Source organism: Bufo bufo, chromosome 1 (assembly GCF_905171765.1).
Source record: "Bufo bufo chromosome 1, aBufBuf1.1, whole genome shotgun sequence".
Lineage (NCBI taxonomy): Eukaryota > Metazoa > Chordata > Amphibia > Anura > Bufonidae > Bufo > Bufo bufo.
The window spans coordinates 737899016-737971104 of NC_053389.1; the positions used below are offsets into that span (position 1 = coordinate 737899016).

Below are 72089 nucleotides of genomic sequence, written 5' to 3' on the forward strand. Positions count from 1 at the left end.
TCAGAATAATGTGACTTGACTGTGTTTCTTTGTCTGGTTTTTATCAAGGAATAGCGCGTTTTGCTATTGCTTTAGCAGTGATGGCTAACCTCCGGCACTCCAGCTGAGGTGAAACTACAACTCCCAGCATGCTCCATTCATTTCTATGGAGTTCTTAGAACAGCCAAGCAAGTGTGCATCTTGGGAGCCGTAGTTTTACCACTGCTGGAGTGCCGGAGGTTAGCCATCACAGATAGTGAAAATCAATGGAAGAACACTGCCAGGCATGCGGAGTGGGTGCATGTTGCCAAAAAAAGAGCTAGCCCACTTTATGCCTACCATTCTTATATCGGCAGATTTGGCTCTACCTATTCACTCAGGAGATACATGCATTGTTTTAGTTAAGGCACTGAAGTAGTCTGGAGAGGATATGTGGGCAGCGCTCCCCTCTAGTGAAACATTTACAGATTAATAATCATTATCCTCTGCAGCCGGCCGCCAGTAATTATCTAGTAAAAATCCACTGCATACTACATGCCTCATAGAGATCAAATTATTATATTTAATGAGCACTTCATTAGCGGCTGAAAATAGAAAGGCGATATTTGCATCTTATGGAAAGTTTTCATTTTGTACTGTACAGTCATTAAAGGGGCTGTCCCAACATCAAATGTTATTTTAAATGATTTAGCATGAAAGACAAATTACTTTTGTCATTTTATTTGTTACAAAAATGTTCCAGTTGCAAGATGTTCTTTTTACATCATTGGAACGGCGCCCTCTGGTGACCAAACTGTACAGAAATGTACACAATCCCCTACTGAATGAGCAGGTCAGACCTACATGCCTCCTAATTTCTGAAAAGCCTAAGGAGAGAAAAGACATGCACCCGTCCGTTGGATGTTCTGCGGTCTGCAAATTGTGGATCCGCAAAACACGGATACCGGCAGCGTACATTTTGCAGAATGGAACAGCTGGCCCCTAATAGAACAGTCCTATCCTTGTCCATAATGCAGACAATAATAGCACAAGTTCTATTTTTTTGCTGCACGGCCATGTGGGCATATGGACACTGAATGCACACGGAGTATTTCCCTTCTTTGAAGTGAATGGTTCAGCATACGAGCTGCAAAACGGAATGGACATGGAAAAATACATTCATGTGCATGAGTCCTGGGCCACACTTCTAACTCTGCCCACTGCCTATCTACACACGCCCTATCCCTCCCTGTCCCCTTTGTGCCTCCACACAGTACTTATTCCCGCTTACTGCCCCCTTTACAGTAGCGCTCAGCTATTTTCGGAAGTCCCTTAGTAATGAATGAAGAGCACACCGCTCTATTCACTTCTATGGAATTACCAGAAATAGCCGAGGCAGCCCTGGAGGGCAGCTGCGCATGCGCAGTGCGTTCCTGTTCACTTTGGGAGCTCCGTTCTAGAGATTGGTGCAGGTCATGCACCTACCTGACATTGGTGGCATATCCTTGAGCAGCAACCTCCAGCTGTTCTGAAACGACAACTCCCAGAATCCTCCTTTCACTTCTATGGGAGTTACAAGAATAGCCGAGTAAGTGTGCATGCTGGGAGTTGTAGTTTCACAGCCAGCAGCTGGAGTGCCGAAGATTGCTGATCCCTGTCCTAGAGAAATGCCACAAATCTTGGAGGTGAGACGAACCCTGTAAGTTCGATATGAAATAAAGAAAGACATACGCGTATTTCATCTTTCTATAAAGCTTTTAGCAACTTTATCAAGTTAAAGATACAGAAAGGCAATAAAATAGCAAATATAAATAAAACACAGCTCTAACTATGTACATGAAACTGACGCATGTCGTTTGCCACACAGACAATTATACAGTGCATCAAGAGCAGACCCAAACCCGTGGGGCGGTCAGAACCTATGAGATGTCACACGCATGTTACATGTGGAACCTAAGAGGACGAAGACAACAGTCACCCATACAAATTTGTACAATAACTACAAAATATAGTCAGCTCTATACATAGCAATATTAAACTCCCTGTGCATTAGAGATGTTGCACAGACAGGCGACCTGCCTGTCCATACACGGAACGAAGTATATAAAACCTTGGTCAGACAGGTCCTACATTGTGATTCTTTGGGAGAGGCAAATTATTAAGAGCAGCATTCAAAGGTGTTCTACACCAGTAACATATCTCTAGCATCCTACTAGCTTAACATAAATTAATATTACAATAATAACAGCAATTATAATAATAATATAATAAACTACTTGTATTCTACAATAAACTAGACAAGCACCGACTCTACTAGGAGACTACTACCCCATCACTTAACCGCTAAATCCCCAAATCGTTACTTCTATAGTCACACACGGTCCTCAAGTCTGGATGAAGTGTTCAAGTTTAGCAGGATATAATGACTACTCCTATACATCCACGTACACATTCAATACAGTATACGACTGGTCTGAAAATACAAACCGGTTTTAATAGACTCAATTTATAGGGCAAAATACTTCCTAAAAAGTAGATTAAGGCATTTTTCTCCCATGCAGTGTCATTTCACCCATATATGTCGGATAAAGGCAATGACTACACCATTTCTACCTTAAGATATAACAGAGAAACCTAAAACAAGTCTGTGTAGCAAGTAGAGGCAGTTTACTGCACAGTAACTTCACGTGACCACATCTGTACATGTAGCTACATGGAATTAAAAGGTGGTCACCCAAACAGGAAGTCAAGCGGTTGCTAGGCAACCTAAAGTGTGCAAAAAAGGGGTTCTGGAAGAGGAGATGTAAATAGACTGTGTAAGCTATCGGACTAAGTCTCCGGTCACATGCTATCATTTTATACCGGTGGTTAATCTTATTTTTGCTGTCATCTAATCTATAATCATGTCCTATGATGTCATGTATTGTTTAGGAATAAGATACCGTACTTCTATTACTAACAAAACTCAACCACTACCAAATGTCTGCAACTCAAAAGGCAAAAAAATCTACTTGTGATGTTGAAATAATGGACATTTTCATCCGTAATCACAACCTGGCCTGTAGATTAGGTCTCTGTTCACATCTCTGTTTGGTGCATGCGCCAGTAAAGCTCCCAGAAAACACGACAGATGTGTCCATAGGCCCCCCCGTTCACCCAAAGTATGTGTCGACATACCTTTTTATTTTTACCATACAGGAAAGCATGGTCTACTAGGCTTTCCAACAGACGGCAACTTACTCATAGGGAGCCACTTCCACAAGGTGGCGCCAGCGAGATGGTTCTCTTTCCTTAGGAAGTTCCTCTGTGCATGCTACACTAGGCAAATGGCCGACCTACGTCACTGTATGCAGTATGGATGTAAACAGAGCCGGAGGTGAGTGGCAGCTTGGTAGAAGAGATTTGGCTAGATAGTCATGACTTGAGGAAAGATTCGTGCACACATCTAGATGACGTTGAGAAGTGAGGTGGACTCAAGCTTGGGTCCATGTGTATAATCTTTGTAATCATTCATTTTCTATAAATCTATCCTATAAAAATAAATTGACATATGTACATTTCCCTGGTATGGATGTGGTCAAATAGATGTAATTTCCTGGTCACCATAAGGATTGGAAATAATCGACGGTGAGAATGTAACGAGTCGGTAATGAGTCTTTACACAGGAATGTGCTCAAAGAAATCCCTTGGCTCTTCTCCCTTTAACGCTGTCCTGCTTCCCGGATCCTGCATGCCACAGCGGTGATGAGGGCCGCTCCCTTTCCACTGCCATCTTCAGACTGGAGAAAGGTCACCTGACACTTTGGAGAAAGCTCTTTCACGGTTTCGTGCATGATGGAAGAGAAACTACAAGAAAAAAATAAATCAATTATAATTCAAAAAATTGTTTTTACTATATTTGATATACAGTTATGTCTGCATATTGTCTGTTATCCTATATCCATCCATTAGGATATATATTACTCTCAATACATGAAGTCCAACTGGGACAAGATGGCATGGAACACAATGGACTTCTTTATCTATGTGCCATATATTATTAACATTAGGCATTATATTTGGCAACTATACGGCGTTGTAATTTATCGGTCTAGTTTTCATCTTCTAACTGTAGTCTGAGATATTCTCTCTCCTTCAAAAAAGGGAAGAAGAACCCAAACAATTTTGCACAATTGTCATATCAACAGGCCAGAAGATAGGATGTGGAAACAAATATACGCCAAATTAATGCCACCAGGTATGGTTTACCATATTAATTGCCCAGAGTTCCCCCATAACTTACTGTGGGTGAAGTTTGTAAAGGGTCCCATCCACGCCAACAGTGACTTTTAGGGAATCCAACCCTCGGTTTTCTCTGATCTTGTCAACCACTGCAGCCACTCCAGCTCCACAAAGCTGAGCAGCTCTCCGTGCCACCACAGTGCACACTCCCTTCACAATGATACTGTCATCGCATGTGCTGTCCAAGCCAAGATGCTGGAGGATAGACCGAACCTGAAGCAATGCCAAGCGATCACTGCCGAGAGAGGATATGAAATATTATCAGGTAAGGACTTTGCCTCATGAGGTGCACTTCACATGAGCTTATAATCAAACAGGAGAGACGTACACTTACCTCTCTATCTGAGACAAGAATTTGGTTTCAAAAATGCCTCTGGTCTTCAGCCTCTCGGATATCTTTCCACGGAACAGGAGCCCCCGTTTAGTAAAATCTATCAATATATTCCTGACAATCTCCCCCAGATACATGCCACTGATCATCTTCTCAAACCTGTAAGCAGAAAGATTTCAGTTATTACCAAGATTAGGAATTAGTCCCCATTTAAGCCTATTATCTATTAGCAGACTGGAGGAGCAATAAAATATATCTACAGCCCTGTATAATGCTTCTTCCTTGTGGTGGTGCCGGGGGTCTCAACTGCAGGACCCCATGTCATCAGTTTAATTTTTAAGCAGCTTTATAGTAGGAGGACTCATTTGTATACCCTCTTCCCAGAATTCCAGAGCAGCGTTGCCTGGCCTATAAGACTCCTCACACCGTTTACGTGCTCTCTATAAGGAGATGCGGTATCCCCCCAAATAACCTTAATCACTGTAAACCAAAACTACCACTATATCATAGAGTATGCTCTTGTATATTCTGTTATTGTATATTGTGAGCCTCATACAGGCTCAGACCTATCGCCGCTAAGAAACGCCTTCCCTGGTGTCAGCGAGTGGAAGACGTTCCAGCCCCCAGGAGCACTAAAGTCGCTTCAGATGCCGTGGTCGCAACTGACCACAGCATCTGAAAGGTTAAATGCCTGCTATGTTACTATGATTGGTGTTATCGCTGGTCACACACATTAGCTCCAGGTGCCTGCTGTGTGGCCCCGGGCATCATCTTTTTAAAGACCCAGAGAAGGGATAACAGAATTTATATTACACAAATTTGCTTGAGTGTAGGACGTTCAATATGTTTGTGAATGGACATGATTTTGCAATATTTGGGGTATTTGCTGTAGAAGGTAACGTACCTCTGCTTGCCAGGATTCAGCGACAGTTCATCCACTGCTCTATCAAACTCTGTTCGGAAATCTTCCAGACAGTCATTATCACCAAACGCTCCCCACTCCATGTTAATGCACATTCTGCCTTCTTCTCCTTCTACCAGCTCCACGTTTCTCATCTCCTCCATGTAACATGCGTTGCTGCCAGTACCTGAGGTTCACAAATGAACAAGGTTAACCTTATGGATTCTGAGCAATGACCTGTGGGTGACCATTTGTGTCTCTATCTTTGCTTCCAAACCAATTATTCCATACATAAAAATGCTCAACAAGAGTGCTGGTCCTTGGCACCCATGTAACAACACCTAAATATGCTCAAGGAAGATAAATTCTTCAATGCAAATCGTTCCAGTAGCCGGCTTCAAACCAGATAGATGCAGGGAAGACGCAACCAATGTCCTTCCTGCACTTCAGCACTATCAAAACAGGAGAATTCTGACTTAACAAGTATAACATGTGATAAAATGATGCTACATAGGATTTCCTGGTCAATGTTTGTACTTATATATATAAGTGAGACTTATTTATAAATGGTGGAGATTCCCTGGAGCAATAAATGGGTGAAATACCTAGGATAGCATGCTTAGACATCTGCACAGCTTCCCCATTACACAATATCAGATAGCTGAGGTTTGCCATTCTGACTTTAGGCTTGTGTTTTGATAATCACTGGAAGGTGTTCTTTCTTACCGACAATCAGTCCCATTTCACAATGAGGATCTTCATAGCCACAAGTCATCATGGTTCCCACGGTATCGTTCACAACAGCTACCACATCCAGGTCAAACTCCTACGGGGAGCAAAACGTACTGTGTCAGTAAATGCTAAAACCTAAGCAACATTTTACATTCCGAAGTGAAGTGTACCATTTAACTTTAGGCTTATGCAGGGTACTTGAGGGAGTTTTCTAGAAATCGCCATTGATGGCCTGTACTAGGACAGGCCATAAAGCCTTATTCACACAGTCAGTGTTCGGTCAGTGATTTCCATCAGTGATTCTGAGCCAAAACCATGTGCGGCTCTAAACACAGAACAGGTGCAGATCTCTCCCTTATACCTTATGTCTGTGGAGGCTCCAATCCTGGTTTTGCCTCACAATCACTGATGGAAATCACTGACCAAAACAGCGACGTGTGAATGAGGCTTAAATGTGTGATGATGGGGCTGAGCTCAGGCTGAAAGCTGCATTTACCGATGTGCAGTTGTATATGAATAGCCTTGCAGAGGCTGAAGTCCCTTCACTCTGGTCACAGGAGTCACACACTCACTGATCACATACTGATAGACTGTCCTAAAGCTGGATCTACACAGTTTGACTGGGCAGGCAATAATCTTGAAGGACCTGTTCCTTCCCCATAACGTCTGCTCATCACTGGAGGTAAGGGCTGAATTTACATGCATGTCCACTGTATGTGGACAATGCTATTGCTCTTCTTCATACAGATTCATTGCTTCTGGCCAGCAGATCCCTGTTTACACAGAAATGATCTGCTGCCCAAAAATGATGATTTAGGTTTTCATGTTTGACTCATTCCTTGGGTGATCTGAGGCACATTTACCTGGACCGATTATGGTAAACAAGCCTTCGTATTAACATTGATTCCCGATAATCTGCCCGACAATCAGGCTGTGTAAATCCACCTTAAGGATAAGCGTTATTAGCATTTCCATTGTACTTTTCAAGGCTGGGCTAATAAACTGCAGCTGTCACGTGCGGGCGTAGTGGCCACACAATGCTGAAGAGAATACCTAAATTTTACTCACAAATTGTAGGTCTACTGGGCATCATGAATGGTGATTTTCAGCCACAGCGTAATTCTGTACTTAGGCCTCATGCACACGACCGCATGTATTTTGCCGTCTGGAAATTGTGGATCTGCAATACCCAGATACCCTTCGTGTTGGATCCACATTTTTTTATGGACCCACTGACTTCAATTGGTCCATGGTACGGCCAAGTATAGGACATATTCTACCTTTTTGCGGAACTGACATATTGATGCCAAAAGCACAAGAATCATCCGTGTGCTTTCCGCATCCGTATGTCCGTTCCACAAAAAGATGGAATATGTCTGCAAAATGCAGATCACGCAAAAAAAAAATTAAAAATGCAAACGGCACACAGACCACATGAGTATTTTTTGGATCCGCGGTTTGAGTAACAAAATGGACACGGCTGTGTGCATGGGGCCTTACTGAATTGCAAGTGGAAGCAATTTAGGTAGGGCACAGCAACGAAGAAGCCAAATTCCCTGCAGCTGCTCTCAGAGCGGGCTGAACAATACGCATACTATCCAGTGATGGGAATACAGAGGAGGTTCTGAGACTTCTCATACTGTAGGATCTAGTTCCCTGTGATAAACACTTCCTTACAAACGGTTTGTCAAAAAAGGAGTAATGCAAGTAATACATGTGGTAAAGTAAAAATACTGTACAATCGTGTGCCTCATCTGCGCATCATGCGGAATACCCACCTCCCGCCTGTGGATAGCTTCCTTCAAGAGATTCACAACATCCTCTCCTTCACAACCAGATGCTTTGAAACCTTTGGTCCACTTCAGGAGAATACCCTATAGGAAAATATATATACACTCTTGTAATATGGCCAACGCATGAGTCTGGAGGTGGTAAGCTGCAGGATAAGCCATGGGCAAAAATTAACCTAAAGAAGCTTTATACGTGGTCACCAAGGTGGTCACCTAGGAGGCACCTCTAGAGCATCCATGTATTTTCAGCTATACTCCCGCTAGCGTGCTGTGTTTAGATGAACTCAACTGAACTATCGGAACTTAAGGGAAATCTGTCATTGCTTTAGAAGCTGACTAATCCGCATTGAATACTCCACGATGCCAATAAAAATTATAGGATTAGGGATCGACCGATTATCGGAAGTTCTGATATTATCGGCCGATATTAAGGAATTTGTACATTATCGGTATCGGCATCGAACCTTGCCGATATACCGATAATGCGTATAAAGCGAGTACTAGTGAGCGTTTCCATTATGGAAGCGTGCACTAGTATGCATCGGGAGCAGGGAAGAAGCCACAGCAAGCGCTTCTGATACTCACCCTCCCTGGTCTTCTTTGATGGGGCCCGCACTGCACTGTCCTGACCCTGTACAGCGTCAGGACGTATTCAGCGCACTATGACCTGACGCTGCACGCTGTCAGTTGACAGTGCAGCGTAGGCCGGAGAACACAGGGGAGTGAGATGCCGGACCCGGAGATGAAGAGGAGCCGCGGCGCAGGAGAGATGAGGAGTTTTTTATAGGGGTTAATAAAGGTCTGATCTGAGGTCTGATATGGGTTAATAAAGGGCTGATCTGAGGTCTGATAGGGGTTAATAAAGTCAGTGAGGAGGGGGGGATGGTGTGGAAATTGGCATTTGGCACTAGTATATTATAAATGTAAATTATAAATGGACTACCAACTAAGGGCTTTATTAATTTATAATTTACATTTATAATATACTAGTGCCAAATGCAAATTTTCACCACCTCAGTGACTACCAACTAATATAATATATATTATGAGATATAAAATATCTGTATAAATGATCGGCTATAGCCCTGAACGTTCACAGATTATCGGTATCGGCTCTATAAAATCAATATCGGTCGATCCCTAATTAGGATCAGGACAACAAATTGCTATAAAAATAGGTCAAAAAATTGTAAATAAATAAATAAATAAAAATGACCTTGTATTACCGATATAATGATGTAGCAGAACTGAATTTGTCGGGAGCTCACTGATTTGTGACTTGGGATAATGATAATGCAGTAGGTTTATCTGCAGTCCATTATAAAACCACAGCACCATGCTATCAAGCACAAATTACCAACTCAGCAGAGCTGCTTCTCACAATCTTATGGATTACAAAAACCACCCAGAATGTTGGCCATTGCCCCCAATTACCTCATCCAGACTGTTCTGATGGCACGGGAAAGAGAAGGTGAACCCGAGGGGCAGAGATATTCCCTTCATACCCATGTATTCCAGGAAATCAGCAATGCAGTGGACAATGTGGTCAAATAGCTGCAACGAATAACACACAAAGCATAGTAGAAAACAGTCAAAAAAAGAAGAACGAGAATTTCCTGGGTTACAGGCAAAACAAAGCAGAGTTATAAATGCTGAATTAACGTTTTCATAGATTTCATTTCCTACACAGTCCGTTTTCATCAGTCTCACCTCCTCTCCGGTGCCTTGCATGATATCCTGGGGGATGGTGTAGATCTTATTGTGCATTTCCACCCCACGTCTCATACCATTCCGCACACGCACCAGAAGAACGCGGAAATTTGTGCCCCCGAGATCCAATGCCAGGAAGTCGCCTCTCTCTGTAAAATACCATTGTGATCCTGTTAAACTGTATACTTGACCTAAACTATTCTGCCTCATGCAAAAAATTCAGTTTTCTAGGATACAAGGATTAATATTTGATTGATGGAGTCCATGTCCCCTTCTATGAAGAACCCAATGCATCAACGCTCTTTTCCATGTGACTAGAATTGCAGTTTGGCCCAATTTAAATGGGACTGAGCAGCAGTACCAGACACAGCCACACAGACCACGGTGTCAGGTACCGCTCTGAGCACTGCGGCCCCCTGTTTCAACTGTAGTTATATTCCTGATTTGAATGCATTCAATGTTATATCCTCGAAAGCCCCTTAAAGGGGTTGTCTCACTTCAGTATGTGGCATTTATCATGTAGAGAAAGTTAATACAAGGCACTTACTAATGTATTGTGATTGTCCATATTGCTTCCTTTACTGGCTGGATTCATTTTACCATCACATTACACACTGCTCGTTTCCATGGTTACAGACCACCCTGCAATCCATCAGTGGAGGTCGTGCTTGCACCCTATAGGAAAAAGCACCTTCCTATGTGCGCTCCTATGGTCCCAGCCACCAGAAAGGCTGATGCTTTTTCCTATAGTGTGCAAGCATGACCACCACTGATGGATTGCAGGGTGGTCTGTAACCATGGAAATGAGCAATGTATAATGTAAGGGAAAAATGAATCCAGCCAGCAAAGGAAGCAATATGGACAAACACAATACATTAGTAAGTGGCTTGTATTAACATTCTCTACATGATAAATGAAACATACTGAAGTGAGACAACGCCTTTAAATCTGTTTATCTCTACTCAAGAAGAGTCCACGTAAAGAGCATAGTTTCAGCGTCTATAGCCTTGCACAAGAAATTAGGATTTTCTGAATAATTACATAGCCTATAATTACTACATGAGCTTGAGTACAGAGCTTGGAGGTCTCCTCTCACCTGTGCCATCAGGGGTGGACCTTACATATGTCGGCAGCATCTTGACTGTGGCTTCATCATGGCTTGATTTCTGCAGGCCTCGACCCATCTCAACTTTCATGATCCTCTTAATCTCTAGAAGCTGTTTGGTGCTAAGGTGTAGGTCTTCAAGTGTCTTCTCTCGTTCATGACGTTGGTCAGCCAACCTGTAGGCTACAGCTGTCACCATGGCAGCTCCTTTACCACTGCCATCCTCTGATCGGATGAAGCGGACGTCACAATCAGGCACAAGTCTCCGGACAGTCTTCTGGAGGAGCCGTGCAAAGCTAAGGGGGGCGAAAAAGGGAGATGACTATATATTTGGCAGCGATCTTGGGGCACCTACTGTGGTCACTATGTAGGATTCCCTATGCAGAGGGGGTTCGTTCTTACAAGAAATGCCCATTAGTTCTTTACAGCTCATTGACTTACTGTGGGTGGTTCTTGTAGACAGACCCGTCTACTCCAACCGTTGACCTCAGTCGTTCCACCCCTTTGTTCTCTCTGATACGTCTAAGAACACCGGCAAGCGTGGCAGCACACAGGCTGGCAGACCGACTGGAGACTATCTGACAGATGCGGTGTGTGGCCACACAATCCTCATGTGAGGGCTCCAAGCCCAGCTTGCTCAGGATCTGATGTGCTGTTTTGATCCCTTCTTTATCTCTGCAGAAGAACGAGCAAAGTTATTGTCCATATCATTAATGGTGTATATTACTGACACTAGGGTCATTCATCATAAAAAGCATGGCATTAAACCCTTCACACTGCAGAGCATATTCATCATGCTATAGTAGGAGGAAAAAGTTCTAATCAAGACATTGGGGGGAATTTAATAAGGTCTGTTCCCCATTTTCTGGTGTAGAAAAGTTGCAAATTTTGATGCAAGTGGCCTTTTGCACAAAATTATGGGCTGTTTATGCTACTTTTCTTGAATTAAAAAAAGTGAGTGGGGCATGGGCAGAGGGGGAGAGTGCCTATATGGCCTGACAAATTTAAAGGGGTTGTCCCACGTGGCCATTTCCACTTACAGAAACAGCTTGTTCTGCTATGCTGTTTGGGAGGCTTTAAAGAGGACCTTTCACATGATTTGACTTGAATGGGAAGATCTCTGGATCCATGTGAGGTACAGGGCTGGTTCTAAGTTTGTTGGAAAGAGATTGTCATGTACTATATACAGTACAGACCAAAAGTTTGGACACACCTTCTCATTCAAAGAGTTTTCTTTATTTTCAAAACTATGAATTAACACATGTGGAATTATATACATAACAACAAGTGTGAAACAACTGAAAATATGTCATATTCTAGGTTCTTCAAAGTAGCCACCTTTTGCTTTGATTACTGCTTTGCACACTCTTGGCATTCTCTTGATGAGCTTCAAGAGGTAGTCCCCTGAAATGGTCTTCCAACAGTCTTGAAGGAGTTCCCAGAGATGCTTAGCACTTGTTGGCCCTTTTGCCGGTGACTGTGGAGGCCAGGTCATCTGGCGCAGCACCCCATCACTCTCCTTCATGGTCAAATAGCCCTTACTTTCAAAGTTTTCCCAATTTTTCGGCTGACTGACTGACCTTCATTTCTTAAAGTAATGATGGCCACTCGTTTTTCTTTACTTAGCTGCTTTTTTCTTGCCATAATACAAATTCTAACAGTCTATTCAGTAGGACTATCAGCTGTGTATCCACCTGACTTCTCCTCAACGCAACTGATGGTCCCAACTCCATTTATAAGGCAAGAAATCCCACTTATTAAACCCGACAGGGCACACCTGTGAAGTGAAAACCATTTCAGGGGACTACCTCTTGAAGCTCATCAAGAGAATGCCAAGAGTGTGCAAAGCAGTAATCAAAGCAAAAGGTGGCTACTTTGAAGAACCTAGAATATGACATATTTTCAGTTGTTTCACACTTGTTTGTTATGTATATAATTCCACATGTGTTAATTCATAGTTTTGATGCCTTCAGTGTGAATCTACAATTTTCATAGTCATGAAAAAAAAGAAAACTCTTTGAATGAGAAGGTGTGTCCAAACTTTTGGTCTGTACTGTATATATATATATATATTTTACATTAATCTTGGGATAACCCCTTTAATAATTTTGAAACGTCTTACATCAGGGGACTTTATACCAAGACCGGCGTATCAAATGTTGGTCTTAGGCTAGGTCTACACGACGACATTTGTTGCGCGACATTTTGTTGCACTAATGTTGCGCGACAATTTTTATAATGGCAGTCTATGGTGTCGCACTGCAACATGCTGCGACTGTGACGCAACAGTCGCAGAAAATCCATTTGAGATGTCGCAGTCGCAGCATGTTGCATGTTGCAGTGCGACACCATAGACTGCCATTATAAAAATTGTCACGCGACATTATGCACTAATGTTGCGCTACAAATGTTGCAGTGTAGTTGTGCCCTATCTGTCGCGCGACTTATTGTCGCGCGACAAATGTCGTCATGTAGACGTAGCCTTAAGGGCTCTTTTTGTGCAAAAATGTGCAACTTCACCTCTTTTACACAGCGCTATCCACCTTCCTAGAAGTTGGGTGGGAGAGAGCAGGGCCTATGTGGCTCAACAGATTTAAGATAACTTATACCAGAAAACTAGCATTTTCCACACTTGAAGTCTACATGTAGATTTTAGCTTTTGATGCATGGACCTTCTGCACTGCACCCAAATTACTAAGAGGCGTTCAACATAATTGTGTACATAATTTTGGCACATTTACACCAGTAGGCTTTATATCAAGTCCAGTATATGAAACATGGTCTTAGTAAATGTTCCCAAATATGTGGTAAGTATAGAGCACTTAGTAGAGTAGGTGGCAGTTGCAGGTGGCAGTAGAGCCCAGTGCCACATAAGAGAATTGCAGCACTATATAAGGGCAGTGTGGAGGCAATGGTGCCATACTGAGCTATAAAGTAGTCATTCATATCTTTGTATGAAGAGCGTATCTATCTAGTCATCATATACAGCAGTGTATAAAATAATAGAACAGGTAAGGCTGAGTTCACACTCGCGTTTGGTGCGGATCCGTCATGGATCTGCACAAACTGATCCGTTCAGATAATACAAACGTCTGCATCCGTTCAGAACGGATCCGTTTGTATTATCTTTAACATAGCCAAAACGGATCCGTCTTGAACACTATTGAAAGTCAATGGGGGGCGGATCCGTTTTCTATTGTGCCAGATTGTGTCAGTGAAAACGGATCCGTCCCCATTGACTTACATTGTGTGTCAGGACGGATCTGTTTGGCTCAGTTTCGTCAGACAGACACCAAAACGCTGCAGACAACCTCCAGAGCGGAATGGAGACGGAACGGAGGCAAACTGATGCATTCTGAGCAGATCCTTTTCCATTCAGAATGCATTAGGGTAAAACTGATCCGTTTTGGACCGCTTGTGAGAGGTCTGAACGGATCTCACAAACGGAAAGCCAAAACGCCAGTGTGAAAGTAGCCTAAGGCTGAGTTCACATCAACGTTCAGCCTTTCCGTTATAGGAGCAGGAGAACGAAAAGGACGGATTCGGCACATAACTGAGCCGAACGGATAGTAGGGGTCCCATAGGCTATAAATGGGGTCTGTTAGGTTACCGCTCAGAGAAACATTTGTTTTTGCAGAATCCATCCTTTCCGTTCTCCTGCTCCTATAATGGAGCAGGAGGACGGAAAGACTGAACGCTGATGTGAACTCAGCCTAAAATGTTAAAACCAGGGCCCAAGAAAAAAGTTACACCTCCAGCTGTCGAAAAAAGTTAAATCATTATTATCCCCAGAGAAACTGTGCTCAGTAAAGTGAATGGACTAAGATCATATTTAATAACCTAGCCCTGATCATAATAATACTGGCCTTATGGGTAAGAATATGGATCTGAACAGGTAGGAGAAATCTTGGCTACTTCAGCAATTTCCTGGAAAATGACAATAAGCAGTTTGCCATTTTAAGGACCTTACTTTTCAATCTCTGAGACATAGCGGGTTTCAAAATGTCCGGTGGTCAAAAGATCAGCTGTGATCCTCCCTTCAAATAGCAGATCCTCCTTGGCCATCTTGACTAGGATGAGCCGGACTAGCTCCCCCATGTACATCCCGCTGATCATCTTTTCAAACCTGAAAGGCACAGTCACCGTTAGATGGCTATCAATTCAATAACCTCTAATTATTGTAATGCATCAGAGAAAATATACCGGTAGCTAACAACATATCCTTTCTATATGACACCATTCCAATATGACATTATTTGCAAAGGCCAGTATGGGTTTAGACATGTCAGTACCTAATATTACCAGCAGGTGGCAATGTTGCAGCATTAAAACTCTGCTTCAATAGAGCGCAGCCATTGCACAGCAAAAATCCTACTTGTGCCAAGTTGGGCTACTTTTTAGACAGACTCTAGGCGTAGGCACATCTAAAAATTTCAAGAAATAGAAGTGCAATAAAAAAAATCTCTGTTTCATGAGTCACTGACACAGATCTGTTGTGGGACGGACCATAAGCTGAACCAGACCTACAAATACAAGAGGTAAGTAACATGGCCGGGGAGAGAGCTGGATTCTTATCTCACAATCTGATACCAACGGAGAACAATAAAGAATGGGGCGCTGGAAAGAGAGAAGCAGAGGGACACAATGTGCAGGACTGGCTGATCCAGGGAGCCATGTGAGACCATCCTGTTTACCAGTCCTTTGGCTGCATCTCAATATATGACTCAACTTGCTAACATTCTTTGTGTTTGCTGTCAATGAATAGAAACATTCTTGGTAACATCCTGTGGTTGAAAACCTGTATAGACCCAGCACTTCTCACAGCTGAGAGTTTGCTACAGGTTGATGCTGTCCTTGAGCAATGTATCAGTGTAAACAAGTGTTTATGAGCAGGCAGGTAGGCAGAGATAAGGGCACCCGGGGGCATACCTTCAATGGAGGCAGACCATGTGACTGCTACCAGGCACAGAACTCCTTCTCTTTCCAATGTGAAAACTGTATTTTCATTCATCCGCTACTGCAGGGAGCTCAGCTTCCATTTCTCACAGTTGTAACTGCATACATTCCTATGCACTGAGCTCCCCCTAGTGGTGGATGTAGACAACCAGCTTTGTAATAGAAGCAGGAGATTCACCAGTGTATTTATGGCACTGGTCTGGTGTGAATACATTGAGAAATATGGTGGTCAGAATGAGCGCCATATTTATCAAGCACCTGTCCCGCTTGACTGATTAACATGGGTGGAGGGTGACTTTTTTATTACAATTTATTTTAATAAAAATTTCGTCTGCTTAAAAAAAATGAACACAAATTCATCAGAAATCTGGGGCATTGAGCTTTGCATTCTGCATTGCTTGGGAAGGACTGATGCACACATACTGGGAAACTGGGAAAATTTCGCTACGAGGCCCTATGAACAAAGGTGAAAAAATTAAAATCAAGTAAGTTTTGCCCAAAATAAGTACACTGCAATTATATTATTCTAAAGTTACTTATGACTGTGCGTTTAATAATGGGATGGAGAAAGGCAATGGTGAGAGCCGGACACAAGGGAGGTTTAGATGGAGGCTTCGGTTAAACGTCTGCCGTCTGCTCTTATCACTTACATTTGTTTTCCTGGGTTTAAAGATCCCATGTCAATTTCTCGGTCAAACTCAGTTCTGATGTCATCTAATGAGCCATCATCCCCAAAAGCTCCCCACTCCATATTCACGCACATGCGCCCCTCGTCCCCTTCCACAAGGTCTATGTGACGCATGTCTTCCATGTAGCAGGCATTGGTCCCAGTACCTTTAAAGAACAGGAGATACTAATGAGATCGCCCAAGGCAGAGGACGTACAGCTAAACGTCTAATTCCCACAGCGTACAATGTGATGAGCCACTCACCAACGATAAGCCCAATCTCACAGTTGTGGTCGTCATACCCACAGGTCATCATGGTGCCCACTGTGTCATTGACTACTGCAACAATGTCAATATCAAAATCCTAGAATGAGAAGAGGGAAATACGGAGATGTCAGACCATATAGCAAAACATTCAGGTTGATAATAAGGACATACCCTCGTGCAGATATAGATAGAATAGTCTGGGATTAAGGGTAGGGCTACACAGCGGCATGTCGCGCAACAGTTTTTATAACGATAGTCGGTGGTGTCACACTGCGACATGCTGCGACCGCAACACAACAGTCGCAAAAAATCCATCCAAGTTGGATTTTTGTGTCTGTGGCATCGCAGCATGTCGCAGTGCGACACCATTGACCATCATTACAAAAAATGTTGCGTGACACATGTCACAGTGTAGTTGTTCCCTTTTTATCTGGCGACACATGTCACCATGTAGCCCTAGCCTAAGGGGACATTACATCCACAGTGGACGGAGCAATATGCCATCACTTCCCATCATCGGAAAGTCTTTATCAAAAGGATGGAGCATCTTTTCTGGGAACTCTGCATTGTGCTGTTCCTCCTAGAGGTTTAGGAATACATTGACTGCTGGGCTGGGGAGTTGGGGGGGGTGTCCTTGTGCAGTCTGACATTATCCAGTCAGTGCGGTGTCAGTGTAAGGGCTCATGCACACCACAGTATGGCTTCTTCAGTGTTTTGCGGTCCGTTTTTTACAGATCCGTTGTTCCGTTTTTTGTTTCCGTTGTGTTTCCGTTTCCTTTCCATTTTTCCGTATGCCATATACAGTATACAGTAATTACATCGAAAAAATTGGGCTGGGCATAACATTTTCAATAGATGGTTCAGCAAAAACGGAACGGATACGGAAGACATACGGATGCATTTCCGTATGTGTTCAGTTTTTTTTTACGGACCCATTGACTTGAATGTATCCAAGCACCGTGATTTGCGGACAAGAATAGGACGTGTTCTATCTTTTCACGGTACGGAAATACGGAAATACTGAAACGGAATGCACACGGAGACACTTCAGTTTTTTTTTGCTGAACCATTGAAATGAATGGTTCAGTATATGTACCGCATACTGAACTCAAAAAACGGCCAGTATACTGAACGCAAAATACTGTCGTGCGCATGAGCCCTAGGACTGTGTAAGGACTCGCCCCTTTTGATAGGGTGAATGATAACATCCAGTTGTCAATTTATTCATAAATTCTAGGAGGAATAACATAGGATTTTCCAAGATCATTTTACTGATGACCTATCCTGACCTATCTATTCAGTGGGGTTCTGACACCTGGGACCCCTGCCGATCAGCTTACCAAGCACAGTGCCGTACATATATAGCGGCTGTGTTTAATATCGCAGCTCAGCCCCATATACTTTAATGTCGATGAGCTGCGCCTAGGCCACGTGACCGATGAACGTGACGTCACATGATCTAGGGAAAGCTGCGAGAAGCCCACGCCGCTACTGCAAGCACCGGTGCCTTCTCAAACAGCTGATCGGTGGGGGTCCTGGGTGGGAGGCCATTAGTAAAAAAAAAACAACAACTCAGAAAACCCCTTTAAAACACAGGATTAGTAAATGGTCTAGCTTACCCCACGTTTCTTAATTGCTTTTCTCAGCAGAGTGACCACGTCTCTTCCTTCCACACCAGAGGCCTTGAATCCTTTAGTCCAGTTCACCAAGATGCTCTGGGGAAGGAGATTCATTACAGTTTGTATGGGTATATAATATATATATATATTCTGGTGGAACATGTGGAGGAGGTCAGCCGCTCCCCATATTGGGGTTAAGGGAAAGACCCCCGATTATTTAGTGCTACCACCATAATGAGATGAAGCTCATTTCACAACTTATTTCGAGTGTAGGTCTTGTTCTGACCAAACCTACGCAAGAGCCTGTACTGTACCTAGCTTATATAGCAAGTCCTATATGGTAACGGGACAACGCTTGGGACAAGTGCACCCAGAAATAGGAATGGTTCAATTCAAATTCAAAGCCAGAGGTCGGTTTATCTGTCATCACCCTTCTTTGATGACACAAGCTGATTACAGCGATTGCGCGGCAAATGCAGGCTGCCTGCATATCATACAGCCTGCCCTTCCATGTCCTTGACACAAGAGGACGTGTTATAGAAATGCCATTTTCCTGTCTGGGTGCAGAGAAAACTGGGATCCCCAGGCCACAGACATCCGAGAAAGAAAAAAAAATGATATACACCCGCCAATCAGCTGTTTGAAGAGGAAGTGCTGCTCGTACGAGCGCTACTTCCTCTTCAAGATTACACTGCGCCTCGTCTCACTTGCAGCGCCGACGCAGTGTAATTACAAGTATGTGTTCCAGCCACTTAAATGGTACGAGCACTTGTGATTACACTGCGCTGCCGCTGCAAGGGAGACGACGCGCAGAGTAAGGGTCTATTCACACGTCCGCGACTGTTTTGCGGTCCGCAAATTGCAAAACACGGACACCGGTCATGTGTGTTTCGCATTTTGCGGACCGCACATGGCCGGCACTATGATAGAAATGCCAATTCTTGTCCGAGGCTGCGGACAAGAATTGGACATGCTTTATTTTTTTGAGGGGCCGCGGAACGGAAGTGCAGATGCGAACAGCACACGGTGTGTTGTCCGCATCTTTTGCAGCCCCATTGAAATGAATTATTTCCTAGGGAATGTGAGTAGTTACTATGACTGATATGTCAGGAGAGATGACAGATCCTCTGTACTCATGTAGGGTGCAGCTTTGTTATATTAGCCCATGGTGAAGAGATGTCCATCACGCTGGATTGTCTTCTACTCACCTCATCCAGTTTACTCTGGTGGCAGGGGAAGGAGAAAGTGAAGCCTAAGGGCAACGTCTTGTCTTTGATGTGCAGCTCGTCCAAGAAGTTGGCCAGACATTCAGCAATGTGGTCAAACAACTGGGGTGGAAGAAGGATAATGACATAATAAGAAGCACAAAATCATGGAGTAAAAGTGAGTTCTCAGCCAAACACATATTGAGGTCCAGAGCTGCGGTGGGAAACCCCATTAACCTGCGCTTCTCTCATTAGTTCTTGGAGTGGAGAAGTATAAAGCTTCCGGCTATACCTTCAGGAGCCGCTCCTGGTTTAGGCTGAAAAAAGGCAGCAACATACAGAGTTCTCGTACGTGAGACCTCTGAGGCCACCGATTGGCTGCAGTGGTCATGTGACCAAGAAGGGGTCCCTGCCATTTCCAGACCTACGGTGCTGAAACGGAGGGCATATTAAAAGGTGGGTTAAGGTTATTCTAAGTCACCGTTCCCTACGCCAGTGCATTAATTATACCAGACAACCGATGTAAGGCCCCTTTCACACGGGCGTTGAGGATCGGGGCCGGATGCGTTCAGGGTGCGTTCAGGGAAAATGGTGTGATTTTGGAACTAAAACAAGTCAGTTTTCACTGCGATTGCGTTCCATGTTTGTGTTTTTTCCGCGCGGGTGCAAAACATTGTAATGCGTTTTCAACACGCGTGAGAAAAATCTGCATGTTTGGTACCCAGACCCGAACCCGGACTTCTTCACAGAAGTTCGGGTTTGGTTTAGGTGTTGTGTAGATTATATTATTTTCCCTTATAACATGGTTATATAATTCTTAATACAGAATGCTTAGTACAATAGCGCTGGAGGGGTTAAAAAAAATAAAAAAAATAATATAACTCACCTTAATCCACCTGATCGCGCAGCCGGCTTCTCTTCTGTCTTCTTCTTTGCTATGCACAGGAATAGGACTTTTGATGACGTCACTGCGCTCATCACATGGTCTGTCACATGATCTTTTACCATGGTGATGGATCATGTGACGGACCATGTGATGAGTACAGTGACGTCATCAAAGGTCCTTTTCCTGTGCACAGCAAAGATGAAGACAGAAGAGGTGCCGGCTGCGCGATCAAGTGGATTAAGGTGAGTTATATTATTTATTTATTTTTTTAACCCCTCCAGCCCTATTGTACTAAGCATTCTGTATTAAGAATGCTATTATTTTCCCTTATAACCATGTTATAAGGGAAAATAATAATGATCGGGTCCCCATCCAGATTGTCTCCTAGCAACCGTGCGTGAAAATCACACCGCATCCGCACTTGCTTGCGATTTTCACTCAGCCCCATTCACTTCTATGGGGCCTGCGTTGCGTGAAAAATGCAAAATATAGAACATGCTGCGATTTTCACGCAACACACAAGTGATGCGTGAAAATCACCGCTCGTGTGCACAGCCCCATAGAAATGAATGGGTCAGGATTCAGTGCGGGTGCAATGCGTTCACCTCACACATCGCACCCGCGCGGAAAACTCGCTCGTGTGAAAGTAGCCTAAATGTCTCTGGTAACAGAACATCCCAAACATTTAGTGGCGTGGATTCAACAAGGTGCCACATTGCTGCCACACGACTGACTGTCTAGGCGTGCGTACCTATTCAATGCCTCTGACTGTAAGTGGCTTTTCAGCCTGGCTCAGCAGGACAGTGGCGAGCTCAGTCATATCCAGCCAGGAATTTTTTATTTCACTGTTTTCTTTGCCAAGCCCCTGACAAAACATGTCAAAGTGACTGGCAGCATTAAAGATGGCAGGAGCTGGGCAGAGTGGAGCCGGGATAGTGCAAGCTATTGTAGTCGAGCGGTTGTGATTTTATTCTTGGAATCACTCGCTGGCAGAAAAATTACACTTGTGTGTAAAGGGGAGCTGCGTGCAGCGTACGGGGGCAGCAGGGGATGCTGAGGAGGTCAAATTCTAAAAGTTATTCGGTGCAACTTCCAGCTGTCCACGGCATGCTATAAGAACGGGGGTGGAGGGCATAGCAAATATAGACGTGTCTTATAAGGGCGGGTTTACATCAGAGCTATGCATTCAGTTATTGCTTTCCGTTATAACAGAAAATAACGGAATGCGTAAGACGGAATTCAAAACGGAGGCATTCAGTTTTGATCCGTCATAATAGAGGTCTACGGGCAAGCATAACGGATCCGTCTGGTTTCCGTTATGCAGGACGATAAAGAAAGTCCTGTCGACAGACCCTTCCATCAGAAACTGGCTTTAACTACATTTAGTCACAATTGGCGTCTCTACGCTGACCTCACCACTTTCCGAAAAAGGGGCATGGGCAGCAGATTTATCATCCTTTATACCAGTTTTCTGCCGTAAATGATGAATGAAATCTTACGCAGAGCTGACACAGATTACATAATAGGTGCACGGACTGAAGGAGGTTGCACTTGATTTACGGTCAGCAGAGTTCAGTCTATGCTCTTACCTGAGCTCCACTGCCCCTCATCAGATCTTCCGGGATGGCATAAATCTGGTTCTCCATCTCCACCTTTTTCATTCCATTATCAGAAACTTTCACCCTAAGGACTCGAAAATTGGTTCCTCCCAAGTCCAGAGCCAGGAAATCTCCATTTTCTACACAACAGATGAAAAAAATATATATAAGTTTTTGCATGAACCAAAAAGTTTATTAGTAACCTTTACATTGACTTTAATAGATATCAATGGTCAGGAAATACACAAGAGCTTGTTGACCTTGAGGACTTTTGCCGAATTAGCTGACCACACATTTCAGATATCTGTCAGCCAACTGCCATCTCTCCCGACCCCTCCATAAACGTCCACTCAGCGGAGCTTGCACAAGTCCTGAATCGAGAGTGGGGATTAAGCCATTGCCTCAAAGGATCAAAAGGATTGGACATGTTAATATCCATCTGTCTGAACCTTCTCATATCTGCGGCTGACATGAGTCAGGAGGTCCCCCCATTCACACAATATGGTTGGCTGATCTGCCAAAGATTGGCGGGTTTGGTCCACATTAATGGCCAGCTTTAGTCATAGAAGACCTTTCAAGGGATTTAGTATAAAGATGCATTTGCATCAAACACAACCTGTTATGACCTGGATAAGAACAGTAATATGACTGCTAGAGGAATAAACTCCAATTTGGCATAGACCTTGGCCTCGGCAGATGTAGGGATCCATGGACCACCTTCATTGGATTGGCCAGAATCAGACAAAGGTGGGGCACAGACGAGGACGGTGTGAAATAACCAAATAAGCAATACTTACCTGTTCAATTACCTGCCGCTCCAGCGCTGCTGTTTCTGTCCTCACCGCCGATCTTTGCTTACACAACCCATGACCACTCCAGCCAACGTGTATGTGTGAGGCCAGAGATTGGCTGCAAGGGTCACATGTTGATAATATGAAGGCAACGCTGCAGACCAAAAAGCAAAAGCTGGCAAGGGGGGCAGGAACGGCGGGCAATTCAACAGGTATTTTTTGTTATTTTACACCATTTCCTGTCTGTGGTCAACTTTTTCCTGGCCTTGGACAGCCCCTTTAATAAGAGAGCTCCACAGATGTCCAAAACAGTCTAGCCCAGAATCTGTGCCAAATTGAACAGTTCTAAAACAGTTAGGCCTCTTGCACACAAACGTATTTTCGTGTCCGTTCCAATTTTTTGCGGCCCGTATACGGAACCATTCATTTCAATGGGTCCGCAAAAAAAAACGGAAGTTACGCGTGCATTCCGTTTCTGTATGTTCGTATTTCCGGTCAGCAAAAAAATAGAACATGTTCTATTATTGTCTGCATTACGGACAAGGATAGGACTGTTCTATTAGGGGCCAGCTGTTCCGTTCTGCAAAATACGGAATGCACACGGACGTCATCCTTATTTTTTGTACATCAGTTTTTTGCAGACAAATACATGCGGTCGTGTGCAAGAGGCCTTAAAGTCAGATTTTTAGCCCAAAAAAAGTTTGTGACTGTCCGCTTCAACTTTTCCACATCAGATCCTCGGTCATGGCGCCATCGCAGCATCCTCTATCTTCATTGGGTGGACAGTCATCTCTTTTTTCTTGTCTCTTTTTTGCCTTCTATTACAGGAATAGACTAGACCGCATACACCAACTGTATATACAGACACCCTGCCCAATCCTCCCTGTCCAGATGCATGGACCATCTAGCATAGAACGTGTTCTGGAATAGAGCCTCAGTGGAAATGTACTGATCAATTCCCAAATGAAAAAAAAACAAGCGGCCCGGCGTGTGCGCCAACCGGCTGGTATAAATGTGGGCAATGCTCTAGAGTGACCTCTCTCCGCACTCTATTCCAGGCAGTGAATCTGCTGCGCTGGCTGCGATGTGAAGGATTACACTGTCCGGAACCATTGTGCTCATACAATGAAACGGCAATACCAGCCAAAGAGTGTCGGCGGATTTAACCCCTTTAAGGCCAGCCTGCTGTTGTTGAACGCACCGAATGGATCTATTTTAAAGAATTGAAAAAAAAAAACTATATATACACAAAAACAGCACTTCTCTATTCATCGTCAGTGATGTGGTGAATTCTGCCTCCGTCAGATGATGGAAACCAGCTGCTTTCCAGGAATCTCTCCAGGCTTCAGCCACGGTTCTTCCTCAAGGTTACATTTTAGCTCTTTATACTATACGGCATATCGCCATCTATTATATGGCATTGCATAATGCAAACCGTCTGGATATTATTCAGAGAATTTGTTAGGAGCTTGCCATTACAAAAATTACAAGTCAAAGAGGGACAGCATGTCATGGCTATAGAAGCCAGTGAGACCACCCCCAGATGCCAACCTGAGGACCAGAGATAAGAACTTTTTTTTCCCCAAAAACATATGTAGATGGTAGATGTAGAAATAAGAACTTTTAAAAGACAGTAACCAAAATTACTGTAGTTTGGGGTCACGGATGGTAATCAACTTCCAAAAAGTAGGGCCTCTTGCACACAAACGTTTTTTTTTTTTTTTCGTCCCGTTTTTTGCGTTCCGTATACAGACCGTATACGGAACCATTCATTTCAATGGATCTGCAAAAAAAAAAAAAACGTATGCATTCTATTTTCGTTCAAAGATAGAACATTATCTATTATTGTCCGTATAACGGACAAGGATAGTACTGTTCTATTAGGGGCCAGATGTTCCGTTCCGCAAAAAACAGAATGCACATGGATGTCAAAATACAGCAAATTACATACGGTCGTGTGCAAGAGGCCTAAAGAAGGGACTCTGGTGCATTGTTCTGGTTAGTAGCAGGTAATGTTAATACCACTTCTTGCTAGGTGCAGCTAGAATTACTGGCCGATCAAGTATAGTTCACCGTTCGCTTCCCTACTAAAACTTACTATAAAAGCTCACTTGCATAATGCAGCCCTTAGGCCTTCACCTCAGAGGGTGTGAGCACTTATGCAATCCTTGTATCTATTCTTAACATGAGGCAATCCTAATCCCAATGATGAAGATCAGTGGCCAGGAGTCAACTCTTCAAAAAAAGAAAAGTCATCCATGAAAATGTGTCTTGTGTATAGTCCTCTAAGGCTCTGTTCACATCTGCGCTGGTTCTTGTGTATCATCTTCTAAGGCTCTGTTCATATCTGTGCTGGTTCTTGTGTATAGTCTTCTAAGGCTCTGTTCACATCTGTGCTGGTTCTTGTGTATAGTCTTCTAAGGCTCTGTTCACATCTGCGCTGGTTCTTGTGTATCGTCTTCTAAGGCTCTGTTCACATCTATGCTGGTTCTTGTGTATAGTCTTCTAAGGCTCTGTTCACATCTGCAATGGTTCTTGTGTATAGTCTTCTAAGGCTCTGTTCACATCTGCAATGGTTCTTGTGTATAGTCTTCTAAGGCTCTGTTCACACCTGCGCTGGTTCTTGTGTATAGTATTCTAAGGCTCTGTTCACATCTGTGCTGGTTCTTGTGTATAGTCTTCTAAGGCTCTGTTCACATCTGTGCTGGTTCTTGTGTATAGTCTTCTAAGGCTCTGTTCACATCTGCAATGGATCTTGTGTATAGTCTTCTGAGGCTCGGTTCACATCTGCGCTGGATCTTGTGTATAGTCTTCTAAGGCTCTGTTCACACCTGCGCTGGTTCTTATGTATAGTCTTCTAAGGCTCTGTTCACATCTGCGCTGGTTCTTGTGTATAGTCTTCTAAGGCTCTGTTCACATCTGTGCTGGTTCTTGTGTATAGTCTTCTAAGGCTCTGTTTACATCTGTGCTGGTTCTTGTGTATCATCTTCTAAGGCTCTGTTCACATCTGTGCTGGTTCTTGTGTATAGTCTTCTAAGGCTCTGTTCACATCTGCGCTGGTTCTTGTGTATCGTCTTCTAAGGCTCTGTTCACATCTGTGCTGGTTCTTGTGTATAGTCTTCTAAGGCTCTGTTCACATCTGTGCTGGTTCTTGTGTATAGTCTTCTAAGGCTCTGTTCACATCTGCAATGGTTCTTGTGTATAGTCTTCTAAGGCTCTGTTCACACCTGCGCTGGTTCTTGTGTATAGTATTCTAAGGCTCTGTTCACACCTGCGCTGGTTCTTGTGTATAGTATTCTAAGGCTCTGTTCACATCTGCCCTGGTTCTTGTGTATAGTATTCTAAGGCTCTGTTCACAACTGCGCTGGTTCTTGTGTATAGTCTTCTAAGGCTCTGTTCACATCTGCAATGGATCTTGTGTATAGTCTTCTAAGGCTCTGTTCACATCTGCGCTTGTTCTTGTGTATCGTCTTCTAAGGCTCTGTTCACATCTGTGCTGGTTCTTGTGTATAGTCTTCTAAGGCTCTGTTCACATCTGCAATGGTTCTTGTGTATAGTCTTCTAAGGCTCTGTTCACATCTGCGCTGGTTCTTGTGTATAGTCTTCTAAGGCTCTGTTCACATCTGCGCTGGATCTTGTGTATAGTCTTCTAAGGCTCTGTTCACATCTGTGCTGGTTCTTGTGTATAGTCTTCTAAGGCTCTGTTCACATCTGCAATGGTTGTTGTGTATAGTATTCTAAGGCTCTGTTCACATCTGCGCTGGATCTTGTGTATAGTCTTCTAAGGCTCTGTTCACATCTGCGCTGGTTCTTGTGTATAGTCTTCTAAGGCTTTGTTCACATCTGTGCTGGTTCTTGTGTATAGTCTTTTAAGGCTCTGTTCACATCTGCGCTGGATCTTGTGTATAGTCTTTTAAGGCTCTGTTCACATCTGCACTGGTTCTTGTGTATAGTGTTCTAAGGCTCTGTTCACATCTGCGTTGGTTCTTATGTAAAGTCTTCTAAGGCTCTGTTCACATCTGTGCTGGTTCTTATGTAAAGTCTTCTAAGGCTCTGTTCACATCTGTGCTGGTTCTTCTAAGGCTCTGTTCACATCTGCACTGGTTCTCATGTATAGACTTCTAAGTCTGTTCACATCTGCGCTTCTCAATACGCCATTACATGAGCAGAACAACGAAAATGACAGCAGTGCCAGATCCAGTACATGGCGGACACTGGCGGACCCACTGACTATAATGGCGTCTTATAGGTTTCCATCAAGAAGTCTTGGAATCTGCAAGATGGACTGCCAACGCATATGTGAGCAGAGCCTCATATTGTGTTCAGCGGGGTCAACGTTGTCCTAGTTTGTCCTACAGTTCTAACAGATGCCGAGTGACAACCACTAATGATATTCCAGGTTTTGTAACCTGAGCTGGAAAAAGTGACAGGTGACATCTGCTCGCCGGCTACAGCTCGGACCTCCACTTTTTGCCTCCCTTAAGTTTTCATTACATGAGGCCCAACGACTCATAAGTAGGTCGAAGGTAAAATTTAGATCAGATCCATATGTGGTGCTGAAATCCAGCTGCTGGCCACATGAGCTCATTACAATATTTTGCCATAGGCAGATATAGTCAGGAACTGTAAGTAAGGCCGCTCAATAGCCGCTGATATCTAGTAAACCTACACACACACACACACTTGGGTACGGCCACACAGGGCGGATTCTCCACTGCATATTTTGCAGCAATTTGTTGCAAAGCAAACTCCCTTCGCATTGCAAATGGTGAAATCCATGGTGGAAATCCGCAGCATAAGTTGACTTCCTGCAGATTTGTCCTGCGGTGTGTGGATGAGATTTCTTTGCTGCTACTGTAAAACGCTGCAGATTTTCTGCACAGATTCTGCTGTGGAAAATCCATAGCATTTACACACCAGGTGGCCATATCCTAAGGGCCTGTTCACACAGAGGATTTTTGGCACGCATTTTGGTACAGATTTCATACAAAAAATCACTGCCAAAACCGCATACAGAACTTTCCCATTGTTTTCAAAGGGGAAATCTGCATGTTACACCGTTTAAGCTTGCGGCTTTAAAAACCGCACAGTGGAAAAAAGACGTGTTCTTTCCATTTTCCACACGGATTCCTCATCCTGAATTTCCATGGGCAGGAATGAAAATCCTTGCCGACACCGCACCAAAAAGCATGTAAAAAAAAAAAAGCGTCAGGAAAAAATTACATGCAAAAAAAAACATGATACGGATTCCACTTTAGTTTTTATTCTGTGTAAACATGTTTTTTTCAGCCCAAAAATTTGGCACAGACACTGCGCTGAAATTCCGCCGACGACCGTGTTTCTTTCTGCCTCCCATTCTTTTCGTTGGGAGGCAGCATTGAAGATAGGCAGTTTAAAGCCGCGGCTGTGGCAAGCTCTTCAGCCGTGTCTGTGCCAAAATTCCTTCCAGAAGAGAATGCTGTGTGAATGACCCCTAGAGGTGGTTTAACGCGAACATCATTTTATGGACAACGCAGTTGTAGCTTTTGTTGCAGTTTTTTTTTACAAGCCAAAACCAAAAGTGGATCCAGCAGGAAGCAGAAATATAAGTCCTTCCATTAGATTTACCATTCCTTTTGAACCTATTTCTGTCTTTGGCTCAAAAACCTGCAGTTGTGTTTTTCCCAAAAAATGCTATGTGTGAAACAACCCTAAGGCCACATGCACACGAGGCATATTACATGCATGTGCAAAATCGGCAGCATGATACAATACCAGCTCAGCAGGTGAGAAAAAAAAGAGCCGCTTGTGAGGTAAAAATGAGGTGTCCACCTATCCAGACAATGACTACGTCAGAGCTGGGGTGGAAAAACTCACGGGAGCAAATAAGTCAATCCTGTCATTGCGGTGTGACGTGTGGAGACTTTAGCTTGTGATACCTTAAAGCCACGTGCACACAGTGATGTATTTCATAAGGATTTCTCTAAGGAAATCCATGACAAACACGGTCACAAAAGCGCAGCAAAATAGGTCTAAAATACTTTGCTGTGCGCACGTGGCTTTAAGGTATCACATGCTAACATCTCCACGCCGTCACACAGCAATGACAGGATTTACATATTTTCTCCTGTGATTTTTTTTTTTCCACCCAGCTCTGACGTCTGGATGGCTTGACGCTTCCTCTTTACCTCAGAAGTGGCTCCTCCTTCGAAAGCTCATACATTACACCAGCCTGAAATGTTTTAACAATGGACGTCCAACCTGTGTCAACACTAGAGAACCTAACAACCCCGGCCTCCGCCTTTATGTGCACAGCTGTAGGGAGAAAACATGGCTGCTCCTGCTAGACAAATACTTTTCTGTAGCACCGAGCTGCCAGTTACACAACAGCATTACCTCAGTACCATCCTCCGAAGTGCAACATTCGGTGAGACATTCCAACTGCGGGTGCACTGCCTTTGTGAGTGTGTCCTAATGGCAAATATCAGGGCAAGGAGCTTACATAAAGGCCGTGACCTAATGCTGTGCCCTGGTGAATAATACATGCCATGGCACGGTGCCCCCCTTCCAGTCAACTGCAGGAGGGATGGTCTGCCAAGTCGCTGCACAGCCCTGGACACCATCGAAGGAGGCAGGCCAACCTCATCAGCCCACCATCCTCTGCATGGGTTCACATATGCCCCCTACATTTTTATCTTGCTAGTGAGAATGGCGACATGTCTGCGATGCCACATGTTATGGGTATGTTCACATAGCGTTTTATTGCTGCAGATTCATTGCATTTTCAGCGCTGAACATAAATGCCCATTGTAAATCAGCAGCGTGCACCACGGCAAAAATCAGAGGGCCAGCCATAGAAATCTGCAGCAGAGTCCACAGCAAACCCATAGAAGTGTATTTTGTTGGTGCAAATATGGACCCTGCTGTATGACGGGACGAGCAGGACAGATGAAGCTGGAACGATGCTTGTATATCAAGATACGCTATGTATACCTTCTCTATATAATCTGTCTATACTGATAACACCTAAATGTAGCACTCATCCCGCTTGTATATCTTCGACTGCTTGAAACGCGTCGCTTACTCTTTTTACAGGGCTCTCTCCACAGCAGACGATAATATAACTACACTGAATGGCCGTAACGAGCGCTCGGCTGTCCTTTACAAGGGCAATAAAATGATACTGCAGTGAAAGCAAGATATTCTATCAACGTGGCAGCCACGCGCTAGGCAGGCGTGGTGGGGTTTTGCTGACTACAATCTTTGCAGTGTATTAGCACAAAGACATGCTCTTCAGAGGGAGCGTTCAGGGCCCAAAGACATTCTTGTGCTTGCATAACTGAGGCAGCTGCCAAAATGCCAAGCTCTGGCATGTCTAGCACCCTTTTCTCCTGCTAAAACATCTAAAATGTCACCCTAAATTACACAAAGTACACACATGGGTCTGAAAAGGAAGTCAGCAGACATCTGTAGTATGGTACGTATAGGAACGGAGCTGCTGGCGGGGTGGTTCTTGCTCTGGCTGACCCACGGACATCCATTCAGATGTGGGACCGGCCACAGTTTTGGGGTCGCTATCATCGGGGTATTTTTAGTTCGGTATGCTAGGCTTTTTGAAATTGCAGCAATCTCTATTATTTGTGTTTAAAGCAGATCTCTCAACTTAAAGGGGTTCTGTGGGCTTTCACTAAAATCCCTCTGTCTTCTAACCTTCAGCAACACTTACTCCTCCATTGCACCACTAATTCCGCTCACGTGACTGGCTGCGGACTAAGACTGGCTGAGTACTCTTCCGCTGAGGTCCAGACCTGATGTGGTCCTGCATCTTCCTGTACCACTCAGGAGGACATCTGGTCAGGGCCTCAACGAAAGAGTTCACCGCCATTCAAGGCAGTCCTATAAACAAAGCAGAGATGGCAGGAGGGAGGGGGGGTCTGCCCCCTGCTGCCTGTTAGCACCTGCCAGGCAGCAGGGGGCAGTCATGTACACAGTTCTTTTAGTATATTCTAACTTGAAGCATCCCCATCACCATGGGAACGCCTCTGTGTTAGAATATACTGTCGGATCTGAGTTTTCACAAAGTGAAAAATCAGATCGGAAAAAAACTGTTATGCAAACGGATCCGTTCTGAACGGATGCAAGCGTTTGCATTATAGGAGCGGATCCGTCTGTACAGACACCAGACGGATCCGCTCCGAACGCAAGTGTGAAAGTAGCCTTAGCCAGTTGTCCTTTACACCTGTTTTGATAAATGTCCTCCATTAACTTTAATGTGAAGAAGGGCTACATAAATTATACTTGGTATATGGTTCCAGGAACATTTAGAAACCACACGTGAGACAACATGTGCAGCGATGGCAAAGTGATACACTGGCCATACAGATAAGCTAAAACAAGCGTCGAGTCTACGTCTATCTCAACATTCACAGCAACATGGCCATGGATACATACCGTACATACATACATGTGACTTTTTGAGGTTTCATGTTTCAACACTTTCGAAAAGTGGGAGGAAATTTGGCCATGGTTAGCGATGATAATTAAGTGCCGCCAACTGCAACTTTTAAGAGTGGCATTGCTAGACTAAAGTGTTGTATACTTTGCGCCAAATTGATCAAACGTGTGGCATTTGATAAATTTGTCGCACACTACAGCAACGCAGACTCAAGAGAAAATTACTTTAAAGATTCCCCTCCTAACAAATCAGATTTACGAAACTGTCTAAAAGAAAAAACTGCCTTTGTTGCCTATAGCAACCACAGTGAAGCTTTTATACTATAAACAAAAATCACAGAAAAGAGAAAAAACAAAGATAAAAACATCCTGCACAATATGATAAATAAATATGCGGATGTCCCTGGCTACTTTTATGAAAAAAAAATCACAGAAAATAAAGGATAATAATGCACTAACACAATAGATGCAAGCATTATATATGGACTAAGCCCTCATTCTGATGTAATAAAGTCTGAGACTATAAAGCAATATATTACATGAATGTAATGGTTGCTATGGGCAACAAAGACAGTTTTTCTAGAAAGTGTTATAAATCTTCCCTCATTTATCAAAACTATCAAACAGTAAAACGGTCTTTGTACCATTTTTTGTCTTTGTCCATAGCAACCAATCAGAGCTTCGTTTTCATTTTTCCAGAGCAGTTTAGGAAATGAAAGCTGGACTCTGATTGGTTGCTATACGCAACAAAGACAATCTTATATTGGACAGTCTTGATAAATGAGGTCCTGACTAGATACTTGTCCTACTAGTATTACATCCCAGTAAAGTATTGCAATGTCGCCCCTACCTGTTCCATCTGGTGTAGACCGTACAAATGTGGGCAGCATCTTCACACATGCGGTGGGGTTGGTTTCTGCACCAAGTCCTTTCTTCATCTCCTTGTTAAATCGGTTTGATACATCCAGGAGTGTCTCATCAGAGAGGCGCATGTGATAGAGGTACTTGTCCACCTGTAAAACAACAGCGATGACAGTCACTTGAGAGTCTCACCTGCTGACAAGAAGAACCTGGAGGTTTGGGCCATCCTGAGCTGGGCCAGGACATGACTGGCACATAGGGGATGGCCCTACCCTCAGATTAACTCTAGCAACACAAAGACTTAAGCCCGGTGTGTTGCTATTTGTGATAGTTTATCGCCCTTGAAAATGAATTACTAATTTGCAAGAGGAAACCAGAGAACACGTTGACGTCAGGAAGGCATTAGGAACCGAGCAATGAGACCAGCAAGGCCTGTAATTACCCGCCTTAATGTCACACTGCTCCCTGTAATACCTGCTCACAGCTTCCGACTTCTCCAGGATGTTGTAGAGACAAAACTCATGGATCTTTCTAATCCCTAAAAAATGAAGATGTAACTTAGCACAAGACAAAGTCAAGACGGAGAAAAGACTACTAAATGACATCAGCAACGCTAGTTTCCTTGTAAGATCTTGAGATCTGTCAAGCTGGTCCTACACGATGTGATGGATCAGATAGACTAGAGAAATGATCCATGTGTGGACGACCAGTAAACACTTCAGATGATGCTTATGAAATAAGATCTCCATTGGACTGGAAAATGCCTCTTATGATATGGGTCTCCACGTGGGGCCACCTGAGGATGCTTAAAGGGTTTGTGCAAGAATAGGGTTTTTTGGCAACTGCTCCTATTCTGCTGTATGTGCAAAGGGAAGACGACTTAACTGCTTCCTGGCGCCAGCTCCCGTTCCGTATCCAGAAGGCCTGCAATGCTCCGCTGGGCACCAGCGATGTCAACATCCGCCCGGCTCCCTTTGCGTCATGACAAATGCTCACATGCTCTAAGGGAAGACAGACACCGTCACAGCCTGTGATTGGCTGTGGCCACGTCAAACCTGATGTTGACATCACTTGAGTCCAGCAGAGCATCGCAGGCCTGCAGGAGAAGGAGGGGGGATCCAGCATCGGGAAGCAGGTAAGTCATTTTCCCTTTGCAGGTCCAATAGAATGGGGGAAGGAACCTCCCCCACCCATTCTTGAACAACCCAGCAACTATGGCCGAGACTCACGTCATGCTCCAATAGATGGATTTTTTGTGATTCTAGGGTCATGGCCACTTGCGAGTGGCTGCGAACCCTTTTAATTCCATTATGTTTTGAGGCTGCCTTACTAGACAGCGATCTTTTGGTCATGCGACACTTGTCCCGGCCGAAGCCACCGCAGCTTAATCCAACACCATGTGAATTCCATGACACATCCATTCTCTCAGGCCTGGATAAACGGAGAAGCACCTGGAAATTTACTGTTGTTGCCTACATTTTTGGGTTGTTTTCCATTGGTGCCTATCAATGTCATCATTGTATGATGGCTACTAAAACGATCTCCCGGAAACTTCTAATGGCTCCTTAAAGGGGTGGCTTGAGTCAAACCTTGTGAGAAAGTCTGTTTTAAGAAAAAGGAAAATGCCACGATTCTTGACTGAGAGGTTCAGGATAGATGTCTTTGCAGAAACCTGGGCCTGACAATCAAGAAGGAGAGGAAGGGGCTGGCAGAGGAAGCAGGAGGAGCAAGGGTGCACAGAGTGGCTTAGGCCCGCCCTCGATGCACTTAGCCTCTCATTTACATATGGACTAAAAGTACTTTTTCTCCAGGATGAAGCAACAGATTGCTAAGTGAAAGCTAGCCCTACAAGGCATCATATCTGGTTTGACAGACTCCTTTTAAATCCTGTAAAGCAGTGTGGATTTGCCATCCTATGTGGACATACCCTTAATGTAAATTTCAGCCCTCACTAAGACCATGAGAAGTTAAGTCACACGTCTTTGCTTAATAGCGATAATGAGAGGAGTCTTATAAATGGAGACAGCCTTCTTCCTAGGAGTGCAATGGGCAATTAATAGTTGTGTAAGCGGCTGCCGCACCTTCCAGAAACCGGTCCACTCTCCAAACAAATGATGTCTGAGCGCTGCCTCCACTGCTTGCTCTATCACATGCTGTATTTCATCATATAGCAATGCATGAAGAAATGAGTCAGCTTCCTCCAGCGAGGGTGTCTGGTTTCAGCCCTATGTGCGTGAGGAAAAGGATGGGGGAGGAACTTCTCCAAATTTCAGGGGGGGTTTCTCGGAATAAGGGAGCTGTAGGTGACCAGATTCAAGAAGTACCGTAACTTCTTACACTACTACTGCATCCATTATTCACTACAGCATATAGTTATACGCTGCACGTAACTGCACCATACTTCTGACTTCTAAAGTTTTATATATGTGCCCTACTAATTTATAATAGAGAACCAATATTACCACGCTCATGAGCGCCCCCTACTTCACTTACAATCCTGAACCACAGACACATTTCGCACGTAGCCCTCAGTGATGTCTCATCTCTGGAATCTCGAATGATTCAGCTTTACGCACCAGGGGGGTTTACTTTTCAATTCTCAGGGACGACAGCACCACTAGCACATTGTATTAGTAATGTCTTCTATAGGTGACAATGAGGACATCACTGGGACAGCTGCAAGGGTGCGCTGCACATGGACACTGACCTTAGAGGCAGACTAAGGTCACCTCTGCCACACAGGATGACAGCAGCACTGTAATGCCGCACAGCAGATGGCAGCAGCTTGGCATGGAGCGCTGCATATCGCTTTACTCCTTCCCATGAGAATGCAGCATAGGTTTTATTAATATTTTGCACAATGGAGGACATTAGGGTAGGTTCACATTTGCCTTTAATGGATTCAGCAGGCTGTCACCGCAGAGAGCGGCCTACCAGAGTTCACCGGGTCCAGCCTTGCCAGATACTGCCATTCACTGCCAAACCCCATTGACTATAACAGGATAGGGCGGGGATCTGGCCAAAATGGCTTTTGTCCGGCTAAGAACCGATACTTATGTCGGAAAGCAGCCATAGTCAATGGCAAGGCCATATCCAGGTCCGTTAAACAGGAATGTCAACCTACCCCTGGCCAGCTAGTTTATCCAATGTAGCGGGGGTGCGGTGTAAAACCATGTGAATGGTATGAACAATGGTAATTACACTGCGCCACCACTACAATCTAGATGTGCAGATAAATACTGAAGAGGACGCAGCGGTCACACCAGTGCAATGACCCCGCCGAGCCCTGAGGACAGGTCATCAATATCATGAAACCCCTTTAAGGGCTTGTTCACCCGACCGTATGGCTTTTTCAGTGTTTTGCGGGATGTTTTTAACGGATCCGTTTTTCAGTTTTTTGTTTCAGTAGTGTTTCCGGTTCCATTCTGTTTTTTCCGTATGGCATATACAGTATGCAGTAATTACTTGGAAAAAATTGGGCTGGGCATAACCTTTTCAATAGATGGTTCCGCAAAAAAACGGAACGGATACGGAAAACATACGGAGTACATTCCATATGTGTTCCGTTTTTTTTCTGGACCCATTGACTTGAAAGGAGCCACGGAACGTGATTTTCGGGCAATAATAGGACATGCTCTATCTTTGAACGGAACGGAAAAACGGAAACGGAATGCATACGGGGTACATTCCGTTTTTTTGCGGAACCATTGAAATGAATAGTTCCGTATACGGACCGTATACGGAACTCAAAAAAAACGTTTGTGTGAACGAGCCCTAAATGCAAGACATAGGAGGTTTTTGTAGTGCCGTTTTTTTCACCTTCCAGGTGCATTTTTTGGGTCAAGGTCATTTCTTTCAGTTCGCAGCGTGACGTTTTTTCCCTCATTGTTTGGCGTTATTCTCTTATAGACTTTCATTTTTTTTTCAAACAAAACCCCAAAAACCCATGTGCAATGTATTGGAATTTTTTTATAGTGTTAAAGCAGTTTTTTTTTTTTTTTTTTTTACCAATGCTGTCGTTACAAAGGGTGTACATTCCTCTATAAAAACCGCTATGTGTAGGAAAACCACCAGGAGCTAAAATAAACTATACGGGCAAAAGTGTAAAAAAAAAAAAACACAACAAAAATACTGATCAAGTCAGGCATCGTTGAAGCTTTCTTTGGCCCAAAAAGACACCATAACACAACTGTGCCTGGCAGTACCCTAGCGTGATATTCTGCATTCCTGTCTACATATTTGTATATTATCCGCAGGGCTTTCAACAAATATTGAGCAGACATGAAATACGCAAAAAAAATTCAGAACATGCTTTATGTAATGCACTGTGACGTTGACTTGAGTTTTACATGTCATTGAGAATGTCATCTCCTGTCAAGTTCACTCAGTACGTGGCACTGCTGTGTGCACAGAGACTCTAGCCCTAGAGCCTACGTACACTGCCATGTGCACCAGTCTTTGCATGCACAGGGCTATTCTTCCCTAGAAGCTACTGGTGGAGAATACCCCTGGACATACAGGTCACCTAGTCCTATGGCCCCTAGGTTGCCTTCACATGCCGGAAAGTGTTCTGCAACCTAAAATCAGTTCCATTCACCTGAATTAAGCTTGTAGAAATCCACGTGCTTCTGGCCAAAACAACCCAATTCACGTGAATGGAAGTGAATTTTCAGCCGTGGAAATTTTATACAACAAAATCTGTCGCGTGTGAAGGCAGCCTTAGGCCTCATGCACACGACTGTATGTATTTTGCTGTCCCCAAAAAAACGGATGCGCAAAAAGATGACGTCCGCGTGCATTCCGTATTTTGCGGAACGGAACAGCTGGCCTCTAATAGAACAGTCCTATCCTTGTCCGTAATGCGGACAATAACAGGAAATGTTTTATTTTTTTTGCGGAACGGAAATACGGAAGCGGAATGCACACGGAGTAACTTCCGTTTTTTTTTTTTTTGCGGACCCATTGAAATGAATGGTTCCGTATACGGTCCGCCAAAAAAAAAGGAACGGATACGGAAAGAAAATACGTTTGTGTGCATGAGGCCTTACACCGAAACAATCTCTACCACAAAGCGGGTGCCTCTTGTTCTGGTCGGGTAAGAAAAGATCCTATGCAATTCTTTGCATCACCCTTCGTACATATTAAGTAGGTCACCGCTAAGTAATAAGAAATACACTACACGATGACCCTAAGGCCTCATGCAGACGACTGTATCCGTTTTTTTGGTCCGTGAGCCGTCCACATTTTTGCAACACGAACCGTATCCGCAATTCGCGGACCGCAAGATACATAAGGTTGTGTGCATGAAGCCGAAATATACTGTATGACCATGTAGGAGACATAGACAGAGGACGATTGGCCGCGTAGCTGCGGAAGACATGGAGAGATCCTGAAGGTCATATATTGTTCCATGCCCTTAATGGTATTCTGATAAATAGGATAAAAAAAGCAATATGTCGCTAAAGATTCTGACCATACACGAGATACGCCTGCAGGCGGCACTGATCCTTTACATCTCAAACGTCAGAAAAGGGAAGGCGACCTAATTTTTATCCAATCATATAGTAGACTGTGAGCTGAGAGGTTAAAATCCCATCTATATGGCCGTATAGCAGTCCGCTAGTACAGTGATCGGGCCTGTATGTAGGAGCGGGGCGGGTGGCAGGCGCTGTCCGGTCAGGGGGTTTGAAGGAAGCCGGTATAGCTATGGAGTGGTGCTCATTCATGAAGAGCGTCCTCCTCCTCACAGCTTCTCCATCCGTCACATGAAGGACGGGCTGCCCTGGAGAAGACAGCAGGGCCATGGTGACATGGCGCCGGTGTGACACTGGGACTTTCCCCTTCTCACAACCTTGCATTGCCCTGTTTCCTCAATGTGAAATGGAAAATAGGAAGTTTGTTTAGTTGCCTAGAAACTGACAAGAGGTTAACCCTGCGCTTGTTCTCAGCATTAACTCTTTCCTCTTGACACTAATAAATGTCAGCCAGGAAGACATTGTCACAGAGGTCAGCAGACATCTCCCCTAGGATGAGGATCTAATAAGAGAATTTGCTGTTGGGCTGTAAAAGAACACGGAGGCGAGTCAAAAAGTCACACGTGACAGGCAGTGCGGTTTATGATGGCAACATGCCTGCTATTTCTGGCGCTCCCATAGAAATGAATGGTGTGGCGGCGCGCTTTTCCAAACAGCCACAATTTCAAGGGGGCTCCATGTGGTACAGGCCCCTGTTCTCATGACTGGTGGGGGTCCTACCGCTGGGATAACTTTGTATAACCGGAATACCTCTGTAAACATCCCCCTTCACATGAATGAACATTGATTTTCAGGTGCAGAGACTTCCGCTGCATGTGAATCTGCCTGTAGGGAATGGCCACAAATAGCTGATTGTTTCCCGCGTAATTTGCCGCAATTCCACTCTGACTGTGGATGAGGTTTCTTAAAATCTCATCCACTTTGCTGGTACTTCAAATCCACAGCATATGTCCCATGTCCATGTACCCTAAAGGGGAATTGTCCTAACTGCATCATGGTCTGACTCTCACCAGAATCCCTCGACTCCGTTTGACTTTTGAGTAAGGACAATTGGCACGTGAATAAGTTAATGGGGTTGTCCACTTTGGAAGTTTCCTTTCTTGCTGCAAAAGACTCCTAAAAATGAACTGACCACACAGCGTCCCACTGCTCGGACTTGCAGCAGTCAGCTGAGGGAAAGTGTCAGCAGGTCTTCACTTGTCTTACAGGTCCACCATAGGGGAAATGGGGCATCAGATGAAGTTCATTGCAATTAATGGTTTGTCCATGTCATGCAGGAATATGGTTGGTCCTCCAGAGACGATTTCTGCTCTAACTGGTTAATGGGGGTCATTAATGATGGACGCCATGTTGGCTGATACATATCAAAGGAATCAGTGCCTTTGAGAGAGCAGTGTGACTTGCTTGACTTGGGACACTATTGAGGGTCATGGTTCATTCTACAATTCCATTTTTCTTGTACATCTAAGCCAATTTCTTACACGAGGGGCATACAGATGACAACCGAACTCACAAGCCAGGAAATAAGAAGCATAGACATCAACAGAAAGAAATCTAGACGTTAACAAATTTCAGGGAGCCCTGGATACCCGGCTTCCAGCCCTGTGTTACCTCTGTGTGAATTTTTCTCATGATCCAGTGGGGAAACCCTACTTTATTCCTATTATCTTGTCTTAATCTTCAGTTTTCCCAAATCATTTTCTGGAGATAATTGGTTTTACTTCAGTTTTATGGTTTACAGGTTCTGTTGATTGTGGAGAGTCATCTATTGCTGAGGTTCTTCTCAGAGTATTCCTCAAGTCATCTAGCTCTCTGATCAGGATAATTTATCCTTATCGGCAGAATGATGACCTTTCAAGGAACAACCAGCCCTCAAGGGCACCAATGGATGGAATCCAGATGGAGCCATCGATTTAAAAAGGGAGATCTGTTCCACTGGGTGGAATATGGATGCCAACATAGTTCGATTTAAAGAGCCCCACATCTCTGTGTCTTTATGTATAGTTTAGTTGTTGGTGCCTCTTTAAGACATTCATGAGGAATAGCTTAGAAGAGGATGTGGCCACTGCTTGGCTTATTATACCGTACCGTACTGTACCCCCTTACACTATACATTCTAGTATCACTGTACCCCCTTACACTGTACACTCTAGTATCACTGTACCCCCTTACATTATACATTCTAGTATCACTGTACCCCCTTACACTGTACACTCTAGTATCACTGTACCCCCTTACACTGTACACTCTAGTATCTCTGTACTTCCTTACACTATACACTCTAGTATAACTGTACCCCCTTACATTATACACTCTAGTATCACTGTACCCCCTTACATTATACAGTCTAGTATCACTGTACCCCCTTACACTGTACACTCTAGTATCTCTATACCCCCTTACACTATACACTAGTATCTCTGTACCCCCTTACACTGTACACTCTAGTATCAGTGTATCCCCTTATAGTATACAATGTAGTATCACTGTACCCCCTTACATTATACACTCTAGTATCTCTGTACCCCCTTACACTGTACACTCTAGTATCTCTGTACCCCCTTACAATATACACTCTAGTATCACTGTACCCCCTTACACTGTACACTCTAGTATCAGTGTATCCCCTTATAGTATACAATGTAGTATCTCTGTACCCCCTTACACTGTACACTCTAGTATCTCTGTACCCCCTTACATTATACACTCAAGTATCACTGTACCCCCTTACATTATACACTCTAGTATCACTGTACCCCCTTACATTATACACTCTAGTATCTCTGTACCCCCTTACATTATACACTCTAGTATCTCTGTACCCCCTTACATTATACACTCTAGTATCTCTGTGCCCCCTTACATTATACACTCTAGTACCTCTGTACCCCCTTACATTATACACTCTAGTATTTCTGTACCCCCTTACATTATACACTCTGGTATCTCTGTGCCCCCTTACATTATACACTCTAGTACCTCTGTACTCCCTTACATTATACACTCTAGTATCTCTGTACCCACTTACATTATACACTCTAGTATCTCTGTACCCCCTTACATTATACAGTCTAGTATCTCTGTACCCCCTTACATTATACACTCTAGTATCTCTGTACCCCTTACATTATACACTCTAGTATCTCTGTACCCCTTACATTATACACTCTAGCATCACTGTACCCCCTTACATTATACACTCTAGTATCACTGTACTCCCTTACATTATACACTCTAGTATCACTGTACCCCCTTACATTATACACTCTAGTATCACTGTACCCCCTTACATTATACACTCTAGTATCACTGTACCCCCTTACATTATACACTCTAGTATCTCTGTACCCCCTTACATTATACAGTCTAGTATCTCTGTACCCCCTTACATTATACACTCTAGTATCTCTGTACCCCTTACATTATACACTCTAGTATCTCTGTACCCCTTACATTATACACTCTAGCATCACTGTACCCCCTTACATTATACACTCTAGTATCACTGTACCCCCTTACATTATACACTCTAGTATCTCTGTACTCCCTTACATTATACACTCTAGTATCACTGTACCCCCTTACATTATACACTCTAGTATCACTGTACCCCCTTACATTATACAGTCTAGTATCTCTGTACTCCCTTACATTATACACTCTAGTATCACTGTACCCCCTTACATTATACACTCTAGTATCACTGTACCCCCTTACATTATACACTCTAGTATCTCTGTACCCCCTTACATTATACAGTCTAGTATCTCTGTACTCCCTTACATTATACACTGTAGTATCAGTGTACCCTCTAGTATCTCTGTACCCCCTTACACTGTACACTCTAGTATCAGTGTATCCCCTTACATTATACACTGTAGTATCAGTGTACCCTCTAGTATCTCTGTACCCCTTACATTATACACTCTAGTATCACTGTACCCCCTTACATTATACACTCTAGTATCTCTGTACCCCCTTACATTATACACTCTAGTATCTCTGTACCCCTTACATTATACACTCTAGCATCACTGTACCCCCTTACATTATACACTCTAGTATCACTGTACCCCCTTACATTATACACTCTAGTATCTCTGTACTCCCTTACATTATACACTCTAGTATCACTGTACCCCCTTACATTATACACTCTAGTATCACTGTACCCCCTTACATTATACACTCTAGTATCTCTGTACTCCCTTACATTATACACTCTAGTATCACTGTACCCCCTTACATTATACACTCTAGTATCACTGTACCCCCTTACATTATACAGTCTAGTATCTCTGTACTCCCTTACATTATACACTCTAGTATCACTGTACCCCCTTACATTATACACTCTAGTATCACTGTACCCCCTTACATTATACACTCTAGTATCTCTGTACCCCCTTACATTATACAGTCTAGTATCTCTGTATTCCCTTACATTATACACTGTAGTATCAGTGTACCCTCTATTATCTCTGTACCCCCTTACACTGTACACTCTAGTATCAGTGTATCCCCTTACATTATACACTGTAGTATCAGTGTACCCTCTAGTATCTCTGTACCCCTTACATTATACACTCTAGTATCACTGTACCCCCTTACATTATACACTCTAGTATCATTGTACCCCCTTACATTATACACTCTAGTATCTCTGTACTCCCTTACATTATACACTCTAGTATCTCTGTACCCCCTTACATTATACACTCTAGTATCACTGTACACCCTTACATTATACACTCTAGTATCTCTGTACCCCCTTACATTATACACTCTGGTATCTCTGTGCCCCCTTACATTATACACTCTAGTATCTCTGTACTCCCTTACATTATACACTCTAGTATCTCTGTACCCCCTTACATTATACACTCTAGTATCACTGTACACCCTTACATTATACACTCTAGTATCTCTGTACCCCCTTACATTATACACTCTAGTATCTCTGTACTCGCTTACATTATACACTCTGGTATCTCTGTACTCCCTTACATTATACACTGTAGTATCAGTGTACCCTCTAGTATCTCTTTACCCCCTTACACAGTACCCTCTAGTATCTCTGTACCCGCTGTACAGGGTGCACATTCTATTCCCTTTCTGACACAGGCTGAGCTCTTAAAGCTCCATTTCTAGCTCTCTAGCCCCTGTATCCCTCTCCTTTACACCGCACTCGGAAACAGTCATTGTACGATTTTCAGGAATCAGCAGATCAGATAATAAGATCGTCCGATCGATCAGACACAATGCAAGAGTCAGGCAGATGTCTGGATGCAGCTCTGCTCCTCACCTTCTGCACTTGGTCATGGTTGAGCTCCGTGAAGAAGTAGGCGAGTAGATGTGAAGCGATCATGTCTGTGTATGTACCGCTTCGTCTGTCCGCTGCCTTGTAGTAGTGCCGGCTTTTTCCTCGCTGTCTCTCTTTACAATGTGCTTCATTCACTGATGCCTTGCGGCCAAGCCCCCTGCTGACGTCACTCCCATCATTAACCCGCGCACTGCCGCCGGCGCGTCCAGAGCATCCTCCAGTCAGCGTCAGTCACGTGCGCCCAGCGCCAGAAGTGACTAATAGAGGGAAGTGATAAGCTCCGCCGTACAGGACCGGCACCGTGCATCACCGGGACCACCACAGCCATACCCATAGCAGGCTGCAGCATTCCTAGCCGGGAGCACAGGGGTTAACAGCGGCAGGAGCCGGCACGGCAGGCTATTTGCTGGAGATGGGGTGTGTGGAGATGCGGCACTGCAATTGGTTTGGACGCCGGCTGTGGGCGGGGCTGCATGTGGTGGGTCTTGGTGGTCAGGATGAGAGATGACAATGCCTGGCCCCGCCCCCGATCATGTCATGTACCGGAACGTGTAGCATCCTGCCAGCGTCACCCGCAGGAGGGCGGGGCCTAGGCCTATAATAATACATTACAAGTGGCTGTATATATCCAGTTCATGTATGTTCACGCAGAAACACAAATGCAATAGCACTCTGCAACCAGCACTCTGCCCTGCCTCTATGCTGGATGAGGCATTGGTGTACATTTTGGCCAAAGCGTAATAAGCCACTCACCACGTCAAGGTCGCCTCTATGAGTGGTCCCTAACACTAGTTCCTACCTGTGCGTGCATGCTGTGCCTGCGCTCCCTGGACTTTGTGTGGCTGTCATGGCCCATAAACAGGTAGGAACTAGTGTTAGGGACCACTCCATAGAGGCAACCTTGACGTGGTGAGTGGCTTATTACGCTTTGGCCAAAATGTACACCAATGCCTCATCCAGCATGGAGTCAGGGCAGAATGCTGGTTGCAGAGTGCTATTGCATTTGTGTCTTTTTCTTTGTATATGTATTTCGCCATAGCGATGTGCACCTGCATATAGGGTTGTGCTGACTGAATCCCCCACATTTTTTTATGTATGTTCACACCTGGCATACAGTACCAGCTGAACTGGGTGAGATTTTAAAGGGGTTGTCCAGGATTAGAAACATTTTCTCCAGAAAAGCTTTATCTGTCTATAGGTTGTGCCCCATATAGCAGATCACCTCTGTTGAAGTGAATGGGGTGCAACTGCAATACTACACATGGCCTGTGGACAGGGGTGGCGCTGCATAGACTCCTTCTATAATCTCTTATGTTAACCTCTGAGCAGAAGGACTGTACAACTGGCATTATATAACTATGCGTGTCACCTGTTAACTATCCGCACTTTCGAATCCGCACTTCCGTTTCGCAAAAAATAGAACATGTCATATTGGCATTTTCTATGAGAGTGCCGGCAATGTGTGATCCGCAAAACACATACGAACGTCTGAATGGACCCTAAAAAGTTGTTGTAGACCTCTTTGGTACTCTGCTACTGAGACTTACAAATTGCTGTGTAGCCCAAACCTGCACAACACAATGTAAGATATCATTTGTTTCCACACAGACCAGTGCTTCTGTTTTCTGCGCTCTGATAACAGATTATAAAGACAATATCTGACTTTGTCACAGGACAGATCTGGCAGGGTACTAGTTACACTGAAGGTACTAGTTACACTGAAGGTACTAGTTACACTAGCCAGGTTTCACATCATAAACTCAAAAGATAAATGGCTTTCATATCAGACTTTCTTCACTGATCACAGTCACATGAGTTTCAGACACTGTATTTCATAGCTAGATCACACCAACAGAGATATACTCCTCCCGCTAATAACAGTTTAGCCTGTGGCTTAACTGGTATGGTCTAGGTCTTGTAGATTTTGGGTTCAAGACCTAGCAGCTATTAGGAGAAAAAAAAAATGATATATTTTTTTAAATACACTAGCTACATCACAAATTCAAATGATCTTTGACTTTGATATGTGAATTGCTTCACTGGCCTAGGTCAGAGTCAGAGTGAGTTTTAGATATTCTGTATCTGTGACTATGACCCTGACCAGTGAAGAAAGTCAGATATTACGGTCAAACGGCATTTGAATTAGTGATTTAGCTAGCTATCTCAGTCAGATATCAAAGTCAGGGGTCAGAATCAAACGTCAGGTATCAGAGTCAGGGATCTGAGTCAGTTATCAGATTCAAGGATCTGAGTCAGTTACCAGAGTCAGGGATCTGAGTCAGTTATCATAGTCAGGGATCTGAGTCAGTTATCAGGTTAAGGGATCTGAGTCAGTTACCATAGTCAGGGATCTGAGTCAGTTATCAGATTAAGGGATCTGAGTCAGTTACCATAGTCAGGGATCTGAGTCAGTTATCAGATTCAGGGATCTGAGTCAGTTATCAGATTCAGGGATCTGAACCAGTTATCATAGTTAGGGATCTGAGTCAGTTATCATAGTCAGGGATCTGAGTCAGTTATCAGATTAAGGGATCTGAGTCAGTTATCAGATTAAGGGACCTGAGTCAATCAGAGTCAGGGATCTGAGCCGGTTATCATAGTCAGGGATCTGAGTCAGTTATCAGATTAAGGGATCTGAGTCAGTTACCATAGTCAGGGATCTGAGTCAGTTACCATAGTCAGGGATCTGAGTCAGTTATCAGATTAAGGGATCTGAGTCAGTTACCATAGTCAGGGATCTGAGTCAGTTATCAGATTAAGGGATCTGAGTCAGTTACCATAGTCAGGGATCTGAGTCAGTTATCAGATTCAGGGATCTGAGTCAGTTATCAGATTCAGGGATCTGAACCAGTTATCATAGTTAGGGATCTGAGTCAGTTATCATAGTCAGGGATCTGAGTCAGTTATCAGATTAAGGGATCTGAGTCAGTTATCAGATTAAGGGACCTGAGTCAATCAGAGTCAGGGATCTGAGCCGGTTATCATAGTCAGGGATCTGAGTCAGTTATCAGATTAAGGGATCTGAGTCAGTTACCATAGTCAGGGATCTGAGTCAGTTACCATAGTCAGGGATCTGAGTCAGTTATCAGATTAAGGGATCTGAGTCAGTTACCATAGTCAGGGATCTGAGTCAGTTACCATAGTCAGGGATCTGAGTCAGTTATCAGATTCGGGGATCTGAACCAGTTATCATAGTCAGGGATCTGAGTCAGTTATCAGAGTCAGGGATCTGAGTCAGTTATCAGAGTCAGGGATCGGAGTCAGTTATCAGAGTCAGGGATCGGTGTCAGTTATCATAGTCAGAGATCTGAGTCAGTTATCATAGTCAGGGATCTGAGTCAGTTATCAGATTAAGGGATCTGAGTCAGTTATCAGATTAAGGGATCTGAGTCAGTTATCAGATTAAGGGATCTGAGTCAATCAGAGTCAGGGATCTGAGTCAGTTATCAGAGTCAGGGATCGGAGTCAGTTATCAGAGTCAGGGATCGGAGTCAATTATCAGAGTCAGGGATCTGAGTCAGTTATCAGAGTCAGGGATCTGAGTCAGTTATCAGATTCAGATATCTGAGTCAGTTATCAGATTCAGAGATCTGAGTCAGTTATCAGATTCAGAGATCTGAGTCAGTTATCAGAGTCAGGGATCTGAGTCAGTTATCAGAGTCAGAGATGTGAGTCAGTTATCAGAGTCAGGGATCTGAGTCAGTTATCAGAGTCAGAGATGTGAGTCAGTTATCAGAGTCAGGTATCAGGGAGAGTATTTTGTCTGAAGCTGACATGATTCTTATATTTGACAATGACATCTAGTGGCATCCTAAAATGACCACTAGAGACCTGGCCAGAGTCACCATCAGGGCAGAACAGGTGGAACTGTAGTCACAGTCCAAAACAGGGGCCAACACATACCTGCTTGGCTGATTCCCCCAGCACAGTAGTCATGTCATGGGACCAACACAGGTACACTAGTATTATAGGCAGTATGGAAACATGTCAGGCTCCAGTGCATCGTCTATCATTATTCTCTCATGAACTGGAGTGCACATCTGCCCCTCCCTAAAAAGACCATAGGATGTATGATTGCTGGATCCCCAGTCCTCCTCACCACACAAATGCGATGAGGAGGAGTTTGAATGGAAAGGCAGTAGAGAACCTCCATTAAAACTTCTTCAAGCAATAGTCATGCCCTGGGTACTTTGGACCCCCATTTTATCAATGGGTGGGGATCAGAGCAGTAGGGTCCCGTGGATAAGTGATACATGTTTCAGTTGAAAAAACAAGAATTCTCAACCAACCATATACCATAAGGCTGGTCGACAGCTCTCCCACCCGACCCCTCTGTACACATGGGGTGCAGGGACGTGCTGGGGAGTGTGTGGAGAATACTCACAGATCACAGCGACATTCACCCCTCTGGCTCTCCCTAAAGTCGTGCAGTCACTGGAGGGAGCACTCTTTCTTCCTTTAGAGCACAACCTTTGGAGTTGGGGCTCCTGCCTGGTGGTAGATGAGGTGACCTGAATGTTAAGTGTGGGTCTGGGTGCAAGGCAAGAGAGCAGGTGCAATGGCCGGCGCATGGAGTCAGTAAAGAGGCCAGTTGGTAATAAATAAGTCTTTCTTTTCTAAAGTGCAAAACAGGAGTAGTAGTTCATCCAGTAATAACAAGGCACAAATCTGAGGCATATATCAGAGTGCAATACTTCCGCAATAACAGGATATGGACAGCATAAATGATGGCGGTTTTAGTAGTCCTCTTCGCCTCTCTGCAGAACCTGAGGCATGCAATGAGGTTCTTGTTAAATGCTTCTGCAAATTCCTGGGTTGGCCAAACAGTCTCCAAGTCTCCATCTCACAGCAGTAAAGTCTCCCTGGCATAAATGTGCACAATACCTTGCTGACTGACTTCAATGTCTGCCTTGTGGCCCTTATGATTTTCCTGCTTTCTGGAGCACACTGTCACGCCCTACCCTGTGGGTGTTCTGAGACGATCTGTCAGAGTTGCTGCACGTGACTCAATCTGACAGTTTGTTTTGTTTTGGGTTTGAACATAATCCCACCTCCCATCAGGTGTGGTTCGTTTGGTCATTGGGGAGGCTATTTATTCCTCCCTCTCCCTATAGCCTTTGCGGGTTATAGTTCTTCCTTGTTTGTGTGCTGGAAGTTTGGTGGATCGTCTGCTCCAACTCATCTAAAGATAAGTCCCTTTCCCTTCTGTGTCTGTTTTTACTAGGCCCCTAGAGTGACGCTAGCTCCTTCGGTGGCTGAAAGGAGCTGGTAGTCTCTTTCCCTTTTCCCTACTGCTGAGGGTTTGGACCAGTGTGTTTCAGCTTAGGTACGTGGGCATGTGCATATCTACCATCAAGATATGCACATGGGCATAGCAGCGTAGGGAAAGTCTTTTAGGGATTGCTAGGAGGTGACCCATTTGTTCCCTAGCTTTTGGGGCCTAGTCAGTTGTTTTGTTTGCTTAGCTGTTTCCTGTTTCCGTCCCATATCTTACCTACCGTGACATTATAACCCGCCAAGGCTATAGGGAGAGGGAGGAATAAATAGCCTCCCCAATGACCAAACGAACCACACCTGATAGGAGGTGGGATTCTGTTCAAACCCAAAACAAAACAAACTGTAAGATCGAGTCACATGCAGCAACTCTGACAGATCGTCTCAGAACACTCACAGGGTAGGGCGTGACACACTCTTGATGATAAAGTTTCTTTCTTGGTTGTAGAAATCTCAGGGATGAAGACTCTCTGAGCTTGGGCCTAGCTTTGAGGTGCTTGCACAAGTAGGTCTTCTCTGTAGCACAGCTAAAACTAGACTTTCTACCGACTAACCAGAAAGCAGACCTAGGTCCATCTCCTGGCAACCTAAGAAGTCCACACAAAGCTATTAAGCATACAAGAGCAATAAATCACTTAACAATATAACATCATAGCAATTACCCTTTTGCAGTAGTACTTGGCTGAGTACGCATGTGTCCTAAATCGAGAGTGGGGAGAAACAGCTGCCAAGGCAGGTTATCTCCTCAAGAAAAAAAAGGCAGTAGAAATCCAACAACTTGATCTTCATCTCGACTGACAGTACATAGGAGCCAATGTTGCCGAAATCGTCTGGTTAGGCCTACATTTATCTAATACGTATTAGCTGAGTCTGCCCATTTTGACAGGACCAGCTGAACGTCCAATGGGTTTGAGGGTCGCCTAACAGCAGATGTCGGGATAGATATGTATTGGATTCTTGGCGAGATAAGCTGTTGCTAGAGGATTCTGGCAACAGTTTTCTCCCTTTTCCCCAGTGAAAACACATGCACATTGCCATGGCTGAAAATACAAAGTCAAACACAATGCAACAGCATTCTGGAAGAGTGAGCCCTCAGCCCAACAAGCGTGAGGCTGACAGCCATCTAATGTGCATGGTCATGCCCCATTCTGAATTTATTCAGACCGCTAATGAATTGCTCCTTAGGCTGGCCATACACATCAGACGTATATGTCAGCCAACCAGCTAGTGAGTATGGAGCCTCCCAACATCAGCTGTCGGGGACATAAGGATCGGGCATGTGGATTCAACGGCAGAAGATAAGCTTCCTCTGACTCTGACTTTCTCCCTCTCTCCAGAGCCGAGGATGCATATGTATGAGACGAGCGCTCGGCCAACAACTCATGTGTATGGTGACCTTTAGACACAGCTTTGACTCCAGTACCAGGTGAATATATAAGGATCAGATAGAGGTCAGAATGATATGTAGAGGTCAGAAGGACACTTGAGCCTACAAGGACAATACTGGAGGCATCCATTTCCACACTGTAAGTAGCAGATAAGATGCATCTAGAAGATTTATGACAGCAGCAGATGATTCCTCTCCCCTAAGCAGCCGTCTCTAGGTAGGGCATGTACTGCTATGAAGGCTCCTCATGTGCCTGTTTAACCTGTTCATTATTACAGGAGTCACTATAATCTGCTGACCCCCTATTAGTTCAGAGCCATTTATCTCCAGAAGCATCAAGAAGAAGTTATTCTGCCCAAGCAGGAATCCTTTATAACAGACACAATGGAAAGTGATTGTGTGTCCTGCAGCGACTAGTGAGATGTCTGGTGTCACTCCCTGAACTTCATGGCTAGAAGAAGATGGATCTCTATATACCACATGTATGATGTCAAGTAAGGCTGACTCAGCATGATAGTCAACACCTTGGAGTATGATCACACTGAGTTTTTCACATTTTCTGCATCAGAAAATCTGCCTCCTATTCATTTCAATGGGTATCTGCGCTGTTTAAACGATACCTTCTTTCAGCATGCTGCTAAAAATGGTCTTTCCCATTTAAATGAATGGGCGGCTGAAAAATCTACTCAGTGGACGTCTAAGGGTACTTTCACACTAGCGTTTTTCTTTTCCGGTATTGAGTTCCGTCAAAGGGGCTTAATACCGGAAAAAACGGATCAGTTTTATCCTAATGCATTCTGAATGGAGAGCAATCCGCTCAGGATGAATCAGTTCAGTCCCTCTTACGGTTTTTGGACGGAGAAAATACCACAGCATTCTGCAGTTTTCTCTCCGACCAAAAATCCTGAACACATGCCGGATCCGGCATTAATTTCCATTGAAATGCATTTATGCCGGATCCGGCCCCAAGTGTTTCGGCAAAACGGATCCATTCTTTCTGTCCGCGCATGTGCAGACCATTAAATCTGTGAAAAAAAATAAAAATACCGTATCCGTTTTTCCAGATGACAACCGGAAAGACGGATCCGGTATTTCAATGCATTTGTGAGACGGATCCGGATCCATTTCACAAATGCATCCGTTTGCGTCCAGATTGCCGGCGACGGAACTGCCTGCCGGAATCCTCTGCCGCAAGTGTGAAAGTACCCTAACTCTGTCAAAACCATAAATCCGCATCCAAAATCAGTAAATTATTTTTCTGCCTCTAATACCATTAGATAGCTGTCAGCCAAACCAGCGATTCTCCCGATTTCCCAATACACACGCAGGCACAGCTTGGTCCAGTATGCATGGAGAAGGGATTATATCCAGTGAAAATAAAGGATTAGGCATGTTGACATCAAACATAAGTAATAAGTCAAAGGCACTGGTCTTGTATTGTATCTTGAAGACATTTCGCTAGTCTTACTCAAGCCAGTGAGATGACTAGTGAAACGTCTTCAAGAAAAAATACAAGGCTAGTTGCTCTGGCTTATTACTACTGATACCCCATGACCTGGATTGATGAGAACCTTCACAGACAACCATGCAGATCCTTCTTGTCCTCCGTCATCTGCTGTCCAGGGAGACTTGAACATCTGAAATCAGGGGGTTTATCTAATGTGTAAGGCTATTTCTAGTCTGGGGATGGGCTGTGGCGTAGTTGAAGGGAATTTGGTTGCCCCGCTCTGTTATGCCTCATTCACACGTCAGTGTTTTGGTCAGTGATTTCTATCAGTGATTGTGAGCCAAAACCAGGAGTGGAGCCTCCACAGACATAAGGTATAAGGGAAAGATCTGCTCCTGTTATGTGTTTAGAGCCGCACCTGGTTTTGGCTCAAAATCACTGATGGAAATCACTGACCGAGCACTAGGTTATCTAATTTCTTAAAGTATAGTACCGAGAAAGATGATCAAAACTAGGGTTTGAGGTTTTTTGGGACGGCCATTGTACGTTGAAATCGTTGTAACTTGAGTCCATAACTCTAGGGAAAACCAGCAATTGGTCCCAAAGGTAATCCCAAAATGTCAACCAAAAAATAAGAAAAAATGAAGATTTAAGAAAATAAAGCAGATAATTAAGACAGATAAAGCAAGTCCTTACATAGAGCAGTGAGAAGTCAACTTTGTCTGATGAGGGCTGGAGCTTCATCCTTTACAGCACACAGAAAAAGAGCAGGAATGGGGAATTTCTTTATATCTAGTTCAGTTGGGGTAAATCTATACGTCTAGTAGTATACACACATATATCATATATATATATATATATATATATATATATACACATATATATATATATATATATACACATACACACATACTGTATATACAGTACAGATTCACAATACACCTGATTCAAAGAGTTTTCTTTATTTTCATGACTATGAATATTGTAGATTCACACTGAAGGCATCAAAACTATGAATTAACACATGTGGAATTATATACATAACAAACGAATGTGAAACAACTGAAAATATGTCATATTCTAGGTTCTTCAAAGTAGCCACCTTTTGCTTTGATTACTGCTTTGCACACTCTTGGCATTCTCTTGATGAGCTTCAAGAGGTAGTCCCCTGAAATGGTTTTCCCTTCACAGGTGTGCCCTGTCAGGTTTAATAAGTGGGATTTCTTGCCTTATAAATGGGGTTGGGACCATCAGTTGCGTTGAGGAGAAGTCAGGTGGATACACAGCTGATAGTCCTACTGAATAGACTGTTAGAATTGGTATTATGGCAAGAAAAAAGCAGCTAAGTAAAGAAAAACGAGTGGCCATCATTACTTTAAGAAATGAAGGTCAGTCAGTCAGCCGAAAAATTGGGAAAACTTTGAAAGTAAGGGCTATTTGACCATGAAGGAGAGTGATGGGGTGCTGCGCCAGATGACCTGGCCTCCACAGTCACCGGACCTGAACCCAATCAAGATGGTTTGGGGTGAGCTGGACCGCAGAGTGAAGGCAAAAGGGCCAACAAGTGCTAAGCATCTCTGGGAACTCCTTCAAGACTGTTGGAAGACCATTTCAGGTAACTACCTCTTGAAGCTCATCAAGAGAATGCCAAGAGTGTGCAAAGCAGTAATCAAAGCAAAAGGTGGCTACTTTGAAGAACCTAGAATATGACATATTTTCAGTTGTTTCACACTTGTTTGTTATGTATATAATTCCACATGTGTTAATTCATAGTTTTGATGCCTTCATAGTCATGAAAATAAAGAAAACTCTTTGAATGAGAAGGTGTGTCCAAACCTTTGGTCTGTACTGTATATATATATACACACACATATATATATATATATACACATACTGTACATATATACACATACACACATCTATCATATATATACACATACATATATACACATATTGTACATATATACACATACACACATATATTATATCATATATATCATGTTTGACAGTGGGCATAATAAAAGTGTAAAGCGTGGTAAAATGACATAAGAGCTGTCACCCTCCCTGAGTTCGGCAGGATCTGTAGGGATTAGGTGGCACTACGTCCCTGTCAGCATGCTGCAGGCCTGGCTGTGGGTTGGGCACTGCAGTGTCACCAGGAATGTACAGTATAGTGACACAGGATGTAGTGATGCAACCTCTGCTGCAACTGCAACCCTGACGACATTGATTTCAGTGGAAAGGTTATGTGGGTCGCATACACATAATGCAGCTGGGCCTGATATACTGACTGAAGTGGGAGACAGAGCGTAGTCACCATAATTAATCACTTCATTACCCGTCGTAAAGGAGTTTTCAGAAAATAACCATGTATTAATCTACACATAGGTGGCTGACAGAAATAGGGGGCAGATTTCTGAAAACTCTGTTACCCCTATGAACCAATCACAGCACAGCTTACATTCTTCAGGGGCATTACAGGGAGTGCAGAATTATTAGGCAAGTTGTATTTTTGAGGATTAATTTTATTATTGAACAACAACCATGTTCTCAATGAACCCAAAAAACTCATTAATATCAAAGCTGAATATTTTTGGAAGTAGTTTTTAGTTTGTTTTTAGTTTTAGCTATTTTAGGGGGATATCTGTGTGTGCAGGTGACTATTACTGTGCATAATTATTAGGCAACTTAACAAAAAACAAATATATACCCATTTCAATTATTTATTTTTACCAGTGCAACCAATATAACATCTCAACATTCACAAATATACATTTCTGACATTCAAAAACAAAACAAAAACAAATCAGTGACCAATATAGCCACCTTTCTTTGCAAGGACACTCAAAAGCCTGCCATCCATGGATTCTGTCAGTGTTTTGATCTGTTCACCATCAACATTGCGTGCAGCAGCAACCACAGCCTCCCAGACACTGTTCAGAGAGGTGTACTGTTTTCCCTCCTTGTAAATCTCACATTTGATGATGGACCACAGGTTCTCAATGGGGTTCAGATCAGGTGAACAAGGAGGCCATGTCATTAGATTTTCTTCTTTTATACCCTTTCTTGCCAGCCACGCTGTGGAGTACTTGGACGCGTGTGATGGAGCATTGTCCTGCATGAAAATCATGTTTTTCTTGAAGGATGCAGACTTCTTCCTGTACCACTGCTTGAAGAAGGTGTCTTCCAGAAACTGGCAGTAGGACTGGGAGTTGAGCTTGACTCCATCCTCAACCCGAAAAGGCCCCACAAGCTCATCTTTGATGATACCAGCCCAAACCAATACTCCACCTCCACCTTGCTGGCGTCTGAGTCGGACTGGAGCTCTCTGCCCTTTACCAATCCAGCCACGGGCCCATCCATCTGGCCCATCAAGACTCATTCTCATTTCATCAGTCCATAAAACCTTAGAAAAATCAGTCTTGAGATATTTCTTGGCCCAGTCTTGACGTTTCAGCTTGTGTGTCTTGTTCAGTGGTGGTCGTCTTTCAGCCTTTCTTACCTTGGCCATGTCTCTGAGTATTGCACACCTTGTGCTTTTGGGCACTCCAGTGATGTTGCAGCTCTGAAATATGGCCAAACTGGTGGCAAGTGGCATCTTGGCAGCTGCACGCTTGACTTTTCTCAGTTCATGGGCAGTTATTTTGCGCCTTGGTTTTTCCACACGCTTCTTGCGACCCTGTTGACTATTTTGAATGAAACACTTGATTGTTCGATGATTACGCTTCATAAGCTTTGCAATTTTAAGAGTGCTGCATCCCTCTGCAAGATATCTCACTATTTTTGACTTTTCTGAGCCTGTCAAGGCCTTCTCTTGACCCATTTTGCCAAAGGAAAGGAAGTTGCCTAATAATTATGCACACCTAATATAGGGTGTTGATGTCATTAGACCACACCCCTTCTCATTACAGAGATGCACATCACCTAATATGCTTAATTGGTAGAGTTGTTGCGATACCAAATTTTTGATTCGGTTTCGATACCATGAAAAAGTATTGCGATACTCGATACCATTCGATACCACGCGAAAAAAATAAACAAAAAAAGCCACGTGCATTCCTCATTTTTAAAAATGGCGAATCGCGCAGTTTTTATTTTATTTTTTCTGTTCCGGCATTCACCACCTAGATTTTTTTTTTATATTTTAATAGTTTGGACTTTTCTGACGTGGCGATGTAATATGTTTATTTATATATTTTATATGTGAAATTGGGAAAAGGGGGGTGATTTATACTTCATATTTTAGTGTTTTTTTTTTTTTCACTTTTTATTTAATAACTATTTCCCCCCTTAGGGGCTAGAACCTGGGATCTTTCATCCCTTTTCCTATTCACCCTGATAGATCTCTATCAGGGTGAATAGGACTCCACACTGTCCCTGCTGCTCTGTGCTTTGTGCACACAGCATCAGGGATGTTACCATGGCAACCAGGGCTTCTGTAGCGTCCTGGCTGCCATGGTAACCGATCGGAGCCCCAGGCTTACACAGCTGGGGCTCCGATCAGAAGCTGCCACTGCACCACCAATGAGGGGGAGTGGAGAGGTCCCTGTGGCCACTGCCACCAATGATTTTAATACTGGAGGGTTGAGAGGGGCCGGCGCACTGTGCCACCAATGATTTTAATGGGATGGGGGGATTGAGGGGGGGGGCACACTGCACCACCAATGATTTTACCCCTTTATACAGGAGGCGGGTACTAGCAGATCAGCGGCAGTTAACTGCCGCTGATCGCAGCTCCCTGTCAGGGGCAGGGTGCCGGCAATGCGATTCTGCTGCCGGCACCCGCCTCCTGTATGTGTTAAAGACTGACTACTGTATATGAGTCCAGACTTTCACTATTAGGCCACACAGAGCGGCGCCCAGCGATGTCTCAGCACTCACCATTTAGTCCTGGGCGCCGCTCCGTTCGCCCGCAGTGCCCCATTACTGTCTCCTCTCCTGCTCCACATGCTGCTGATTACTATCGGAGCGATGGGAGGAGACATCAGCTTCACTAGTGGGCGTTCCTTCTCCCTGGCTGTAGCGCTGTCCAATCGCAGCGCAGGGAAAAGGAACGCCCACTAGTGAAGCTGATGTCTCCTCCCATCGCTCCGATAGTAATCCTATCATTGGGGGCGCAGTGCGCCCGCCCCTCCTCCGCCCCTCTCTTCTCATTGCCGCCCCCCCTCCACCCCCTCTCTTCTCATTGCCGCCCCTCCTCCGCCCCTCTCTTCTCATTGCCGCCCCTCCTCCGCCCCTCTCTTCTCATTGGTGGCAGCGGCAGCAGCACAGGGGGAGGGAGGACAGCTTCCTTCTCCCCGTGCTGCTGAGAGAGAACATGAGCGCGCCGATAGCAGCGCGCTCATGTTCAGAGATACTAGACTGCGCAGAAGCGCAGCCCAGTATCGAAAAAACGGAAATCCCGGTATCGTATCGATACCGGGACAAAAGTATCGATTGGGTATCGAAATTTCGATACCCGCAACAACCCTATTAATTGGTAGTAGGCTTTCGAGCCTATACAGCTTGGAGTAAGACAACATGCATAAAGAGGATGATGTGGTCAAAATACTCATTTGCCTAATAATTCTGCACGCAGTGTATATGAAATGAAAGCAGTGCTGTGATTGGTTGCTATGGACAACAACCAGAGACAGTTTCTCTTTTTACAGTTTCATAAATCTCCCCCAAGGCCTGTCATTCAAAAAAAAACTAGCAGCTCGAAGTCTGTTGCTGAGGAGCAAGTGAAGTGCAGCTGTCCAGATTTGATATATGTAACAAACCTCAGCAAGATTCATCCTAATTTCCAATACTGTATGGCTGGGGGGAGGACTTATTAATGAAAATGTGCTAAAATTCTGGTAAAAAAACAACAACTAGCATACGTGCTTTGCACCTCATTTATTATGTGCTTAGATACTCGTTTTACCTCATCCAAAAGGTGGGTTTTGTGGGAAAGGGGCTTCACTTAAAATTCGTCAACTTTTTGGCTCACAATGCAATGTAAGCCAACTGACAGGGGGTGTAATGTTTGTCTGAAGGGGCACAACTAGTCCAAAGTAAAACTGGCTTAGTTGCCTAAAGCAACCAATCAGACTGATCCTTTCATTTTCCAAACGAGCTCTGAAAAATGAAAGGTGGAATCTGACTGGTTGCTATTGGCAACTAAACCAGTTTTACTTTACATCAGTTTTGATAACTCTCCCCCACCTCCGAGTGTTCTGAATTTGAGCACAATGTCTGCAAAGTTTATGACCTGATTATGGACAACATACATAACATATTCATACAGTCATGTGGATAAGGCCTGAGCGTTACTTCTATGGTTCAGATCTCTTTATTCTGGGGAGGAGGAGGGGGGGGGGGGTGGATTTAGGTGTAAGGCAGTATTATGTACATTTTGACACCCACAGAAAGGATTTTTTCCCCTGGAATTCCTTCATTTATTCCACTTTTAGGATCTGTAATAAGGTACATGGAATCATCGTGGATGATAGGTACGTGTCACTGAGGTTCCTGGCCTCAGTGGAGTAAGAGCCGGTTTTTATGTGTCAGCAGCAGTTGCTGTTTGACACCTTAATACTTAGTATGGCTGTATAGCTGATCTGGGGCGGCTCTTACTGGGAGTAGTCAAAGTGCTTGGTGGGTGACTACTCACCATGTTCCAGGCCGGGTTTTGCCAGGCCTAAAAACCAGCCAGCACTGCCAGGTGAGGAGGATTACCTCAGTCTGAAAGTGGAGCTCAGGAGGTGTGTGTGCTGGGATCTGAAGCTTGTGCTGTGCTGGAGGGCTGAGACCCGTCTGTAAGGGAAACGGGCCCCCTAAAAGCCTGCTAGGGGCAGAACTGCCAACAAGGTGATTTTCGTTATGTGGACTTTCCATTGTGTGTGAACTAACACCAAGACTGCAAAGTGACGTTTTGTTTTTGCTTTATGTGTGAATAAACACAGAAGTTTGGTTTAAGGACTGGTAATTTGCCTCTGTACTGCGTCCGCACACCCTGTCTATCAGAGCGAATTCCCACAGACCACTGAGGTTTCCTGTTACTACCCGCCCCTTGTGTCCTGTATTCAGGTGCAAGGCTGGTCTTATATCCTTACATTGAAAAGTGCCTTGTGTGGTAACTTCTGTTAGCACCTTCCATTTTCCTCCTTCTGGGCCCCTTCCTGAGTTCGGACCCTGTAGCAGCCACTTCTCCTGCTTCAAAAGTAGCTACGCCCCGGCTTTTATATCAGCGTCCTACAGGATGGTGTCCAAATGACAGGGCCATGCACTTCCACATGGCTTTGGTGGTCACCAGGTTCAGTAGCCCGACAATTGGTGTGCCCCTTTCAGCCGGGATGACTTGCACGCCCCCTGTGACTGCTAGTCTTATCCAGGATGTTACCAGGAACCATTCTCAGTCACAAAAAGTCCAAGACTTGCTGTCAATTCTTTTTATCTTGAGATATACTGTACATCTCGTTGGTGTAGCAGTGGAGCAATATACAGTCATAGGACTGTGTTATGACTCACCTGTGTCTCACTCCAGAAGATGCAACTCACTCCAAACCTCTGTCCAGTCCTGTAGCTACCATAGAGGCAGACCACACCACCTCTAGGAGGCCTGTGATGAGGTACTGGACTGCTCCCTTGATTTTGAGTAAAATAACTGAATTCTGTTACCAGCAGAGGACACTAGGGAGAGCTCACTTCATACAGAGGATATACACCTTCTAGTGGGACCATATTCATTCATGTACAGTGAGCTCCCTCTAGTGGTAGCTGCCGGCAGACAGCATTTTATTATTTTATGCAAGTCAGAAGAAAAGAGCACAAACATACTAATGTAACAAATGTGAAAGTCACTCAATACAGTTTTTTGCTGTCAGTGAATGGAATTATGGTTTACACGCAGCGGCTGACACGTATCACAGCACATGTCAGTGAGTCATGAGTTTGTGCCGTCAGTGTTCTCCGCCGATTCATTGATTTTAGTGTGTTCATTCTCATATCCTTGTTTTTCCATTGTTCTTGGGTCAGTGGAAAAACAATGCAGACACGCACTACTTTGGTCCATGGTGCGGACCATACATGCCTATTGAAGTCTATGGGTCCACGAAAACTGCTAACAGAACACAGATGGCATCCATGTTCTGTTGTTTTCTTTGACCATTGGTAGGACACTCTTACAGCTAAGGCTACTTTCACACTAGCATTTTTGCTGGATCCAGCAGGGTTCAGCAAAAACGCTTCCATTACTGATAATACAACCGCCTGCATCCGTTATGAACGGATCCGGTTGTATTATCTTTAACATAGCCAAGACCGATCCGTCATGAACTCCATTGAAAGTAAATGGGGGATGGATCCGTTTTCTATTGTGTCAGAGAAAACGGATTGACTTGCATTGTGGGTCATGACAGATCCGTCTTGCTCCGCATCCCATGATGGAAAGGAAACCACAGCTTGCTGCGGTTTTCTCTCCGGTATGAGAACGCAACCAAACGGAATAGAATGCATTTTGGAGCATTCCCTTCTGTTTAGTTACGTTTTGTCCCTATTGACAATGAATGGGGACAAAACAGAAGCAGTTTTTTTTGTTGCCGGTATTGAGACCCTATGACGGATCTCAATACCGGAAAATACTAATGCTAGTGTGAAAGTAGCCTAAAGCAGTGCACGTGGAATACGAATGACATGTGGAAGGGCAAAAAAGGGACACATAGACCGAAAATTGTACCCTTCACAGGCGTCTTCAGGGATGAAACATTGACTGTCTTTTTAAAACAGACAAGGACGTGTGAATATTGGCTTGCCACAAACGTACCAGCCTAGACAATGTCTTGGAGCTGAACAGATGAGTGGCACAAATCTCTCTCCTGTCCTGATTGTTTCTTAGGCCTCTTTCACACTGGCGTTACAGGAAAATGTGCGGGTGCGTTGTGGGAACACCCGTGATTTTTTCGCGCAAGTGCAAAACATTGTAATGCGCTTTGCACTCGCGTGAGAAAAATCGCGCATGTTTGGTACCCAAACCCGAACTTCTTTACAGAAGTTCCGGCTTGGGATCGGTGTTCTGTAAATAGTATTATTTTCCCTTATAACATGGTTATAAGGGAAAATAATAGCATTCTGAATACAGAATGCATAGTAAAATAGCGTTGGAGGGGTTAAAAAAAATTAAAACATTTTTTAACTCACCTTAGTCCACTTGATCACGTAGCCCGGCATATCCTTCTGTCTCCTTTACTGAACAGGACCTGTGGTGAGCATTCATTATAGGTCAAGGACCTTTGATGACGTCACTCCGGTCATCACATGGTACGTCACATGATCTTTTACCATGGTGATTCACCATGGTAAAAGATCATGTGACGTACCATGTGATGACCGGAGTGACGTCATCAAAGGTCCGTGACCTATAATGAATGCTCACCACAGGTCCTATTCAACAAAGGAGACAGAAGGAGATGCCGGGCTACGCGATCAAGTGGACTAAGGTGAGTTAAATTATAAAAAAAAAAATTAACCCCTCCAGTGCTGTTTTACTATGCATTCTGTATTCAGAATGCTATTATTTTCCCTTATAACCATGTTATAAGGGAAAATAATAATGATCGGGTCTCCATCCCAATCGTCTCCTAGCAACCGTGCGTGAAAATCGCACCGCATCCGCACTTGCTTGCGGATGCTTGCGATTTTCACGCAACCCCATTCACTTCTATGGGGCCTGCGTTGCGTGAAAGACGCAGAATATAGAGCATGCTGCGATTTTCACGCAACGCACAAGTGATGCGTGAAAATCACCGCTCATGTGAACAGCCCCATAGAAATGAATGGGTCGGTATTCAGTGCGGGTGCAATGCGTTCAACTCAGGCATCGCATCCGCGCGGAATACTAGCCCGTGTGAAAGGGGCCTTACTATGTATGAGGGAAGGTAAATGTATGGTCTGGAGTCCAGGCTGAAGTCACAGGATTCCACCTCTGGAGCTGTTCCTTGTCTGGTACTGAGTCACCTCCAGCCATAAACTGATTCAGTTTCCGTTTTCCTGCTTTTATATCCCATAGCACAGGACAAGGAGAAGGAAATTCTCAGTACATGCCCACTGTGAATTAAAATCAGACTATCATTCATTCATTTCAAGGGGTTGCCTCAAAATATTCTACATTTTTCAAACCTAAGCCTGGATCTGAATACTTTTGTAATTGGATGTAATGAAAAATTTAGTGAATTATTCACTGAAATGTATCTGTATAGCGCCGCCTGCTGTTGGCTCTTTTTGTAATTTCTCTGTCCAGCTCACTGAGGTGGGCACACATGCTCAGTGCAATCCTTCAACTGCCACCAGCTGCAGCAGAAAGGACACACACCCTGAGGAAGTGCACGCTCCGCTGAGCTGCCAGCCAGAAATAAATCTAGCAGAGCAATTGAGGCAATGAATGGTGGGATCTCTGGATCCATGTCAGGTACAGGGCTGGTTCTATGTTTATTAGAAAGAGACTGTTGTGTACTATATAATGTCTGATTTTCATTATTTACGTGAATCAGCCCCTATAACTATCGTGGACTGGTGGTGTTACAGTGCTCTTGTCTAGCCCGGGTCTGGAAATAGAGTGGTCTGACAGGCAAGTGGATCAGCCGAATATATGTGTGAATGTAACTGCATATTGATCCCCCATAGAACCAAATCTGATCTAAATTCTAAAGCAATCTTTTTTAATAATACAGATCACTATGAGATCATGTGTGTAAAATGAATAGGTTGTAACTTGAAGCTCCTGGGCTGTAATGCAAAATCTGTAACAAGACCCCCAGCCCCCATAAACCCCCACCCGTAAGCACACCTTCCATGTGCACTCCATAATACTGGTGTCTTCTTATGTAAGGCAATATGTATGTTTGCTTTCTACCCTTTATAGCCAGCGTTGGACTGATGTCCCCAGGGCCCACCAGAGGAAGTGATTCTGAGGGCCCACCCTCTGTGTATATAGGACCTTAGGGGTCCATTATTGCCAGAGCTTGGGCCCACCAGAGGATCCTCTGGTGGGCCACTCTGACACTGCCTATGGATGTGCCCCTGTATTACATGGATTTCCCTGTAATTCCCCATTCCATGATCCGGTAACACTCCTGACAGCTAGATGTTCAAATACCATATGCCCATACAGGGCGGGGGACCTCATGTGGGAAGTGAATGGCAGCACTCTTGTTCAGAGGACCATCTCTACGCACAGCTGGTCATATGGGTTACAGTATGTGTACAGTATACAAAGTACTAATCAATGTGTGACTAGTGGTGATTGCGCAGTAGATAAATAAAGCTGCCCACACATTGGCATGTGATGGTGCTGAAATGTGTTTGCTTCTATACACACTGGGGCAGATTTAACCAGGCATGCTGCTGCAGGGTGCACTATACATATCATAAGGCGTACACCTCGTCATAAATTAAGAGCAACATCCGGCAGTCCGCACGCCTGTACTGAAATCTGCACCAGCCCCCCAGAAAACTGGCATAAATGATTATACATATGGCAGGGCAGCTGGCCCTGACCCCTAAATCGCCATGCTCCCTTGCACAATTTTTTTTGCCCAAGTGGTGTTGAAAAAATTGCAGTTTGTGACTTTTTCACGCCAGAAAACTGGTTTACATTTATGATAAATCTTCCCTTTCTATTCTAATTGAAGTCAGAGGTATAACTTGGAACTTTTGGGCTTTTGTGCAATACCTGTAGGTAGTGCCCCCAACTACCATGTGCCACATACTAGTGCCTTTTAGTGCGGCAGAGGGCCCAAGTGTGACTGCCAGCTCTACATCCCTTTTACTATATGAGATATGAGACTTACAGTCCTTTCACATGGACCAACAATCAAGCAGATTATCAGGGATCTTAACCGGTCTGTGTAAATGGTGCCAGCGATCACCCAATGAACGAGCAAACGCTTGTTCATTGGGTGATCATGTCTTTCACCGGCACCAAAAATGAATAGGGATCAGCTGTCCAGGAACAATGATTTTCTATGGGAATAAGCGATCACTGTATCCATCGTTTGTCCCCGTACAGCAGAGGTGATTGCTTCATGTAAATGCCGCTCTCATCTCCACTGACGATCAGGCAATTATCAGGACAGTTTAGTTCCTTCATAATAATTGCCTGAAATATCGGTCAATGTAAAAGGACTGATTGGCTCCATTCAGACATCCGCAAATGGGTCCGCATCCGTTCCGCAATATCGGGAACGGGTGCGGACCAATTCATTCTCGATGGGGCAGAACGGGATGCAGAGAGCACACTGTGTGCTCTCCGCATCTGCATTTTCCGGGCCGCGGCTCCGCAAAAAAATAGAACATGTCCTAGTCTTGTCCGCATCTGCGAACAAGAATAGACAGTTCTATGGGGGGTGCCGGGCGGGTGCATTGCGGATCCTCAATACACCACAGACGTGTGAATGGACCCTTACCCAGTATTGCACTAGTCATGAGTAGTAAATCGGGCTCTTAATTAATCTTCTGGCCCCTGGTTCCAGGGATATACATGTAGCATGCCCGCCTGCCATGTATCCTCATGTCTAGGCAAACCTAATACTATGACCAGTGCACAAGGATACAAATTGCTATTTGTGACCTTATGGGGGTTGGGCTCCTTAACCTCTGACCAGTCCTTTTCCTCTTGGAATAGCATTCTAATTGTGGATTGTCCTGAAAAGGACCCCACAAGGTGACAAGGACTGTGTGAAAGGACAATGCAGGAATAGACCATTGAATAGTTAAAAGGCTTTTTTAATACTGATACGTTATAAACTGATGTGTATTACAGTTTTTTCCATAGTTTTTTTTATTAAGTATTAATTTTTTTTTTTATTAAGGGGTAAATGTTAATTACAAGGAGGAGGATGCATAAAAAAACATCACTGTATGTGTCCACCTTTAAACTTTCACATTGCAGAGGTTTTCTAATATTATTCTGGCAATGTATAAAAAAGGCAAAGTTTTGCCGTAATTACTTTGTCTTTCACATCCTATAATAAAACCTATCACTTACTATTCACCAGTGAGTGGTCAGGGTTCACCACAGGCAGCAATCTCTAGAAATTCCCTTAAAATATTCAACATTCGTCCACCTGGCAGAATTCGATGCATAGTCGTTTCCAGAGCAACTCTGCACCCCCCATGAGCGGCTGTGCTGGTACGTGAGGAACGGCATGTGCATTCAGAAGAGGTCTCCCCTCCCCACTGAAAACCGTGAGTTAATCAGCAGAGAGGAAGAGCTCAGACAGAATTACCAGATACAGATTGTTCTCTGCTCCTATTCATCACACCGGGCACTATAGTAGTATTAGATGTGGGATGACGGATAGACACATATGACATACATAGATAGATATTAGATAGATAAATGATAGAAAGATATTAAATGATAGAAAGATATTAGATAGATAGATACATAATGAGATGCAATCCATCAGATACGAATAATGCACTTTGACATTGGCTCAGGTTAAGGGTACTTTCACACTAGTGTTATTCTTATCCGGCATTGAGTTCCGTCCTAGGGGCGTCCTACACCGTAAAAGAACTGAGCGGTTTTATCCTAATGCATTCTGAATGGAGAGCAATCCATTCAGGATGCATCAGGATGTTTTCAGTTCAGTCTTTTTGCCTTTTCAGGATGGAGATAATACCGCAGCATGCTGCGGTTTTATCTCCGTCCAAAATTCCGGAACACTTGCCAGAATGCCGGATCCAGCATTTTTTCCCATTAAAATACATTAATGCCGAGTGTTCCGTCAAAACGGATCCATTTTTGCGGTCTGCGCATGCTGAGACCACAAAATATGTGAAAAAAATACCGTAAATGCGGGATCCGTTTTTCCAGATGACACCGGAGAGACGGATCCGACATTTTAATACATTTGTCATACGGATCAGGATCCTGATCCGTCTGGCAAATGCCATCAGTTTGCTTACGTTTTGACGGAACTGCGGAATCCTCTGCCGCAAGTGTGAAAGTACCCTACCTTTTCTTCATGCAGCAGAAATAAAATTACAATCCGGGGTCAGTTGTAGTGAAAAATTAGAACTCTATGCATTTCTAGCACAGCACACGTTCTTAAGGCCCTTTTACATGGACCAACAATCAGGGCAATTGCCCTGCCCTGTGTAAATGTGCCTCCGATCACCCCATGAACAAGGAAACGCTCGGTCATCAGGTCATGGCCTATTTTGTTTGGCACAATAAATTGTTTGCTGGCAACAGTCCTTCTGTGTGAACAGGGATCGGCTGCCAGCAAACAATGATTCTCCATATTGCTCATCCCCATGTGGAGGAGATGATGGCAGCATGTAAATGTAGCTCTCCCCTCTGATTAACAATCTCTTCCCAACAATTACCTTGTCAGTTGGCCCGTGGAAAATGGCCCTCCTCATAGCATGAGTAGCACCATTAGGCCGAGTTCACACGAACGTGTGTGACCCGTGCCTGTGCTGCGGCCCGCAAATAGCGGGCCGCAATGCACGATCGCCGGCCGTAGGTCAGCCGCATCGGATCGCGGACCCATTCACTTTAATGGGTCCGCGATCCGGCCGTTCCGCTAAAAGATAGGACTTGTTCTATCTTTTTGCGGAACGGAAGTACGGGACGTAACCCCACGGAGGCACTCCGTAGTGCTTCCAAGGGGTCCCGTCCTGTGCGGTCGTTCCGCGATTCCGGATTTGCGGACCCATTGAAGTGAATGGGTCCGCATCCGTGATGCGGAATTCACACGGAACTGTGGCCGTGTATTGCGGCCCGCAATACGGCCACGGATCACACACGTTCGTGTGAACTTAGCCTTAATGTTCTTGGCTGCAGCCATGTTGTGTCCGTACGATGGAATCTCCATGGACAAAATGGTCACTTCACATGACTATGGAGCAAATGTCTAGGCAGCAAAGTCATAACAGTGAATGAGGGGTCCTGAAGAAGAATTCAGTATGTTAGTATTTTAGAAGGTCTTACCCTAAAACTTCAAACCATATGAATAACTACCAGGGTAGCAAAGCATTTCCTATGGGCCAGCACCCAAAGAAGCTGACCTCCACTGTGAGGAGTGGTAGTGATCACCATATAAAGGGGAGAGGGATGGAAAAAAGGGCAAAGAAGACAAATTGGACACCAAAAATAAATCAAATGTCTTTTGTAGAAGATGGTCATGGTGGACTAAGGCTCCATTCCAGGTAATACCACTGACCTGAGCCCCGTACAGCACCTTTAAAACTATTCCAAATTAGGAAACTGGATTCAAACATCATTTTACAGCCTGTAGCAGGAGTATAAAATGCTCTACTGTTGGTTAAGGACGCATCATAAAGATCAGTGAAATTTAAGAGAGCTTAGAGTGAAAGCACAACACTTAATCTCAGCCCATTTAAAATACAGGAGGACTTTCTCCAGATGAGCAGACGTGAGGCAGCACTCGTTGCCCTTCAGGCGTCCAGGTAATGACTTCCACTAGACGCTATCCTTGCCTGGTGTCAGGTTACCCTCCCCTCTGTTTGTGTACACTTGTCAGTCAGGCCTCATGTACCATGGATGGTGCACATCATCATTAGTCCCTGCTCTTCAATGAGCCTGTAAGAAAGAAAACTTTAGTGCTCCTATAAGTTCCAGATGCCATGTCCTCAAGTTACTTCAAGAATCTAAAGCGTTACTGTACCCCATCTCCCCATCGCTTGCCACATGTTTCACCAAAAAACCCTCACTCACCCTTCTATTCCTTGCCATCTCCTAGATCTGATCTATTGTATTTCTGGATGTGTTGGTTCTGACCTATGGCTCCATTCTTGTGTCCTCATTTGTGACATTTTGTCTGCTGATGTCCAATCCCGACCTTTGACAACGTTTCTAACTTTGTTGTCTCCTCACTTGTACCACTTTCTCTCTGATCTTCAGCTATGCACTGACCTTGTCTTTGCTTGCTGGCTCCTGTAGTGCACTTTTGGTCTGGTGGACTGCAGACTAGGAAGTACTCAACAGACTATAATTCGTTAAGGGTGCCATGGGCTCCCTTAGACTCTGTATCCCATTTTAGCTTATGCCAGTATGATCATGGTATGAAGGGTCAACTACCTGTCCCTGTAACACCCCATGAGGGCCAACAAAGGAACAGCTGTGTGAGCTGCTGACACCTTACTGTGTTACACGGTGTTAGGTCTCCTGCAGGGCCAGAGACCACAGAACAAAAAAATCAGTTTTCACTCACCACCCATCCGCGGTGCATCAGTTTTCTTGGGGAGTATTTCTTTAATAATGATGGACTATATGTAATTTGCCACTTGGTTTGTTAGAGGGACATTTAGTGCATGTTTTCGTAAAGATGTAACTTTTCATAGCCTAGATGGTTCTTCTGCTTGAGCTAACACAGTGCCTGAACTGATTTTGGTAATGCCCATAGCCAGGAGAATTAAAACCATAGAGCCTTACTTTAAAGGTCACTTTAAAAACATATCAGGAATACACAGCACTTTTGCTTTTCAAGCTAGACCAGCTCCTAGTCATAGATAACATATTCCCCTTCATTGTTTACCAGGTACAGCACCGTACTTGGTGGTTGTACGTGGTATCACAGGTTATTCCCATTCACTGGAATGGGGCAGAGATGCAGAGAACTACAATACCAAGCAGAGTGACTATAAAAAGTATGTGCCCAACAAGCAATAGGGAGGACATTGCACTCAATGAAGCATTGCTGCCCCTCCAAACAGCTGATCGGCGGGGGTGCCAGGCATTATGATAGCATTACTTATATAATCTGCCTCATACAGGATTGATGACAGCAGTTGGCATCAAGAATGTGTATTCAGGGTGATGTTTTGAATGCACACAAGATGTTCTATCTTATCAACTGTCTGCTCCAAATTACAAGCCGTTAGTCGTGCAGGACAGAGGAAATCACATTGACACCTCTTCAAGGATCAAAGCAAAATTCTCTTGTTTTATTAGAGGAAGGTGCCCCCCTGAGGCTCGTGGCATTGTTCCATTGGTCATTACATACAAAAATCAATTTTCACTTCAGCGCAATTAGCATAGCTAAAGAATGTAAACTATAGATAAAGTGGGGAGTAGTCCTGCATGCCAGCGCCATCTTGTAATGGCTTCAGATCTTTCGGTCTCATATCCACAACAGTGCAGCCTATACATGTAAAAAATAAATATGTGTTGCATTCCACCTAGACATTATCATGTTGTTATACTGTGCAGAACATGTTCAGTTAGGTGTATACATAGTGTATACTGTATTCAGCAGCGGAGAGCCGGATCCCAATGTGCTGGCTCATTCTGACAGGCTGGGAATTTTCCTGAATGGAAGTCAGCACCTCATTCACAGTCAGAGAATGAAACCTCCATCTTCTACATTCTGCATGAGTAGTGATTGAAAGAGGGTTGAATTATGCCTCAATTAATTGCTGCTGGATTTCTTTCTTATTCCGATAGTGACAGAGGCAAAACTTATTTTAAAGCAGTGGTGGCGAACCGATGGCACGGGTGTCAGTGGCGGCACTCAGAGCCCTCTCTGTGGGCACCCGACCCTGGAAAAAGTCTATGGTGTACCAATATGCCCTAGACTTTTTCTGCCATTCATCCGCGCAGGGCGCACTATGAACAGCACAGGCAGCGCATTGTATATAGGCAGGCTATTATAGCTAAATGATAAATTAAATGGAAGATGTATATATATTATATATATATATATATATATATATATATATATATATATATTGTTGTGTTTTGCTCTGGTAGACAGGCTAGCGGACGCAGTATAGAGGCAATCACAAAGTCTTTAACTAAAACAGTTCGGTGTTTATTCACACATAAGGAAATAGAAAATTACCGTTCACAGTCTTAGTGTTTGTTCTCACCATGCAATGTCCATAGAACTAAATCTTCACCTGGTCAGCAGTTTTCCCTCCGCAGTCCACAGCAGGCTTTAGGGGCCTGATTTCCCGGCATGCGGCTCTCAGTCCTTTAGCACGGCACAAATTCACAGGTACCAAAACACAGAGATTCCCCAGCTTCTCTGTCAGATGGTGGAAAACCACACCCAGCTGAGCCTGCTGGCTGGGTTTTATATAGGCCATAAAAGGCCCGGCCTGGAGAGTGGGGAGACGCCACCCACCCAGCACTTTGGCTGCTCCCAGTAAGAGCCGGCCCGGATCGGCTTTACAGCCATACTAACAACAAAGCAGTGTCAGTCAGCACTAGCTGCCGCTGACACTTAAAACTACCGGCTCTTACCTCACCGAGGCCAGGAATCTCGGTAACACATACCTTCCATCAATGACGGCCCCTTGGGCCTTCCTACAATATATATATAGTGGGCTGTAGTATTCAGGTTAAATTGCCGCGTTGGCACTTTGCAGTAAATAAGTGAGTTTTTGGTTTCCGTTTGGGAACTTGGTCTCTAAAAGGTTCACCATCACTGTTTTAAAGTATAGCTATCATTAGAATACATAAAAATCCCAATCCCTCCTTGGGCAGCCATACTGTAGATGTAAATTAGATGACCTTATACAGATATATACTGATATTAAACATTAAAGGGGTTATCGAAGAGTAAGACCTCCCAACGTGGCGGACCTATGGTGGAGATTATACTTAAAAAGGTTGTTTCACGAAAAATATTCAACAGTTTTCAAACCAGCACCTGATTTCTTTGTAATTGCTTGTAATTAAAAACTTTGGATAACCACTGAGTTATTCAATAAAATGTGTCTGTATAGCGCCACCTGCTGTTAGTTTTTATTATTATTTTTTTGTCCTGCTCACTGAGAAGGCCGCACATGCTCAGTTTCATCCTTCAACTGCCCCCTGAGCTGTGATAGGGAGAACCTACACATGCCCCTGAGCTGTGATAGGGAGAGCTCAGACACGCCCCCTTAGCTGCAGCAGAAAAGACACTCCCCTTGAGCTGTCAGCTTGATATAAATCTAGAAGAGCAATGAATGGGGAGATCTCTGGATCCATGTGAGGTACAGGGCTGGTTCTAGCTTTGTTAGAAAGAGGTTGTCATGTACTTTATGATGCCTGATTTTCATTTTTTTACATCATGGGATAACCCCTTTAACTGGTCCCTGTTGTTCTGTGATTGGTGTCTGACAGTCCCGGGTGGTACTGCCGTACTAAGATCAACATCCATCGACGGGGAGACACGTGACCGCTGTGGCCGATCACAAACCGCAGCGTCGACCTGCTCCCCTTACGTCACAACAACTGGTCACAAATAAATGACCTGAATGCCTAAATTATCTGTAGGTTCCCCTTGTGCTGCCCAAAATAGCATGGACACATCATGGATACCGCAAGACCTGTGAAGGAACCCTGTGGTATCTGGCCCCTAGATTTTAGCAACAGATCCTTTAAAGGGGTTAATCCATGATTGATGTTAACCACCTCAGCCCCCCTAGCTTAAACCCCCTTAATGACCAGACCACTTTTTACAATTCTGCACTACACTACGGTTTATTGCTCGGTCATACAACTTACCACCCAAATGAATTTTACCTCATTTTCTTCTCACAAATACAGCTTTCTTTTGGTGGTATTTGATTGCTGCTAAGATTTTTTTTGTTTTTCCGATGATAATCAAAATAGGCCGCAATTTTCTCAAAAAAAAGTGTATTTTTAAATTTCTCTGGTTAAATTGTTCAAATATAATTACATTTCTATACAACTTTGTGTCAGAATTTATTGTGCTACATGTCTTTGATAAAAAAAATCCAATAAGTGTATATTTATTGATTTGCGCAAAAGTTATAGCATTTACAAACTATGGTACAAAAATGTGAATTTCCGCATTTTGAAGCAGCTCTGACTTTCTGAGCACCTGTCATGTTTCTTGAGGTGCTAAAATGCCAGGATAGTATAAATACCCCCCCAAATGACCCCATTTTAGAAAAAAGACACCCCAAAGTATTCGCGGAGGGGCATGGTGAGTTCATGTATGATTTAATTTTTTTTCACAAGTTAGCGGAAAATTACACTTTCTGAGAAAAAAAAGAAATAATAAAGTTTCTACTTTCCGAAATGGGGTCATTTGTGGGGTGTGTTTAGTGTTCTGTCATTTTGGGCGGGGCTAAATTGTGAGCAACCCTGTAAAGCCTAAAGGTACTCGTTGGACTTTCGGCCCCTTTACCCACCTAGGCTGCAAAAAAGTGTCACACATGTGGTATCGCCGTACTCAAGAGAAGTAGGGCAATGTGTTTTGAGGTGTATTTTTACATATACCCATGCTGGGTGAGAGAAATATCTCAGTAAATTGACAACTTTGTATAAATTTTTTTTTAAAGTTGTCATTTACAGAGATATTTCTCACACACAGTATGGGTATATGTAAAAATACACCCCAAAACACATTGCCCTACTTCTCCTGAGTACGGCGATACCACATGTGTGACACTTTTTTGCAGCCTAGGTGCACAAAGGGGCCCAAATTCCAATGAGTACCTTTAGGATTTCACAGGGCATTTTTTACGCATTTGGATTCCAAACTACTTCTCACGCTTTAGGGCCCCTAAAATACCAGGCCAGTATAAATACCTCACAAGTGACCCCATTTTGGAAAGAAGACACCCCAAGGTATTCCGTGAGGGGCATGGCGAGTTCCTAGAATATTTTTTTTTTGGCACAAGTTAGCGGAAAATGATTATTTTTTTTTTTTTTCTCTTACAAAGTTTAATATTCCACTAACTTGTGACAAAAAATAACATTTTACATGAACTCGCCATGCCCCTCACGAAATACCTTGGGGTGTCTTCTTTCCAAAATGGGGTCCGCAAAACACATACGGACGTCTGAATGGAGCCTTACAGGGGGGTGATCAATGACAGGGGGGTGATCAGGGAGTCTATATGGGGTGATCAGGGGTTAATAAAAGGGTTAATAAGTGACAGGGGGGGGGGGTGTAGTGTAGTGTGGTGCTTGGTGCTACTTACAGAGCTGCCTGTGTCCTCTGGTGTTCGATCCAAGCAAAAGGGACCACCAGAGCACCAGGTAGCAGGTATATCAGACGCTGTTAACAAAACAGCGTCTAA

At 44.1% G+C, this 72089-nt stretch overlaps 1 protein-coding gene across 1 annotated transcript; it reads right to left on the bottom strand.

The window, feature by feature from the left end:
• Positions 1 to 1676: 1676 nt before the first annotated feature.
• On the bottom strand, positions 1677 to 42993 carry LOC120986084 (hexokinase-2). Its single transcript, XM_040414417.1, has 18 exons — positions 42931 to 42993; positions 32081 to 32243; positions 21998 to 22146; positions 19526 to 19645; positions 18318 to 18413; positions 16696 to 16795; positions 16415 to 16598; positions 14779 to 14934; positions 11250 to 11483; positions 10800 to 11104; positions 9704 to 9852; positions 9428 to 9547; positions 7982 to 8077; positions 6198 to 6297; positions 5475 to 5658; positions 4574 to 4729; positions 4241 to 4474; positions 1677 to 3804 (listed from the first exon to the last, which is right to left on the bottom strand). The coding sequence occupies exons 1-18, from the start codon at positions 42991 to 42993 to the stop codon at positions 3660 to 3662; spliced, it is 2754 nt and encodes a 917-aa protein (XP_040270351.1). The 3' UTR covers positions 1677 to 3659.
• Between the last annotated feature and the right edge of the window lie 29096 nt (positions 42994 to 72089).

Coding starts and splice junctions, on each gene's coding strand:
- LOC120986084 (XM_040414417.1), bottom strand. CDS start 42,993: ATGATCGCTTCACATCTACTCGCCTACTTCTTCACGGAGCTCAACCAT. Junction 16,796..18,317: donor AAGCAATTAAGAAACGTGGG/GTAAGCTAGACC, acceptor TTCTCATTCTAG/GATTTTGATATTGACATTGT. Junction 11,484..14,778: donor TATGTCTCAGAGATTGAAAA/GTAAGGTCCTTA, acceptor GTTCTTCTGCAG/AGATAAAGAAGGGATCAAAA.